Source organism: Tupaia chinensis, unplaced genomic scaffold (genome assembly GCF_000334495.1).
Source record: "Tupaia chinensis unplaced genomic scaffold, TupChi_1.0 Scaffold145607_1, whole genome shotgun sequence".
Taxonomy (NCBI): Eukaryota; Metazoa; Chordata; class Mammalia; order Scandentia; family Tupaiidae; genus Tupaia; species Tupaia belangeri.
The window spans coordinates 342505-405326 of NW_006205464.1; the positions used below are offsets into that span (position 1 = coordinate 342505).

General features: G+C 35.7%; 1 non-coding gene across 1 annotated transcript; it reads left to right on the top strand.

The window, feature by feature from the left end:
* Positions 1 to 31326: 31326 nt before the first annotated feature.
* On the top strand, positions 31327 to 31490 carry LOC114006080 (U1 spliceosomal RNA). Its single transcript, XR_003547845.1, has one exon. It is a non-coding gene; the product is annotated as a U1 spliceosomal RNA (small nuclear RNA).
* The last annotated feature ends 31332 nt before the right edge of the window (positions 31491 to 62822 follow it).

The window sequence follows — 62822 nt, forward strand, 5'->3', positions numbered from 1 at the left end:
ACCAAAAAAAAAAAAAAAAAAAAAAAAAAAAAAAAAAAAAAAAAAAAAAAAAAAAAAGAAAAGAAAAGAAAAGAAAGGAAAAGAAAAGTAAGTTTCCTATGGGCAGGTGTGCTTTCCAGAGAGAAAGAGAGAGACAGAGAGAGAGAGAGAACTCATCCCTGAGGGGGGATGGTCATAATGCAATCCCTTCTCCACTATTCTCCTTTCAGAATTTTGGGTATGCATACATATGCACCTGGTATGTTGTCCAAAGGACCAAGGCCAGGTCTCAAACCATTAAACTGATCATGTGGGATCTGTCCTCTTTAACCATCACTCCACTTGTTAGATCCCTAACATCAATCTTAATCAACATTTTCAACAATGTTTTGCTTCTCTTTTTAATCTTATTTGTTTTTATAATTGTTTAGTATCTTATGATTACAATACTTTTAAGGTGTTGCAAGTTTTTGTAAAAAAAAATAGGCATTCTTTCTGAAGCTCAAATGATCTCTTCCGAGACTAAAGGCGCTAGCACATTTGTTTATCTGACCAGTTCCATCACATTTATAACTTTTTAATGCGTGGCACCAAAAGCTCACCCAGATAAATGTCCTGCTTTTACATAGAATCATTTTGAGAAATCTGAGTTTTCTGTTACTTAAAACTGCTGTATAGGAACCAGCTGATGGCGTAATGGCTACATCTCTGGACTCCCACATAGTAACGATGATTTGAGTCCCCGTCGGGCAGCTTAGAGTAACATTGTGTGCATCCATGCCCAAGAAGAGAAGGGAATTGAGGTGGCCATTCCACCTCGGGGGTAATTTCTCTCTTTCCGTCTCTGTCGCTCTGTCTCTCTAGCCAGCATCCTAGCCCTATAGCAAAGATTTCTTTTAAACAAAAAAATTATCAAATTACAATGTTGAGAATTTTGGGTATGCATGCATACACACCTGGTATGTTGTCAGTTAATTAGTAATTGTAACAGTTATAAATCACTGTGTAATAAACACTTTTCATCTTTCCACAGTATTTAAAGTTTTCCTTTGATTAGTTTTTTAATACTGTAAATAATGAACAATATTCCAAGGCCAACACCACATAAAAAATAGTGTTTACATTTTGTGAAATGTCATTTTCATGATTGCTTCTTAACTTGGTCTCCCTCTCTTTATAGATGTACATTTTATGAGCTTTTTCTTCTTTCTATTTTTTTCTTTCTTGGAAATACAATCAAGTACACTCAAGGTCATGAAAGAAATGGAGAAAGGAAGGAAGGAAAGAAAGAAGGAAAGCGACAGACAGATGCATCCTCCTTCTTACATAAAAGTAACATAGTATACCTATGTCTCTAGGATTTGCTTTTTTTTAAGAATTACTTTATTTAACTTTATTTATTTATTTTTATGTATTTATTTAAATTTGACCAGAGAGGGACAGAGTGAGAGGAAGAAAAAGAGAGCAAGATTGAGAAAGCAAGCTACCAGGTCCAGGACTCAAACAGCCTTCAACCCTGTGGGAGTCCAGTGCCCTTAACTACCATCCACCTGCCAGCCCTCATTTGTGACTTGTTTTTATCACTTAACAATTTATACTCTAAAATACACTAAGTACAATACATTTCATAGACATCTTCCTAACTGTCTTTGACAGATAGATAGTATCCATTTCATATATATATATATATATCTTTCAGGGCTCTATTGCTGAATTTTTGGGTTGATTGGAATTTTATATTAGTCTAATTAATGATACACTGCCAAATATTTGATCTTTGTCATTTTAAATCAGTTTAACTTTGGGTTTTGAGTAAGGAATCCTGAAAGTCAAATTGATGGGTCAAAGGCTAAATGTATATTAGTGATATGGCTGTGGTGATATTGCTAGGATGTTGCCAAATTCTCCTCCGGAAATTTTGCCCTGTTTGTATTCTGAGTAGCAAAAACTGGGGGAAGGAAGGGAAGGAGGGAGGGAGATAAGGAAAGGCAAGGATGAGGAGAAGAAAGGGGATTTTAAGAAGGAGGAGGGGGAGAGCTTGGGAAGAATGTGAGAGAAAAAGGATTTAAAGACAAATTGTGAGAATAAATGGAAAAAAAGAAAAAAAAAACAGTCTAAATCAATGTAGTTACCCTTGCTTACTTAAAGTCTGTGTGATAGCTGCTTTTTCTATTGACACTACTTTCATGTGTTTTGCTCATACTCACATTTCTTATAGATGCTGCTTGCAAATTAAACATTTAAAAGTTCTACACATTTCAACAGTGAAATGTACATAGTCTTTGAATAAGATTGATGTCCCTTGTTAATACATATTTTGTCCATTTTATGCTGGGTAGGAGCTGCAGATTAATATTTTATCCTCTAATTTTGTTATCGCATTTAACAAAGCACCAGAAGGGACATTACTCAACGAACTAATAAGAAGTGAAACTTGTGTTAGTTATTTGATCAATCATGTTTCATGCAAACTGCCTAGGAACATCAAAACAGTTAGTGAGACCTGAAGTTCAATCTGAGCTAGCATTCATATTGAAAAGATTTGAATTCAGGGAAGTTCAGAGACCAAACACTGTCTTCTCATTTTCTTTGAAGTGGCCATCTGCCCATATCAAAAGCTACTACAACACTTTGGCAGGCAGCTTAAAGAACCAAAATAACTACTTTGTGCAGGTCATGTTCACAGGTACCCCCATGTTGCCTGGAAAAACACAAAAAGCAATGTTCCCAGCATGAGGTACCTTACCAAGTTGTCATCCAGAAGAGTCTATAACTTCTAGAATGTCAAAAATTGAAGCTTCCGTAAGAAACCTGAATGGAAACTTTAAAAATATGTGTCAAACTTAAAGAGTCTGTGACCAGCATATGTGAAAACAGCAGAAAAATTTAATGAAATATTACAGAAAATTTACATCAAATAATAATGTAGCTGTATGCATTAGTTATAACCCAATTCATTTTAAGTGTTCCTTTTGATTAAAAAAGGACTTCAAAGAAATCAGTAGCTGTATTTGTACTTTAAATAAATATTTATGTTGGTCAGCTGTCTAATTTTTATTTATTTAAAGCAAATCCAATGCCACAAAGACCTATTTTAGTATACCCTGCAGAAGTATAAGTGGAATAACTTCTTTTTTTTTTTTTTTGGAGAGGTTTTTGCTATAGAGTGTGTGCATTTGCCAGACAGACAGAGAGATAGAAAGCAAGAAATCACCCCCCAGAGGGGTTGGCCACACCGCAATCCATTCCGCTCCATTCTCTTCTCTGGATCTTGGGCATACACACACATGCGCCCAGCATGAGTTTTAAGTCACCGAGTCCAGAACATGAACCACGATTGACTACATGGGAATCCAGCAACATAGCCATTACACCAACTGCTGGTACCAAAGTGGAATAACTTCTACTAATAACCACCACTTCATCTGTATGCCCTTGTCATCTCTTGACAAATCCATCTTCACTCATTTCCCGGGTCCATGCCTCGAACTTCTTAGTCTTTGTATGGGTTGTGTTAGAATACCGGACATTGTGAGCAGTAAAGGATGGCTCTTGGATAATGAGTTTGGTGTAAGGTATAGTGGTCAGGGATTGGCAGGAAAAGAAGCTCCCTTGGTATAGAGGACTTGTGAAGCGCCTCCAGTACCACACAGACCAATGGCTGAACTCCACGGAGAGATAGCTGAAGGCCAACAGTGAGAATGGCAGTTCCACTCCACCTGAGAGCTAGATGGGGCTGCACTTCCAGTCAGAGGACATTTGGTGATGTTCAGTTAGCATGACGTCACCGAGAAGGGCAGACAGTGTTCAGAGAACTAAAGGTGAACAAGTTCAGCCTGGATCCCGACCATGTGTATACTTCACTCATGGACTTTGTGATAGTAAAACTACCGTTGGAAGTATGTGGCCAAAGAATAAAGGATTGAGATGGTGATTGTGTTTTTGCTTTGATTTGACCATTGTGTACCACATACAGGCACTGAAAAAAATACACTGTACTCCATAAATATGCATGACCATCATAGTTAAATTTAAAATATAATTTAAGAATAAATTAAAAATTAAAGCAACTATAACAACAAAAAAGCAATGACCAAGAGTCATGTGATACAATGCCTAAATTCCAAGCAAATCCCTCAGACCTATGACCTGTACTCAAGTTAATGGAAGGGGAATGGTTGGCAAGTACTTTGTTGCAGTGCTTGTTTAGTTATATACACAGTGTGGGGTCTTCTGTTTATAAATTCACATTATATTATAATACTATTTCCATGGTACTTGATTATCTTCATAGCTATTTACATGTAATAGCTATAAATATTCTATAAAACAGATAGACCATCTTTTACTTAATCCTTCTGATGTAGTTAGACTTCAATGCTGTTTCCAGTTTTTTGTTGTTCTAAATAAGACTGTTTTGGATATCTTTTATTTTTTGTTTGTTTGTTTTTCTTTAGGTTTCCATCATAGGTGGCCTACACCAGCTGGAGACAGAAAGTGAGAAATGACACCCCAGGAGAATGGCCATGCCATGATCTCTTCAACTACTTTCCCTTCTCTGGATTTTTGGGCACACATGCACATGTGTTCAGTGTGATTTTAGAGTTGCAGGATCTGGGACTTTAACCACAGTCAGTCAGGTGGGAATCCAGAGCCTTAATCACCTGCTGGCTCCTGATATGGATATACTAATGACTAAATTTTAATTACAATTTCCCATCATCTGCAAGAACAGTTTAGTCCTGAATGGTATTTATATGTTACAGATGAATTTAAGTATAGCAACAGAATTTAGTTGGTCGCTCATTATTCATGCTAAAAAATTTTTCCTAGGATCCAAAAGCTTACTTTTTGCATTTTATAACAACATACAGATGCGTTTAACACACCAAAATTTATAAACTTCACTGGTCTTACTTTTAAAACATAAAAAAAAAGATACTTTAAATTCTTTACTTGTAGCTTTGGGGTACTTTTCAAACAATAATAGAACTCGTAAGAATAGAAAAAAAACTATAGCTCGGGATAATAAATTTTAGTCGAAATGGAAATTTCAACATTCTGTCCATTACAATGTGTTTATTTTTAGCATCTGCAGTTATAAAATTGTATCTTGTATTGTTAACTCCATAATAGTTATATTTTATTCTGATACAATAGGCAAAAACAAAACATTTCCTGCAAAGTAGAGGCAATATGCAAAAAATAAAATTTAAAAAACAGAAACAAAAAGAAAATAATTTACTAAAAGCTTTAGTGAGAGAATTTCGTACTGAAATTAGAAACTCGAAGCCCAGTTCCATTTGCAGACCCCTGGCCCATCACGGAAGTTGAGGCAGGGCCTTTCACTGGCCCTAAACCACAGCTCCAGCTCCTCAGGCCTCAACCCTGCTGTCTCAAGGTCACAACACCTCCCCTCCACCCCCAAAATTTAGGTAGGCTGCTTTTTTCCTTCTTATTTCTTTTGTTAATTTCCTACTTGCCCTCATCTCTAAGATTAGCCTCCAGCTCTCCAGCAAAGCCCTGTTCTATCTGCAGTCCTCTGGCAACATCACCGCTGGCATGCAGAGCGTAACTTTTTCTTTCTTTCGTTGATACTCTTATTCTTCCCTCTTATATTGTGTCTTCTCCTCATTCTCCTCCCACCCAGAGGGACTAAACAGGTCTAGAATTATAGTTTTCAAGTAACCTTATATCGTGATGCCCCCTGAGACCCTCCCTTTTACTGATCCACCTGTGAAAAAGGAGAAACTGCTCTTTAGACACCTGAATAGAAGACTCCTTCTGTGTGACCACATTGCTAAACACAGCAGAAGAGAAAGTTTGACACACATCAATCCACAAAAAAAGGAAGCAAACTTGTTCCCAGTGCCAGAAACATTCTCCAAAAAGGTATTCAAAAGTGAACACATCACCCAATGGCTTGAAGTAGAAGAAGAGCCTCAGGTTTGAAGAAACCAGGAAATATGTCTCCATCAAATGAAAAAAACAAACAAACAAACAAACAAACAAAAAACTCCTTTCCTTCTCTTGAAAAAACAAAAGTTGTTATCAAAATGTCAGACAAAGAATTAAGAACATTCTTAGTGACAAAACTCTGTGAGTTGAAACAGAAAAGAGACTACGAACTCCAGGAGATGAGGAAGTCCTTCCACAATTTGAAAGATGAAATTGATACTATAAGAAATAATCAGATTAAACTATTAGAGATGAAGTCTGTAATACAGGGAATCAAAAGCTCTCTAGAAAGTATTAAAAGTCGATTAGACCATGCTGAAGACCGAATCTCTGATGTAGAAGATAAAACCTCTGACCTAGGAAAAAAACACCAAGATAGAGAACATAACAAAAAATTAAGAATAATATATGAGAAATATTATGTTCTATTAATTGTCCAAACATGAGAATAACTGGCATTCCAGAAAGTGAAGAAACTAATAAGGGCATGGGAAAATCTACTCCATGATATCCTGGAAGATAGCTTTCTAAGTCTAGAGAAGAACAAACAAGAAATGCAAACGATGCCAAATAGAATCAAGCAAAGAAGATCATCCCCAAGGCACATCTTAGCCAGACTGACCAAAAACACAAGATAGTAAAGATGATACTACATATGATTTGTAAAATCAAAGACAAGATACTAAAATTGGCAAGAGAGAAACAAGAGACTTACAAAAGTCATTCCATCAGGCTAACACCAGACTTTTCAATAGAAACAATGCAAGCAAGGAAAGAATATGAAGGCATATTAAAAGTGTTAAGAGAGAAAAAAATTCAACCAAGATTTTTATATTCAGCAAGACTATCCTTCTTATGGGGAAAGAAGATTAAAATCTTCTCAAACAAAACCTGAAAGAATTTGCCAACATCAGACCAGCTCTTCAAGAAACTCTAAAGAGAGTCCTATTTCAGAAAAACTAAAGAATTGGGACCAGCAGTTAGTGTAATGGCTATGTCGCTGGACTCCCATGTAGTCAACTGCGGTTCGAGTCCCGGACCCAGTGGCTAAAATTCATGCCAGGTGTGTGTGCATGCATGCCCAAGATCCCTAGAGGAGAAAGGAGGAGAAGGGATTGCAGTGTGGCCATCCCTCCTGGGGGGTGATTTCTCTCTCTCTGTCTTTCTGGTAAGCGCATGTGTACTATAACTCTCCAAAAAAGAAAAGAAAAACTAAAGAAGGAACAGCCAGAAATAAAGGAATAAACGAAAACCAAGACAATGGCCAACTTAAAGGTAAGGACAAGTCCAAAAATAGAGATGATAACATTGAATGTTAATGGATTAAATTATCCAATAAAGAGACACAGACTGGCTGAATGAATAAAAAAACAGAAAGCCTCTATCTGTTGCCTACAAAAAATGCATCTCATGGATAAAGACATACATAAACTAAAAGTGAAGATCTGGCAAAAGTTACACTATGCAAATGGTAACTAAAAAAGGGTTGGAGTTGCTATACTAATTTCTGACAAAAAAAAAGAGGCTTTAAAATAAAAGAAAAAAAATAAGAAGAAAAGACAAAGAAGGGCATTATATAGTAGTTAAAGTGCTAATCCATCAAGAAGATATAACACTTGTACATATCTATGCACCTAACTCAGGAGCACCCAAATGCACAAAGGAAAGACTGTTAAATCTAAAAGGAGAGATAGACTGCAATACACTAATAGTTGAAGGCCTCAACACACTACTATCTCCTCTGAACAGACCATCTAGAAAATAAATAAGTAGAGATAAAAGACCTAAATGATGCTATACATCAAAAGGATTTAACAGACATCTATAGAACCTTTCACTCCAAGACCATGAGATATAATTTTTTCTCACTCTCTCATGGAACCCTTTTGAAGATTGACCACATAATAGCTTTTAGATTCAAAGGCATAGAAACTATATCCAGCATCTTTTCTGACCATGACAAAATTTAACTTCACATTAATTTCAAGAACGATCCTCAAAAACACACAAATATATAGAAATTAAATAACTTACTCTTGAATGACTTCACAACTACTAAAGGAATTAAGACTGAATTCAAAAGATTTATGAAATCCAATGACAATAAGGAAATGAGTTTCCTTAATCTTTGGGACACTGCAAAAGCAGTCATAAGAGGGAAGTTCATAGAAACTAGTGCAAATAAGAAGACAGAAAGAAGTCAAATGGACCAACTGATATCATGTCTCAGAGAACTGGAAAATCAGCAGCAAAAATAAACCCCAGAAAACTCCAGGAGAAAAGAAATAATAAAGATCCAAGCAGAGGTAAATGAAATAAAAAATAAACTATGCAGAAAATAAATGAAAGTAAAAGTTGGTTCTTTGAAAAGATAAACAAAATCAATATACTGCTAATTAGAGTAATTAAGAAGAAGAGAAAAAGGAACCAGGTAAATCAAATCTGCAACGAAGCAGGCAATATAACAACAGACATAATAGAAATAAAAACATCATTAGAGGATATTATGAACAACTATACACTAAGAAACAAGAAAATCTGGATGACATTGATAAAGTCCTGGACACATATAATCTACCGAGATTCAATCAGGAGGATGGAGAAAGTCAGAATAGGCCCGTAACTATCCAGGAGATTGAATCAGAAATAAATAATCTCCCAACAAAGAAAAGACCTGGCCCTGATGACTTCACCTCTAAATTCTACAAAAATTTTAGAGAAGAATTAAGCTTCATTCCGCTCAAATTATTTTTAAAGACCCAAAAGAGTGCAATTCTCCCAAACTCATTCTATGAAGCCTCCATCACCCTTATCCTTAAAACAGAAAAGGACAGGACAAGAAAGAAATGCTATATACCAATATCTCTGATGAATATAGATGCAATAATGCTCAATAAGATACTAGCAAATCACATCCAAAAACATAAAAAAGATTATACACAACAACCAGGTAGGCTTTATTCCATAGATGCAAGGTTGGTTCAACATACATACAATCATAAATGTAATACACCAAATTAACAGAAAGAAATATAAAAAACATATGATCATATCAATTGATGCAGAAAAAGCATTTGATAAGATATACCATCCATTCATGATCAAGATTCTCAGAAAAACTGGCATAGAAGGGTCATTTCTCAACATGATAAAAGCTATCTGTGAAAAACCCATAGCTAACATCATACTGAATGGGGAGATACTGAAAACCTTTCCACTAAAAACTGATACAAGACAAGGATGTCCACTTTCTCCACTCTTCAATATAGTAGTGGAAGTCCTCACCAATGCAATCAGAAAAGATAATAAAATAAAAGACATTTGAATAGGAAAAGAAGAGGTGAAACTATTTGCAGATGACATGACTGTATACAGAGAAGACCCAATGGTATCCATGAAAAAATTCCTGGAAGTAATCAACAAATACAGTAAAGTTACAGGATACAAAACCAACATACAGAAATCTATAGCATTTCTATATACAAACAGCAGGCAGACTGAGCTAGAACTGGAAAAAGTAATTCCATTTACCATAGCCACAAAAATTATAAGATATCTAGGAATAAATCTAATGAAATAAGTTAAAGACCTCCTTAGGGAAAACTATGAGAAGCTAAAAAAAGAAATTGAAAATGACACAAAAAAGTGGAAGGACATCCCATGCTTCTCAATTGGAAGATCTAATATAATCAAAATACCAATTCTACCCAAATTGATCTGCATATTCAATGCAATTCCCATTAAAGTGCCAGAGATACTCTTCATAGATCTAGAAAAGACAATCATACAATTTTTCTGTAATCATAAAAGACCTGATATTGTCAAAGCAACCCTGTACAAGAAGAGTGGAGTGGGTGGTATCTCACTCCCTGATCTGAAAATATACTACAAAGCTGTGGTAATCAAAACAGCATGGTACTGGCATAGAAACAGACATGTGGACCAATGGAACAGAATCGAGACCCCAGAAATACACTCCCAAAGATATAACCAACTGATTTTTGACAAAGCATACCAGTCGATCCAGTGGGAAAATGAAAAACCTCTTCAGCAAATGGTGTTGGAAAAACTGGATATCCACCTGCAGAAAGATGAATCTAAATCCCTACCTCTCACCATTGAGAAAAATCAACTCAAAACTCAAAAACATTAAGGTAGGAAAGCCTTTTTTTTTTTTTTTTTTGGAGAGGTTTTTGCTATAGGGTGCATGTGCTCACCAGAAAGACAGAGAGACAGAAAGCAAGAAATCACCCCCAGGGGAGATGGCCAGGCCACAATCCCTGCTCCTCCATTCTCCTCTCTGGATATTGGGCATACATGCACACGCGCCTGGTGTGAGTTTAAGCCACTGGATCTGGGACTAGAATTGCCGTTGACTACATGGGAGTTCAGTGATATAGCCATTACACTAACTGCTGGTCCCAAGACTTCTTAAATAAGACCCTCAAAGCACAGTCAATAACCCTAAAAATATACAAGTAGGATTACATCAGATTAAGAAGTTTCTACATTGCCAAGGACACAAGAATCAGTGTTAATCAGCAGTCCTCAAAATGGGAAAATATTTTTGTGAGCTATGCATCAGATAAGGGACTGATAACCAGAATACCCAGGTGACTCAAGCAGCTGTCCTGAAAAAAGATGATTAACCCTGTTAAAAGGTGGAAAAAAGAACGGAAAAACGATTCTTTAAGGAAAATATATGAATAGCCAAAAGGCATATGAAAAAATGCTCCACATCCTTCATCATAAGGGAGATGCAGCTCAAAACTACAATGACATACCACCTAACTCCAGTCAGAATGACTAGGATTAAAAAAGACATAAAATGATAAGTGCTGGCAGGGCTGTGGTGAAAAGGAATCCTCCTGCAGTGCTGGTGGGAATGCAAATTGGTCCAGCCACTGTGTAGAACAATATGGAGATTCCTCAAAGATCTACAAATAGAACTACCAGATTATCCACCAATCCCACTCCTTGGTATCTACCCAAAAGACAGAAGAATCCTTAGTTGGAAAAGTGCTTGCTCATCTATGTTTATTGTGGCATTATTCAAAATTGTTAAGACATGTAATCAACCCAAATGCCCACCAACAGAGGAATGGCTTGAAAAAGTGTGGCACATATACTCCATGCAATACTTATTCAGCCATTAAAAACAAAAACAAAAACAAAAACAAGATCCTGGCTTTTGACAGAAAGTGGATGAATATGAAAGATTCACTGCAGAGTGAAGAAAGCCAGGCTATGAAGGAGAGACATTGTATATTTCTACTTAATATATACCAAATGTCCACACTCTATAGACAAAACTGAATGACTAGAGGATATAGGAACACAGAAGATGGTTATAAATACTGGATACAATGTGGGAAGAGGTTGGATGAAGGTGAAGAGACTGAGTAGGGACATTGTGAGAAATGGAGGAGCGGGGCATTTGTGGGACAGAGAGATGGGTTATTGTCTGTTGAGGATGATGTGTATAGTATTCCCAAATGGATTGGTGAGAAATATATACTTGTAATATTCACTTTGCAAGCTAAGTGACATATGTGATTGAATGTATAAAAGAAATAGAAATAAAATGTATTTTAACAAAAGAAATTAGAAACTCAATCATAGTCTACCAAAATTTGCCAAGATCCTATATAATGCATATTGTGATGATATCACGTATGCATTCCAAAATAGTTTTTGCACAAAAATTAATTTGTGCTTGCATTCCATTTTCCCACAAACTATTTTGAGGTCTTTTTGTAGGTCAATCCTCATTCTAGAACAGAAAGATATATTTTAAGATGCAAAACTATTTTACACTTTTTTTTAGAATTATTTTCATTTAACTTTAATTAATTAATTAATTTTAATTTGACCAGAGAAGAACAGAGTGAGGAGAGAGAGGGAGAGAGAGAGCAAGCCGTCAAATCTACGACTTGAACCACAGTTGGTCATGTGGGAGTCCAGTGCTCTTACCTGTCATGCCACCTGCGGGCTCTACATATATCTTTTTTAAAAGCTAATAAATGATTAAAATGACTTTTCTTTATTAAGTACCCTTTCAAGTTGCCAAGGTATTGCACAGGCAAATTAAAATATGGTACTTTTTTTAAATTAATAGACTATTTTTACACAATGTAGGTAAACAGAAAAGTTGGACAGAAAGTACATAGTACTTAATTATTCTTTCTATGATAGGACTTTAGTATTTTTTTTGAATTATGAGAATTTCAAATTCAATAAATTGCCTAATTTAATCCATCTCCAGTTAACTATCTGCGCCTCCATGTGGTATGAGTGTCATAGAAAGTGTCCTAATGCCTGCATCACTGTTGCCATGAAAGGACCTACATTACACGTCAAATTCAGGTTCTTTTAGTGTTAAAAAAAGACAGATTTTATAAACTTCTAAAACCAATTTGATATAACAAAACTGATAACTACTTTCATTAGTGATAAGTGGGATTATACATGCAAGTGTGTGTGTGTATGTGTGGGTGTGTGTGTGCAATTCCTTTCTTGAGAGAGAAAAGATGTCTAGCATTTTATTTCTAAGTAACAACTGAACCTTTCATGTGATCCTTTTCTTGGTCAGTAAAATTTCTCATTAAATACGAATCATTTAGCTTGACTAATTAATTTTCTCATGTTTCTTGTCATAATATTACCATATTAATTATAACACCAAAGTTTGAATAGTCATAACATAGAAGAAACAAGTGCCAACATTACATTTTGAATAGGTAGTAGCTATTCCTTTTAAGAATATTGGGACCTATAGATGGTGAAATTGTTACACTGAGGGACTCCTGCATGGCTGACTGTGGTTTGAATCCCAGATCTGGAGGCTTGAAGCTCACACCAGGTGTGAGTGTGTGAATGCCCAAAATACCCAGAGGAGAATAGAGGAGAAGGGGTTGCGGTGTGGCCATTCTCTTTGGGGGATGATTTTTTTACTTTTTTATCTCTTTGTCTCTTTCTCTCTAGCAAGGGCATGTGCCCTATAACAAAAATCTCTACAAAAATTGTTTATACTTAAGAACACATTTGTCTGGTTCTATTATTATGAAAACACCTATTTTGACTTTATATGACTCCTGCAAAATCTTGCACATCAGGGGTATGCAATACTTGGGCCCAGGACTGGTACTGGTCCATAGCCTGTTGGGGTTCAGACCACAGACTAGTGCTGCTTCACAGGACTGCACAGCAGGAAGTGTGCAAAGGAAGGTTTGCCTGTGTTTATAGCCAGTCCCCATCACTTTCACTGCCACCTGATAGCTTCTGCCTTCTGTCAGTGCAGCAGTGGTATTGAATATTTATGGGAGGCAAACCCTATTGTGTGATTATTTCATTGTATATTATAATATGTTGATGGTGGAAATGGGGTACACGGTGGATGTGGTGTGCTTGAGTCAGCGCTGGACTAAATCCCACCCACCCGATCTGTGGAGGGACTGTATTCCACGAGGCTGGTCCATGGTGCCTGCAAGGTTAGGGGCTCCAGGAATTCTCCAAAGTATACCTGAACAAGAATCCCAGGAAGTCAGTCTGTGGAATATGGTTAAGGTGGCTAGAACCCACATGGCCAGCTACTTGATTCAGGTCCCAGACGCATGACTTGTAAAACACGCCAGGTATATGTGTATATATGCCCAAAATACTGAGAGGAGAAGGTTTTGCAGCATGGCCTTCCCTCCTGTGGGGTGATTTATCCCTTTTCTTTTCTCTCTCTTTCTAGCTGTCTCTCTCTGGTCTGCTCATACACCCTTATTAAACAATACAAAATAAAACAAAACAAAACAAAAAAACAAGAAGCATATTTTCCTGGTTAAAAACAAAGCAAAAACAAAAAAATAAAAAGAAGCAAAAACAAAAACAGTAAAGCAAGTGAATAAGGACCACATAATTACTGAACTATTAGAACCAGGTTTACTTTGTACTCAAGAAGCCATCAAGAGAGTGGATTAAAATCAGGAAGACATTACATGTCTTGAGTAGAGTACCTTGGTCCTTAGAAACATCCCAATGACAATTTTTTATTTAAATTTTAAAAAGTGATTGTCACAATATAGACAGTTTCACATGTATATAGAAAGCTAAATTATGTCTGAAAGTGCAGGTAAAGACTATGAATGTTCTTCTCTTTGTGTTTATATGTAGTTACTTCTTCTAACAGAAAATTATTCATTAAAAATTGCTCCATTTTAAGCAGGTATGTCTCAGCCTTGCCTATTAACATGCCAACAGTGTTCATCTTTTATTTTCTCCATTTGTCTTCTTTGTTTTGAACTTAAGTTTCACAATACAACATTTTATGACATAGTACTTGTAATAAACTGTCATCTGCTTTTTTATAGACTCCACTTATGTTTTGGTAGTCAAAGTATATGTGGAAAAATAACATCTTTTTGTCTCATTTATATTTGTTCCTAGAGAGGGCTAGAATAATGTTAGAAATGTCCTGTATTGAGGCCAACAGGTGGCATGGTGGTTAAGGTACTGGACTCCCACCTAGTTTATTGCAGTTTGAGTCCTGGACCCAGTGGCTTGAGAATCAAGCCAGGCTTGTGAGCCTACGTGCACAAAATTCTAAAAGACGAGGTTATAGCATGGCCATCCTCTAGTAGGGTGATTTCTCACTTTCCCTCTCAATTTCTGTCTCTGGCAAGTATACACACTATAACAAAAACCTAAAAAGAAGGCAATAGGAAAACAAACAATATTTTAATTGAAACACAAGTGAAAAATTATTTGCCAATGATAATGAATATAGTAATGTCTTTGTGGTAGCTGATACACACTGTATTTGTGCTGAGAAAAAACATGTTGTATACTGTAAAGGTGTATAGTGAGTAAATGTAAGTAGTAAAAAAAAAAACATAGTCCTATAATAATTTTCTTTAAAGTCACTGATTATTAGTAAAATTTGAACTTAATCGTATTTTGGGAAGCTTACTTTTGGGTAGGTTGTATTCACTCTTTTTTTTTTTTTTTCTTTTGAGAGATTTTCACTGTAGGGCGCGTGCACTCGCCAGACAAACAGAGAGAGACATAGAGACAGAAAGCAAGAAATCACCCCCCAGGGGGGATGGTCACACCTCCATTCTCCTCTCGGGATCTTGGGCACGCATGCACAGGCGCCCGGCGTGAGTTTTAAGCCACCGGGTCCGGGACACGAACCGCAGTCGACTACATGGGAGTCCAGCGACATAGCCATTACGCTAACTGCTGGTTCCCTATTCACTCTTTTTAAAGGCAATGATGCAATATAACCATTTACATATTACTCATTTGGAAATTTTAGTAAATGATTAAGAATTGTTTTATTTTTCTACTAAAAACAAACAAAAAAATGATGCTAGGACAACTTATTTTGCCAAAAATAGAATCAACAGATATTGAACTGAATGTACATTTTCAAGCTTAAAGTTGAATACCTAAAGAAGTAAAACTTTTGTTTTCAAATGAGAAATTAGTACACATTTTAGTGTAAGTCAGTTGACATTTACAGAGATTAAATGACTGTGCAGTGTGGTCAATTTCCTCTCAAATTTTTCTAAACTCTTCACCCTTTCATAGTTAAAAAACATAAAAGTGATAATCTTATCGGTAGAATACCATGGGAAGATGCATATCATGAAGACTTTGGGGTTCTCCTGAGGTGACAACCCTAGGCCAATTCCATCAACATAGATTGGGATAAATAGTCACAAGTTTTTATTGTGAATACATTGCAGAAAAAGGAGTAAAATTCAGAACAGAAGTATTTAAAATATATTAGAGCATGATAGACAACATATTGAGATTCAAGAAAAAAGAATGAAACATTGAATAAAAAATGTCAGACTTCAAATGGAAAAGAAAACCTTGATTGGAAATAATATTTGTTTGTATTTTAGTTCAACAATCTGAAGAATATTTCCATTGCTAGGAAGGTAATAAAGACCGTTTAGGGTATATTAATGGTAAACAAAGATGACAGTTGTGAGGCATTAAAGTTCTAATTGATTTTCACCCACTGAAGAATCAGATGTGTAAAATAAACAAACCTTCTTATTTCAGGAAGTTTAATTAGAATATTGCTACAGAGTATAGTGTTTACAAACATTTTGTAAATATTTTATGAAAATATTTTATGCAGCATTTGCAACCAATTGGTCTTCTAGCTCTTCTGTGACATATATGCACATCTTTATTTAACTGTTCTAAGGCTGATATTTTAATAGAAATTCAGCTTTAAAAGTTAAAACAAAGAGTCAGGCTATTGGCTCAGAAATAGTACAGCATTTTGTGAGGCTGACTGACATAGGAGGGTTCTGGGTTTGAGTCTAGAGACTTCTCTGGAAATATCAGGCATATGCAGGCTCATAATCAGGGGTTGACAATATTGGACTACATGAAGACCCTGTTGGGAATGCTCATCTCGCTTTCTCTTTTTCTCTCTCTGTCTCTCTTCTGGAAGAAAGAAACTTTCTAAAGAAAAAATTTTAATCGGACATTTATATATCAATTAAATATAAAAATGGACACAAACACACATGGAATTGTAAGTTTTGAACATTTATTTATATTTGCTAATAAAACATTTATTTATTTCATCTAAATAAGTCTATACACATTTCTATCTTGTTTTATTGTGTTAACCTGTCTTTTGATCATCAACAATTGTTATAATTGTTCTTATAAAATTTAAATCCTACATCAAGATTCTAGTTTTTGGTCAAATTAAGTCAAAATCTTGCCTTCTGTCAAATTATGCACATCTAGAAATATTTATTTTGCAAAAATAATTGCACAAACTTCTTTTGCACAGAATGCAGAACTTTAGGGTTTAAGTTAGATTACACAAAAGAACACATGCTTTTCTTTTCAAAGGAGAGTGATTTAAAAGCTTAAGATGACTTAGCAAAGATTTTCTGAAGATCAAATGCTGCTTAAATGCTCCTTCTTTTGAGTGTACCTTCCAAATTAATTAGAAGTATTCAAAGTGGTTCTGAGTTAATAATTAAAAAAGCAACTTCAAATTATTTTAACTGGCTCTTTAATGTTTTATTTTAACAAATTGCAGGTCATGATATACCTTAAAAAATCTCTGATGATTATCCAAAAGAAGCGCATCCAGAAAATAGAGAATGCATTTTTACACTCATTTGTGATCATCAGATGCTGATCATATCAAAGTGAAAAACAATGCTTTGATAGTATTAAGACACAAAATGTATGCAAAAATAGCATTTTGTCAAAGATAAACAGGTATGTTTTTATGCAACCTGTGATAGCAGGGCCTTTGAACACTATTGTTTTTTTTTTTTTTGAGGGGAATGTTTCCTTTTTTGGAGGAAATGGCTCCTTTCAAGCTAAGTAGTCTAGTTTCTTAAATTTTCTTTTTTTTTTTGGAGAGGTTTTTGCTATTGGGCGCATGTGGTCACCAGAAAGAGAGAGACAGAGAGACAGAAAGCGAGGAATCACCCCCTGGGGGGTTGGTCACGCCGCAATGCCTTCTCCTTCATTCTCCTCTCAGGATCTTGGGCATGCACGCACATACATGCGCCCTGCATGAGTTTAAGCCACTGGGTCCAGGACTTGAACCACGGTCGGCTACATGGGAGTCCAGCGACATAGCCATCACGCTAACTGCTGGTCCCTAGTTTCCTTAATTTCACTTTCTCACCTGAACCCCTTAACTAACCACTCCACTATCTGCCCAAATGTACTCTAAAAATTCTTTATCTGCTTGATTTTTTTCATAACATCAATTTTTATTTATTCTTATTTACTGTATTTTTTGATTATCTCCCATGCCTCTACCAGAAGTTGTTCCCTAAGTGCAAGGGTATTTGTTTGTTTCATTAGTTGATCTATTCTCAAAAACTGGAAAGCTTCACAACATAGTTTGAATCAATGATCTAGGGGAAATTTCAGGAATTCTTCTGCTATTCATAATTACATAAAATGCAATTGCTGTAACAACAGAAAAAAATAATCATACAAGAAGAACAGGTTGAAATGAAAAGGTAATGAAATTCAAAAATGAGCTTGAATGAAGTTAAAAATTGATCAGAAAGTAAAAATACAGTTTGAAAACACTGCCATTTTAGGGGCCATAAACAAAAAGGTATGTTAAAGTAGTTATAAAAATATGTTTTTTAGATTAAAGTTCTGAATCAAAAGACAATGTTTAACATTTAAAGTAAAAGAAAAAAGACCTACCAATGCAAATTAAAACCTAATTACCTAAATAATTGACAACAATGTAAATAGTTCTTACAAGATAGAATATAAAGTATTCTGATCGTGACACCAATTCAGCTGAAACCTTACACTATGGACACTTCTCCAGAAATCTTACAGCTCAATAAAAACTTAAATGTACACAAGAATTAAAAGTGGGTTGTGTTTTAATCTTTAATTCTTATTTATTTTTTCCATGAGTGAGAGACAGAGATGCAACACCTTCGACAAAGTTTTGTTACAGCATCCACCTCAGGCAGCAGACCTCCACACACATGCCAGTGTACTCAGTCTGGAGAGCCACGAACTAGCAACCTTGTCACATGGGTCTGCCTCACAGAGTATTGTGTTCTAACAACACAAGTTTTGATTCTTATGTATTGACTTTTATAGATTTCTCATTAAAAATAAACAGAAAAAAAATACCTTTTAATTATTACATACTTTATGAAAACAAAACTAACTTTCAAAGACTTTTCAGACTAAAAGAAAAGTATACAGACTATGTTGTAAAATGCAAATCTTCATATTGCTATCTTAACATTTTTGCAAACAGGTTATGAGCATCCTATCTAGTCGACCAGGTACATCGGAGTGGAGTGAAGCTAGTTCCTGCCACAAGTTTCCTTCCTTGTCCTTACATGACTGTGAATAGTACATCAAGGGCCCCAGTGAAATTCCTGTGCCTCTTGCTTGTGTGCTCTGCCTGATCCCCAGTGAAAGAGCTTGCTTCTGGGGCCTCACACTTTCTCTTGGCTCCCCACCTGCTGGATAGAGCCTACTCCCTTGATGGGTCCCTGTGGTACGCAGTGACTCTGGGTCTCTAGAACATGTGAGTCTAGTAAGTTTTATTTCTCTGTTTCCTTTTATGTTTTCACCAAACTGACCCATCTCATAAAAGAAAACAATCAGAGACAAAGAAACTTGAGGAAAATCGGTACAGAAAAATAAGTAAGTGATAACACACAAAAAAATTATTTAGAGTCCAGCAGATGATTTAATGGTTACATCGTTGGACTCCAGTGTAGTCAGCTATGGTTCAGATCCCAAATGCTGTGACATAAAACTCATGGAGGAGAAGGGATTTTAGCATGGCCATCCTTCCTGGGAGGTGATGTCTCGTATTCTATCTCTTTGTCTCTCTCTGTCTCTCTGGTGAGTGTATATATCCTATAACAAAAATCTCTCTTAAATAAATAAATAGTGAAAACAGCAGTAAAATAGTGTCATTTAATATGTTCTAAAAAGTAATTGTTCAGAGTATTGCATAAAGTTTTGTCAGATCTCTTCAGAAAAATGTTTACAGGAAAAGCTTTATGTCTAATGATATAAAACTTATAAGATGATAAAGAAATGCGATGAATGGTTCCATGCAAATATATTTAATTATTAGATAAAAATGATTATTTTTATTAAAATACATGAGTGAATCTATTAATTATTCACCTATAGCCATTGAGGTCTTGTGAAAGCCATTTCTACTAAAGGTAGAGATAATTCCACCTCAAATACAGCACATACCATTCAGATGTATCATTGGTCTTCTGTCTATTACACATCCGTTAAAGTTCACAAAATTGTCCCAAGGGAGCTGACTCTCTATTGCTGCATTTTTTTTTTTGAGAGGTTTTTTATGCTATAGGGTGCATGCGCTCGCCAGACAGACAGAGAGAGACATAGAGACAGAAAGCGAGAAATCACCCCCCAGAGGGGATGGTCACGCCGCAATCCCTTCTCCTCCATTCTCCACTTGGGATCTTGGGCACACACGCACATGCGCCTGGCATGAGTTTTAAGCCACCGGGTCCAGGATGTGAACCGCTGTCAACTACGTGGGAGTCCAGCAACATAGCCATTATGCTAACTGCTGGTTCCCTCTTTTGCTGCATTTTGTAAGCAGATTTTAACCCCACTATCTGACAGTACAACAGAGTTCATCTCCTCAACACATTATGCGTTGTCTGTTTACTCACTACATTGCTCAGTGGATCGTTTTCTGCATTCTGTAAATTTGTTCCTATCAATCTTTCTAGGGATACTTTTTTCTGTACTTTTTGTATCCCTAAATGATCCCATGTATAGACTGGTTAGGTCTTCAGTTATTTTATCTCTTAGAGACTCTTTTTATTGATTGCAACTCTAGAAGTCTATGTTTATGCCCATAACTTCTTCTTCTCTCTAAGTACCAGCTGAAGTGATGGTGTATATCCCACTCCTCTCAAAAGCACAGTTGTTTCAGATATTTTGTTCTGATGTCTGAAAGCTTCTCTGAGGTTGAAAAAAATTTTTTTTGAGAGGTTTTCACTATAGGGTGCTTGTGCTCGCCAGACAGACAGAGAGAGACAGAGAGATAGAAAGCAAGAAATCACCTCCCAGGGGGGATGGCCACGCCGCAATCCCTTCTGCTCCATTCTCCTCTCGGATCTTGGGCATGCATGCACACGCACCCGGCATGAGTTTAAGCCGCCAACTCCAGGACTCGAACCACAGTCACTACATGGGAATCCAGCAACATAGCCATTATGCTAATTGCTGGTCCCAAGGTTGAACTTTTTAAAGAATATTTTTAAAGAATTATTTATTGAGACCTTCATGTAGCATAGTGGTTAAGTGCATTGTACTCCCACATGACCAACTGTGGTTTTAGTTCTGGACCTGAAGACTTGCCTTCTCACTTCCTCTCTCTCTCTCCCTCTCTCTCTCTCTCTCTCTTTCTCTTTCTGTCCCTCTCTGTGCAAAGTGAAAATACATAAAGGTAATTAAAATAAGTCTTTAAAAATACTTATTATTTTGTTATTGAATTTGATATAGGTACTTGCTGGAGTGAAATAGAGAGAGGAAGAAAATGAGAAAACAAGCCTCTAGGTCTGAGACTCAAACAGTGGTTGGCCATGTGGGAGTCCGGCACTCCAATCACCATACCACCAGCTGGCCTCTGAGCTTGAATATTGAAGTCAATTTCAGTTCTAATTTTGATATATTTTGACTATATTTATAAAAGGACACACACAAATGTTGATATTATAAAATGACCTCAAATACAAAGACTTCAACTCACCCTGTGTATCCATGTCCTACTATCTTATTTTTCCCTTAGGGCTTTAAGCGAGGAGGAAATCTCTTCCTTCCTCTTGATTAGAAGGTAAAGTCATATCTTTGTACTGCAGTTCGTTAAATGTCTGCTCTTCCATTGGCTCATACTCAGTGTGGAAAGGCTATGTTGATTATCTTACAATTCTAATTTTCAGTTGTGACGTGTCTAACTTCTTGCAGTCAAAATTGTTAAATAGTCAATAACAAATTATCACCCATCTATTCTCAGAAGGGCAAACAGTGCTACTCCGAAGGAAGATGGTATTTAGTGGATCTATTCAATTCTTCTAAAAAGAGACAATTAAGATGTAGACCATAAACATGCATTGTGCATTCTCTACACCATTGTGTAAGGAAACAAAAACACAGGTAAACAAAAATAAAATTTCCTTGACTTCGCAATTCACTAAACAGTCCTATAAAATGTCTTTGTAAAATAAGATAATATGTCTGTTGTTGTTTTTAAAACAGTTCTAGAAGGGTAAGTGTCATGAACTGTCACAGAATGTGGCATTCATCCTATCTATTAACAGTCTAGCAAAGATTGTTTTCAGAATGCAAAAGTTTAAAATGAAAATTCACTTTCTGGAGTAGGAGCTTTTAATGGACTGACTGTCAGTGATAAGGAAATGATGAAGAGCACAGTGTTTCTGCAATCTCATTAGTTCGATGTATTGTGTAAAGTTGGAGTTCCCAATCTCCAGAATGCTAAGATATAGTGGAAGCTGTGGGAAAAGGAGACAAGCAATTCAAAGCTCTACATAGAACTTTTATTCTTTTGAATACAGCTTTTAAAAAACAATTTCCACAGCATCGGTTTTGCCTATTCTTCTTTATTAGGCAATAAAGATAAATCCCGTATCATTTTAGTGTAGTGTCATCCTGCAAAATGAACTCTAAAGTGATCAGAGAGCTTCCCTTAATTCAAATAAAATTGGCAACTGCACTGCGTTTTCATTAGAAAGAGACAAGATTATGTATTCCATTACCCATGTCACAAGAGGACTCTACTGAAGTGTTTGCTTAAAAATTTTAATGCTGTGCTAATGTGACATTTAAGAAATATTTACTTAGAAGAAATAAAAATAAATTTGTTGACCTTTATTCATAATGCACATGAAATATTGTTTTCCATTGATCATGTATAGTAACTGTCAATACGTGAAACCAAATCTCAAAATGCGAAACATCTTGATGTGAATGCAAACTATGCCAATCATACAGAATTGGTTGATAGGTATCCAGATATGTGGCGTACTATAGCTTAGCTGACAAATATTTTCCTCTATTAAAACAACATTATCTTGTTACTTTATCCTTTCTTTTCAGTATAATTGAAATTCTTTGCATGAAAGCATTTGGATATATTATATGTTCTTTAATTGCCAGACTACACCTGTGCTTACTAGAGAGAGACAGGGAGACAGAGAGAGAGAGAGAAGAAGACAGCATCCCTTGATGTGGCATGCTATGTCACAATCCCTTCTCCTCCATATCACTGTCCCATTGAGATTTGGGGCACACACAGACGTATGTGGACTTGGTGTATTCCTGAAGACATTAGGGCCAGGAGTCAAACCGGAATCAGTCATGTAGAATCCAGATCTGTTAAAAACTAAGGTACAGGCCTGCTCCAGGTTTTTTTTTTTTTTTCTATGTCTTCATTTCCCATTGGAGTGACTGGAAAGTACTCAGATGTGCATATATAATGAGAGCCATGAATATCTTCATAATCCTCCCTGGGGTTTGTTTTGGGTTGGTTTGTTTGTTTTGCTATTTTGCATGTGCATTTCCCAGAGAGAAACAGACAGTGAGAGTGAAAGAGAGAGAAAGGGAAAGTGAGAAAGCATTCCCCAGGCGAGATGACCATGCCATCATCCCTTCTCCTCCACTCTGCTCTTAGGATTTGGGGCAAACACACATGTTTCTGGCATGTTTCATAAACCACAGGTCCCAGACTCAAACTGTGCCCTGAGGGATCTAGCCACCATAACCACCATGCCACCATCTGGCTCCCTCCCTGGGTTTTTGTCTCAGCTCACTTTTTCTTTTTCTTTTTCCTTTTTCTTTTCTCTTCCTTCCTTCTTCCCTCCCTCCCTCCCTCTCTCTCTTTCGTTCTTTTTCTTTTTCTTGCTTGCTTGCTTTCCTTTTCTCTCATTTTTTTTTCCCCTGCAGGCAAATCACTCAATCTCTCTGAGTTTGGGTCTAATAACTAAATAATGGTCAATACCACTTATAATTTTTTGATAATTTTCAAAAGAACTGAGGAGGGAGAAATCTTAGAACATGCTTAAATATGTGCAACAATAAATCAAAAATAATATTTTTAACCAAAAAATGTGATTGCTATTAATATATGAAGTTTTGCTTGGAAAAAAGTGTGTCTTCTGATACCTGCAACAGTATTTCCACATAAACTGGAATCATAGAGTGATGTCCAAGAATATAATAATAAATAAAATCTATAAAATAATTTCAATTTACCCAGTTGTTAGGTCAATGGCTTTAATAATTTCCATACAAAATTATAAGTTCAGGAGTTGGGTAGCATAATAACTAGTTTAATAGATGAAGAACATGGTTCTCAGGCACAAAGTGAAATAATAAACAGCATAGCCTGGATTTGGGATCATAGAATCTGGCTACAAAGCTGATGCCATTTAACGGTGCCTGTACCTATTATTGTGGGGGGGAAAAAAGTAAATTTCGTATTTAGAAGATATATGAAGAGAAATCATAAATTTTAGGCAAACAATGCTTTGAGATGTAATCTCTTTTTATTTATTACAGAAAATACCTGAACAGCAATGAATGTTTAAAATAATTTCTGAACTGTTCTTCCTCCTTTTCATGTATTCTTTCTTTTATTGAGGATTGCATGAAAATCTCACATTAACTATATGATTAAAGTTGCTAGGTCCTCTGTGGATGGTTTTAGCAGACAACACAATTTCATGTTCTCCTAGGAAAAACTGGTGTGAAAAATGAGTATTACTTAAATATTGTTAAAGATTTTAAAGGCTCTGACTAACATAGCTGATGATGGGGCAAGTCTGCATTCAAATAGTGTTTTGTTTTTCATTGCCATACTCTATTCACTCAATAGGAGAAACTTTTCAACTTACTTTGTTTGGCTCACAAGGACTGTTTTTTGTTGTTGTTGTTGTTATTAACACCAGCATTCAGAATTAAGAGAGTTCCTATTAAAATATGAGTTTCTGTCTTTTCTTACAAACATTTGGAATATTTGCCAAACCTGGCTCAAAATTTCAATGTGGCAGAGATCCATGGTTGCTGGGTTGCAGCTGCCACCTTTAGGCTGGCTGTGCTCTTTGCAATGTTTCCAAGGCACCTGGGGCTGGCTTCTCTCATTTACATTGCCTTTCCTATCTGAAAAAGCACTGGAGTAGGCTGCAATCTCCTTAATGCCATCATTTAATACTTTTTTTTTTCTCCTCAATACTCATTAGATTCTAGTGAAATGCCCTCAGTCCAAAGCAGTAAAAAGTTCTTCTTGCCAATAGAAAGTAGGATGGATTAATTTGATTAATTTCCTCTAGATTCTTTGAAGTAAAGCATCAAAGAATCACTGTTTACCTCTTGAAATATTCAGATTTGATGCTAGAATAAAGAAAATCTAATTTAAGTTTCATTCAAAGGACAATTGCAGAGCCTTGGAACTTTGCACTTACACAAAGACTTGTCACAGTTCATTTTATTCTTTTCTTGAAATATATGTATTTAACATTAATATTATTTACCCTCTGGCTTATATCAGTAAAAATAGTTTCCCTTTAATGTGATTTTTAAATGTAGATCTCTAATTAAAATACATTTGCACTATAAAAGATGCTTTCATCCAAAGAAAAGAAAATTTGAAACTATTTTAATGCACTCAAATTCATACTTTTAGAAAAACTTCCTGAATTATTGCATTATAGCTGGTTGTTATAAAATATTCACTCCATAGAGTTCTGAATCTTGAATGTTAGCTCTATAATTTTATGTATGTTACCTGAGCTAACTGAAAACAATAAAAATAAAAGTTTATATTAAATCTATGGAGCTTTGGGGCCTGTAGGTAGTGTAGCGGTTGAGACACTGGACTTCCCTATGGTTAATCACAGTTCGAGTCCAAGATCTGGTGACTTGGAACTCATGCCAGGTATATTTGCATAAGTGCTCAAGATCCCAGAAGAAGAATAAAAGAGAAAGGCTTGCAATATGCCCAATGAGGGGCATGTGGTTTCCTATTTTCTCCTCACTGTCTCTATCTGGAAAGAATACACACCCTGTGGCAAAAACCTAAAAAAAAAAAAAAAAAAGATGAAATTTTAATGTGGGGACTAGCAGTTAGCATAATGGTTATGTTACTGGACTCCCATGTAGTCGATCACGGTTTGAGTCCCGGACCTGATGGCTTAAGGTCACATCAGGTGCTTGTGCGTATGTGCCCAAGACTCCAGAGGAGAAAGGAAGAGAAGGGATATTGTGGCATGGCCATCCCCCCCAGGGGGTGATTTCTCGCTTTCTGTCTCTCTGTCTCTCTCTGTCTTTCTGGCGAGTGCACGTGCCCTATAGCAAAAACCTCTCCAAAAAAAAGACCTCTCAGACGTGATTTAGAATGCCACCTAGGCTTTTCCAAAATTCCAGCAGTTTGATTCTTTTTTTTTTGGGGGGGGAGAGATTTTCACTGTAGGGTGCGTGCGCTCGCCAGACAGACAGAGAGAGACATAGAGACAGAAAACGAGAAATCACCCCCCAGGGGGGATGGTCACGCCGCAATCCCTTCTCCTCCATTCTCCTCTCAGGATCTTGGGCATGCATGCTATGCGCCCAGCGTGAGTTTTAAGCCACCGGGTCCGGGACGCGAACCACGGTCGACTACGTGGGAGTCCAGCGACATAGCCATTACGCTAACTGCTGGTTCCCCAGCAGTTTGATTCTTTACATAACCAAAAATGACTTCATGTTGAATTTGTGATTAGAAATAAAAATTTTAAAAAGTAGAGAAATAGCTCAAACAAGTGAATTAGTTGCTCATCGTGAAAGCAGGGTGGTGTCCAGGACTTGTCAGAGTCCCTACCACCATGACAGCTGTAAGTTTTAGGACTATCATTTTTGCAGCTGTGCCCCTGATTTGTGCCTTTCCCCATGCTCTCACATACCTTTCCTTTACAGCTCACTACACTTCTCTTCCCGAGGTCAGATGTCTTAGTACTGGTTGTTCTAATAGAATACCACGGAGTAGGTGGTTTAGACAACAGCCAGATTAGCCTTTTCAAATCTGATAATCAATGGTCCAGCCAGAAGGCATGATCATTTTCTTTTTAGAGAGACTATTGCTATAGGACGCATGCACTTACTGGAGAGAAGAAAGACAGAAAGCAAGAAATCACCCCTCATGGGCTGGCCATGCCACAATCCCTTATCCTTCAGCCTCCTCTCAGGATTTTGGGCATACATGCACATGTGTCCAGTGTGAGTTTGAATCTCAGACTGGCAGCTTAAAACTCAGACTAAGTGGGAGTCCAGTGATGTAACCATTATGCCCCTCTATGGGTCCCCTTCATGACGTTTTTTTTTTTTGAGAGATTTGTGCTTATAGGATGCATGCACCAGAGAGACAGAGATATAGAAAGCAAGAAGTCAGGGGACTGATTTCCTCCGTTCTACTCTCGGGATTCTTGGGAATGTATGCATATGTGCCCAGTGTGAGTATTAAGTCACTGGGTCCTGCACTCGAACCATGGTTGACTACATGGGAGTCCAGTAACATAACCATTATACCACCTGCTGGTCCCCTTTACGATTTTTTTTTTTTTTTTGGAGAGATTTTCACTGTAGGGCGCGTGCGCTCGCCAGACAGACAGAGAGAGACAGAGAGACAGAAAGCGAGAAATCACCCCCCAGGGGGGATGGTCACGCCGCAATCCCTTCTCCTCCATTCTCCTCTCAGGATCTTGGGCATGCATGCATACGCGCCCGGCGTGAGTTTTAAGCCACCGGATCCGGGACACGAACCACGGTCGACTACGTGGGAGTCCAGCGACATAGCCATTACGCTAACTGCTGGTTCCCTATGATTTTTTTTAAGTTGATATTTTAACAATAAATTTTTCTTTATTTATTCACTTATTTATTTTAATTTGACCAGAGAGGGACAGAGTGAGAGAAAGAGAAGGAAAGTGAGAAAGCAAGCCACCAGTCCTGGTACTCAAATCACAGTTGACCATGTAGGAGTCCAGCGCCCATAACTACCACACCATCTGCAAGTGCAATAATAGATTTTTTAATCTCTCCTTTTGCTTAAATTATGAGTTTCTTTCCATTGTCTTCCTGATACTATACAAACTTTCAACCTGCTAAGGATGGTGTAATAAATCCTGAATGATTTTTCAAGTTCCCAGTAGTTAATTTTGTAAACATGCCTTCTTCCCCAGCTGGCAAGATATCAAGCTTTGATGAGAAAGGGTACTGGAGGGGCATTGCAGGAGAAAAAAGTTTTTTGAGTTAATTCACGCTTTCTTTTCTTCTTGAAACAGAGAGGCTTACCTGCCATTCAGGACAATGAGGATGGCGTAAACTTTGAAGAATGTATGAAAGCCACGTTAGCACAAGTTCTACAAGACCTCTAAATTCAATAGCACTCCTGTGTGTGTGCTACAGACAGCTCCCCAGAAAGGTCATGACATTCCATCCAGCACAAGTGCAGCTTCCCTGAGTTTCCTTTACATCCATGGATACAATTTCCTGCTTGTCAGCCTTATCCTATAGAACATCAATGAACTTCACCATCGGGTGAGCTCCACCCACATACTCTTCAGTAAGTCTGAGCCTGTTACTTTGGGGACTGTGAGGTGGAAGGACAATAAGAGATAGGAAAAGACTATTTTAAACATTTCTCTTTTTTGCACTGTGTATCAGTCCTAGTAGTAGTGGGAACTTCGTGTGTTGGTACTAATATATTCTTTCAAGTTCTATTAATGAGGCCCACCAGTCAGCAGGTGGCAAGATGGTTGAAGTTCTGGACTCCCACATGTCTGATCACAGTTCAATTCCTGGACCTAGAGGCTTAAAAATCTCTCTGGATGTGTGTTCATGTTTTTGTGTACACATTTTGTTCTCCCAGGAGGAGAATGGGGGAGAAGGACTTTTGCAGCACGGCCATCTCTTCTGGGGGATGGGGGTTCTCATTTTTCCTCTCACTATCTCTTTCTGTGTCTTTCCAGTGAGAGCATGCATCTTGAGGCAAAAACAAAAATTAAAACAAAAACAAAACTATTCAATTTGTCTTTGTAACCAACCCATCCATCAGTAACTAGGCAATAATTCTTTTGATAAACTACCTCTGTACTAATTACTGCATGATTTATCTACTGATTAGACCCTAACTGAAAGACAACCATGATTTAGAGAAGACATAATTCAGCTGACAAAACATAAGAGTTCTTACTTATGTTTAGGTCAAGTGTATGATGCTGCAACTTAAAAATTCTGCATATCCATAAAACAATTTCTAATTGAGAAGGCAAACGAGATAGGAAAAATGACTATGGATCAATGACAAATCTTCAGAAGAAAGAAAAGAATATTTTGCTTAATTGATGATATAGCTCATAACAGAGTAAAAACATAAAGGCAGTTTTCAAAACTATATAGCACATTTGATGAATTGGTTCTACATGAAAAACAAAATCATAAATATCAAAATGGAACTAAAGCAAAAATAAATCAGGATGAGATTAAAAGGAAATGATTAAGGTGTCATTCAATTTCCAGGCATCATGGAACACCCATGTGCTTGATGCTCTGATTCTCTGGGAACAAGAGCACATGTGCATTTACTGTCACAGAGCACTCCGAAGGCCTTCTGCATACAATCCTTCCCAGGAGCCAGGCTGTAGTTCACTCTTTAGCACAGCTGATCTCTTAGCCTACTGGTAGACCAAGCTTGCTGCCCTTTATGAGACTGGACTCTACATCTACACCTAAACTACCGTAATATACAAATTAAGTTATAATCTGGGTCTTTTCTCCTCCTCCTCCTCCTCCTCCTCCTCCTCTTCTTCTTCTTCTTCTTCTCCAAGTGATTTTTGCTATAGGGAGTGTGCACTCACTGGAGAGTAAGAGAGAGAAAGTGAGAAGTAAACCCCTGCCAGGGGAAGTAGCCATGCCATAATCCCTTCTCCTCCTCCGTTGTCCTCCTGAGATTTTGGGCACATGTGTACACACACCTGGTGTGAGTTTCAAGCTGCCTGGTCCAGGATTCAAATGGCAGTGAGCCATGAGGGAGTTCAGTACCTTAACCACTATGCCACCCACTGGATCCCTGGAAGTCATTTTAGGAAATTTTTCAAAAGGTCAAAGTTATGGTTGAAAATGTCTGTGAGTTTATGAATCTGAAAAGTAATCAGAAAGAAAAAGGAGGGTCAGTCTGTTCACAAGGAGACAATTATACTTGATAATTCAGATTTTCAAAATTTATAGATGTGTCCTTCTGAGTCAGTGGAATAGATTACCCCAATAGTGGTTTTGTTGCGTTTGTAAAATCTCTCAGTATGCTAAATATAATGAATTAAATTAATTGATTTAATTCACCCCAAAAGCAGTTTCATGGTTTTCTATATAAATTGCTTAAAGCAGAACTTAAAGATAAAAATCTCTCATGGAGTTTTAGTAAACAAGGAATTTATCTGAGTCAAAACACTTTCATAGCTGTATACTAGTACATTGCAACATACATTGTGTATGCTTTCTTATACAGTATCACGAAATGAATTTGAATTTGACTATGGCTCTATATTTCTCCTTGTGTTATTTTAGCTTTCCAGTTTCACTTTCTTTTTTCCTTGATTGACTGTGGAATTCTGAATGTTATGTAAATTTTACCGAAAAGTTATTTTAAAGTAATTTAGAGAGAAACCACTAATGCATCTCCCACTCCAAATTGTACAGTCGTTTTTTTTCTCTTTTCATTGGATTCTAAGAGGCAGAATAATAATGTTTAAACTCTTCCTTTCAAATTCACTCCTGGTGCAAATTTAAGCCCATTTACATTTTCCAAAATAAAGCAAGGTTTCAGTTAACTTCACACTTTCAAAACAGATAGTTTTTTCTCCATGTGTTTTTGCTCTGTCTGGATTTAGAATTAGTACCCAGGCACATAAACTAAATGTGTGTGTGTGTGTGTGTGTGTGTGTATATATGTGTATGTATATATATACAGTGTATGTGTATATACATACAAATATACAGTTCAGTATATATATATACATACACACACACACACATATATATACATATATATGTATATATTTTTTTAAATGCTCATACAGAAACCTGCCACTCAAGTAGATGGCAGTTTTATAAGTCACTTTCTTCTTTTGACAGCCTATTTATCCTACTATATAAAAACCTCGAAGGAAGGCTTGTGGTAAATGATAATGTATTTCACAGGTCGTGTAATTTGCAATTTGTCATTCTTCATTTTGCAAGAAATGGTACATGGTGTCAACAACACATGAGCAATATATTAACATTGCTGCCTTTCAGTACAAATCGATTTTTCTTTTTTAATTTTGATGAGAGTCAAGGCAAAGTATAAAAGGTTTTGGTCAATTATGGACTATATAAAAGAATGTTTATATTAAACTATTACTCTGTGATGTCTGTAATTAATGTGCATTTTTTATTTGGTGGAGGTGTATTATAAACTTCTGAGAAAAATACTTTTCATCATCCATTTATGTATTCATTCATTTAAATTGTCACCAATTTGATTGACATACTTAGATCAAATGTCTAATGATATTTAAATAATTATCTGGGTAACAAAAATAGTTATAGAATAGTTTACATTTGTCAAGTACATGGAAATGAAAGAGAAGCTAATAACTACCATGTATTGTTAAATGTCAGCTTTTGTTGTTTGTGCATCTTGGGGCCTGGCAAGTCTGTTTGCCACACTTGCCTCTGATACCATGTATCCATGAGGTACTGGCAGAGAAGAATTGCTGTACCAATTACATATTCCCTTACTTAATATCGTTTGCAAAAGTGGATATACTTACCTGGCAAGGGAGATACCATGATCACGAAGGTGGTTTTCCCAGGGTGAGGCTCATCCATTGCACTCTGGGTGTGCTGACCCCTGTGATTTCCCCAAATGCGGGAAACTTGACTGCATAATCTGTGGTAGTGGGGGACTGTGTACATGCTTTCCCCTTAAAAAAAAAAAAAACAAAAACAAACAAACAAAAAAAAACGTGGACAGACAGCTAGTTCATTGGGTGCTGTTGTAGAACATACACTTAAAGTTAATCAATAGAGCATTCACCCTTTCAATGTGGCTTCTCATTGTAGAGTGCTTGACTGAAGCACGGAGAGTTCTTGGTTGTTGGGTCATCCCAGGAGAGGCAACAGAAATTCCTGTGGTAGTTCTAGCTATGGCAACTCTGATGGCTGTCCTGGAAGACTTAATACTGGTGACATCTTGAGTAGGTGATAGCTGGTATATAACCTTAGCTGTAATCTCTGCTTTGCAGCACCTACTGAGTGTTCATTCTTGTACCAAAAGTTCTGTTTCCCATTGACTATATAAGACTGATTTACAAACACTTCTAGTGCACACACCATAAAAAACAAACAAACTCAAAAAATAAGAACCATAGTGTCACAGTAATAAAATGCAATATTCAATGAGGTGATCCCACATGGAATGGTTCCCAGTTCTAGTCTCGAGACCTACCTAAATACACTGGGCATATGCCTGCCTGTGATCTAGGGCTAGCTGCCACTAACTAGGGATGGATGACAATATCAAGACCCAATTGGAAGTATTGTCTTTCTCTCTGTCTTTCTCATTTGCAGAAGAAATAAATAAACCTTAAAAACAAAAAACAAACATAGCTCAGATCAGAAAGATCTTCCTAAATGAATTTTCTAGCTTATAATACAAATTATTACACAACAGTTTATGTCAGAAAAAAATGAAATTATGATTAAAAGAATGACATTTCCTTTCATGTGGTGATAACATGACTGTCCTAATGTACTTTTATGCCATGTTTTCATGTGTTCTTTTTCATTTCACCTTTGCTTTCCCTGTTCATTAAAATGGAAACCATATAGAACAGGGCCTGGTAGTGGTAAACATGGAGTCAGTGTGGGCAATTTTATTGCACATTGAAGACACAGCATGGAAGACTCTATGACTACACTTATACACTAAATGCTCTTCTACTTACACAGCTCTGTCACTTTGGCTAAGACAATTAACATCTGCACCTAAGTTTCTTTATGGATAAAATGAGGTGAACAATAGTATCATTCAGCACCAAAATGGATAATTTACGTAATATTTTTTAGAAGAGCTTGATTAGGCCATGAGATGCCCAGATATGAGAGTTTGTAGGAGAGGTTAATTTTGAATTGCTAGACTGAGTGAAGTATATTGCCTTCTCAATATGAGGGACTATTATTCAATCCTTTGAGTGGCTGAATAGGACAAAAACTTGAAGAGAGAATTCACTGTTTATGTTTGACTTCCTGAGTTGGGTTATGGGTATTCTGACTTCAAATAGACTTTCCACCATTAGCACTCCTTATTCTCTGACTCTAGAATAAGAACTAAAAATTATATTGTTCAATTTCATGGATCTCCAATCTGCATGGGACAGATAGTGGAAATTCTCAGTGTCTTTACTCATGTGAGTCAATACATGATAACAAATCTCTTTATATATGAATATATAAAGTACAAATAAATATTAATATATGTATCTCCTATTTGCCTGTCATTTCATGTCTCTGAAAAACCTGCCTGGAACAAGAACTCTGGCATGTAATAAACACACATTAAATATTATCTATTCCTAGTTACATTGAATTTTTATCCATCATTTTCCAATTAGTACATTTAAATGTAATTATTACATAGTATACATTCAGTCTCTCTTGTTAATAATGAAAACATTTATAGTTTTTCTTTTTCCTTTGAGTAAGGATTTAAGAATATTTCATATACTTTGTTATGTTTGTTTCACAAGTCCTTAATTTCCAAATAGCCTTTGTAATTTTGATTTCCTCTCAGAGCAATTAGAGCTATTTAGATGATTTTATATTACAATTCCTAATGGGTACTGTGGTATTAAGCTTAATAATTACTCATATTACTGCACTAAGGTCAGAAACTAGGCTATTTCTAATTTCAGCAATTGATTACAGTTTATTTATTGCCTTGAGAATATCAATTTTGAATGATTTCGGGACATCTGGGAACTCTTCACATGTCTATTTTGTCTAATTTATTAACTTTCACATAAGCCTATTAACTCAGACTTGTTTATTATGTTCTTTAGAATCTATATTATCTTTGATTTTTCTATGTACTTATTCCATATCATTTTGAGAGATAAGTTAAAGATTTCCACTTACATTGTACAACTCTGCATTAATCATGTTATCATGACTTTAAAATTGTTTCTGTTTATACTATTGTACATTCTTTGCATTTAGTGGATGAATCTATCCTTCTTGTACTCAATTTAATTTCCCCAATTTAGCATTCACATTCCCTCTCTTATTTTTATTTTTCACTTTTTTTTTTAAGTCAGGAAGGATCTCTTCTCTACTATCCTGGTGGGAATATTCATAGAAGAACCTTGCCATATTAGGAAGGAATGACATTAAGGTCTGGGCTTACTCAGTTCCTGAAAACAGTCATATCTTCACCAAGTCTTCCCAAAGTATGTAACTAATTATTTTTTTCTTTTCATTTTTTTGGAGAGGTTTTTTTTTTTCTTTTCTTTTCTTTTTTTTTTTTTTGCTATAGGGTGCGTGTGCTCACTAGAAAGACAGAGAGAGACAGAAAGACAGAAAGTGAGAAATCAACCCCCAGGGGGGATGGCCACGCCGCAATCCCTTCTCTTCCATTCTCCTCTTGGGATCTTGGGCACGTATGCACACATGCCCAGCGTGAGTTTAAGCCGCTGGGTCCGAGACTCAAACCGTGGTCGACTATGTGGGAGTCCAGTGATATAGCCATTACGCCAACTGCTGGCCCCGTGTATGCAACTAATTTAACACATGGCCAGCAGTGGTGCCCTGTCTCTTGACCTAGACAAGACAGTTTTTCACACTGATGACACCTGCATAGCTTGATAAGGTTTATGACCATGTGTACTCAGAACTAGCCACAGAATTTGTAGGGCAGAGTACAACATAAAAATACAGGTTCCTTTTTTCAATATTTTTAAGAATTTCAAGATGGCAACATTGGATCACTAACCAAACATGGGATCTCTCAGTGTATGACTGCAGTGAATGCATGACCACAGAAAAATTGAAAATATTGGGAACCAGCAGTTTGCGTAATGGTTATGTCACTGGACTCCCACGTAGTCGATCGTGGTTTGCGTCCTGAACCGGGTGGCTTAAAACTCATGCCGGGCGCGTGTGCCTGCGTGCCCAGGATCCTGAGAGAAGAATGGAGGAGAAGGGATTGTGGCGTGACCATTCCCCCTGGGGGGTGATTTCTCGCTTTCTGTCTCTATGTCTCTCTCTGTCTGTCTGGCGAGTGCACGCGCCCTATAGCAAAAATCTCTCCAAAAAAAAAAAAAAAAGATAGAAAAGAAAAGAAAAATTGAAAATATGTGGTCATGAGGCTGACAGGTGGCATGGTGGTTAAGGACATTATACTTATACATGACTGACCACAGTTCAAGTCCTAGACCTGGCGGATTGTTTTGTCACTTTCTCTCTCTTCTCTCACTCTGTCCCTCTCTGATCAAATCAAAATAAATAAATGGAGAAATAAAGTTGAATAAAAATAATTAAAAAAAGAAAATATATAGTCACAACAATCCATGACAGTCTTACAGGTATTTTATAGTGCACAAGATTCCATATTGTAACACAACCTCATATTACAGAATTTAACATGTTAATAAAATATGGGCATTAAATGAAATCTGCTTTAATGTGCATAAGATTTTCTATTTTCTTTCTATTATGTTAATCTTTTTTTACTCTATATTACCTTATAAGGCATTTTTTAATTAGGATGTGTTATTGCAGTTTGTTATGTTGTGATATTTCTCATTATTGATTAAAACTTCATTGTATAGATGGTGTTGTTGATATTGACTATGATGATTGTACATTCTCCCTGAATTATGTTCATTGATATTATATCTATGTGAAAATAGACTGTGAGTCTCAGTTTTACATTTCATAAATTAATCATGTTTTCATTTACACATTTGTGACTTTTGTTCATATAATTTTATTGTGAATAACCTATAAATAAGTGAGTCTTTTGCAAATTCAGTGCTAGGAAGAATTTATGGCTGCTTCTTCTCAATTTAAATATATTACTGAGTTTTAACATCTAAATGCATCATAATTCAAAGTTAATTGCAGAGACTTACTGTTAAATTATTTCAACTTATTCTGTTCTTTGTATTTATAAGCTCTTTAACCTTGCGTGTATTCAAGATATCAAAGTAGCCTTAAAAGCTTATTACAAATGATAGCCTTTTCACTTAGATTAATCTGCTTCTATGATACAAAGGGTGTTTTATTAAAAATTCATTTTCTTCTATCAGCACTTATATTAGTAATTTAAGTTTGGTCATAGAGTAATCAATTAAAGTAAAGCATGCTGTGTGAACACTAAACCTAACACATTAATTTAATCTATTTTGGCTACTCCTGCTGTCTCACAAATCATTTCTATGGTTACAAGGCATTTGTCAAAGTTTCTAATAGAAAAACATCCCATGACGGCAAGGCCTTTACTAAATAAAGCTACAATTTATGGATGATAAAAGTATTTGGATTTAATTTCTATAAATTAAGTGACATTTTTCTAATATCACAGAATACATATAATAAAAATAAGTTAAATACACTAGAAACTTGTTTCAAATTATGGCAGAAAAATGACTATAGTTGTTTAATCATAGAATGTGCACAATATATTATATAAGAAATGCATAAAATTTAATTAACTTTCTCATAAGCCAGGAACAGTGAACTGGCAAGCCACATATTAGAGCTGGCAAGTAAGTGGCATTGTATCCAAACATCATCTTTTCCTTTAAGGCTGGAGTTTTTCCCCTATTTCTAAGGAACATCGGCTAATATTTCAGTAGAAAAGACAAGAGGCGTTACAAACAATAGTGTCTGAAACCTTTAGAATCTTTGTTGCAGGGACCAGCAGCTAGCATAATGACTATGTCGCTGGACTCCCATGTAGTCGACCACGGTTCGCATCCTGGACCCGGTGGCTTAAAACTCACGCTGGGCACGTGTGAGTGCGTGTCCAAGATCCCGAGAGGAGAATGGAGGAGAAGGGATTGAGGTGTGGCCATCCCCCTCTGGGGGGGTGATTTCTCGCTTTCTGTCTCTCTGTTTCTCTCTTGTTTGTCTGGCAAGCGCACGCGCCCTATCGCAAAAATCTCTCCCCCCCCAAAAAAAAAAAATCTTTGCTGCAGAACCTTAAAATGATAACCTAAATGCGAACTTTGGTAAGTTCAGTTGTGTTGTAAAGAACTGAATTATGTTCAAAAAGACATCTGGTCTTTGCCTTTCACTTCTGGGAAATAATCTTCACTGGAATGTTATGCCAGATTCTCACTCTCTCTCACTGTTTCTCTCTGACTCCCAGGTGAGCACACACTCTATGACCAAAACCTAAATTACACACACACACACACACACACACACACACACACAATGTTCTTTTTCTGGCCTTTGACAAATAAAGAAACTTAAATGATGTAATAGAAAAAGATCCATGAATCATATGCATGAAAATATGCATATGTTAAAGTAAATGCAACAATCATTTCCTGAGATTTTAAGTCTGTCCTCTAAAGTACTTAAACCCACATAGTCACCTCTCTATAATTAAGATGTTTTGTTGTTGTTTTGTTTTTGCTGTAGAGTGTGTGCATTCAATGAGGAAAGAAAGAGAGAGAAAAAGTGAGATATCACCCCAAAGGAGGATGATCATTCCACAATCTCTTCTTCTCCATTTTACTCATGGAATTTTGGGCACACATGAACACACGTCTGGTATGGTTCTCATACTGAAGGTCTAGGACCCAGATTGTGCAGTTGGAGATGTGGAATCCACTGTTTTAGCCACCTTGCCACTGGCTGGTCCAACAAAGGCTCTGCTGTTGGCCTGAATGTTGAGTTTTAAAGCATTCATTATGTTATTTGAGATTTTACACATTTTCAGTGTGATTAGGTGAAGGTGAACAGCAGTATAGATCAGCTGGCAGTCTAGATGGCACATTGGATACAAATAGTGCAGATTCTAGAAATACTTAAATATTAAGAGAAAACATCCTTGTTCTAAAAATTTTAATAAAATTTGAGGAAAATTAAGTTCACAAGAGTCAAGAATGTTTCCTACATACACGTTTCCTAAATATATAAATCACTAAACCAATTAAAGTTTAACCTTTCAAAAATATAAATAATCTAATAATTAAAAGCCTACATTAAAAATTAAGCAAGTATTCTAAGGGTAAATAAAGCAAATAGTTTATTAATTTGAAAATATTTTTTGAATCTAATCAATATAATATTACTTCACCAGTGATGAGAGTAAACTTTAAATAACTAAAATTTTGAAAAATTTTACTAACCTAACATGAGTGTTGGGAAAATGAATGCATTCATGATTACACTGAAAATTCTAGAGCTATTTTAAGCATATTTATGATAATAAGTGATTCAGTCTCAATTTTCTCTTACTTTGGAGGGGATGTAAATTTAGTTTTCTAGGTCTTCTAAGGACATTATTAAAAACACACTATTTTTATGCTAGTGTTTGCAAATTTTAGCCTTTGCACATTTTTTTAATAAAAAATAATTTACTCTAGTTATTGGGACACTATACTCAAACAGTACATTTTTAAAAAATTGAAATATATCAAAATGACTGAAATGGTAATATACGCATGGAATTGTCCTGTAAAATATCACTTCCTAGAGGTAAAGTTCAGTTTCCAAGCTGCTTTAGACCGCCATCATGGAAAGATAGCAGAAGAAAATAGTTGTTTCTGTAAACATTTGTATTATTAAAAATTAGGAAGCTTTTCAAAAACAGGTAGTGTAGGCTCTTTTCTTATTTAATTTTATTTTGAATTTTTTTATACTTTCATTCACATATGTCACTTAGCTTGTAAAGCGAATGTTCCAACATTAATACATTTCTCACTAGCCCAGTTGGGGATACTATACACGTTATCATCAACAGGTGAGCCCATTTCTTTGTCCCATAAATGTCTTGCCTCTCTCTTTTTTAAGTTTCAATCGCTGAGCTCAACAATTGATTAACTTTAAATAGGATTTTTTTTCTCAGCTTACTTTTCAGGCTCATTGTGTGTGAACCTCACACAGGATTATCAAATAATGCTGGTTTTATCACATGGAGACTAAAGCTAAGGATTAGTCAAAGTTTATTTACTGCTTTATTCATATTAAAAACTCAATATATCATTACATCAATATTAAAAACTATTCATTTTGCTTTTCACATAAACATAGTCACCATAACAACTATATACACACTATAAAAAAAGACTTCTCTAAGGGAAAAGACTTGCATTTTTCCACTAAAAATTAGAATTACTGTGTTCTTGGACATTTGGATTATTCCATCTGTTAACAATTGTGAATAATGCAGCCATAAACATGGATGTGAAGTGTGCTTCTGCCTAAGTGTATTCCTATTTTTTGGGTTGGTACCTGGGAGTGGAATTGCTGGATTATATGAGAGGTCTATGTGTAGGTCCTTGGGGAACTTTCCTATTCTCCACAGTGGCTGTGCTAATTTATATTCTAACCAAGAGTGCAGGAATGTTCCCTTTTCACCACAGCCTCACCAGCATTTATCATTCTTTATTTTTTTAATCTTACCATTCTGACTGGGTTTAGGTAGTATCTCATTGTGGTTTTTATTTGCATCAACTTTATGATATAAAATGTTGATCCTTTTTTCATATGTTTTTGGCTGTTAGTATATCTTCTTTGGAAAGTTGTCTGTATGTCCCCACTTAATATAAACCGAATGTCTGCACTCTATGGCAGAAAATGAAAGATCGGAAGGTATAAAAGCATGGAGAGCAACTGTGGGTACTAAAGACAGTGTGGGAGGAAGGTGGGTAATGCAGGAGGGAGGGAGTCAAGGGGGACAAATGCAAAATTGTCATTGGACACAAAAATGGAAAATTATCTGATGAGCATAATGTGAATACCTTTGACTGGATTAATATGCAGCATAGTATTCATACTAGGAAAATAATTTTGTATACTGTAAAGATGTACAATAATTAAATGTAAAAAATTAATAAAGAAAAAATTCAAAAAAGGAAAAAAAATAGGATTAGTTGATTTGCTTACCTATAAAAAAATCATTCATTTTGAATCAAGTCATGGAAGTTATTAAATAAATTATTTCTTACAAGATTCTGAATATATGTATATGGTGTAGATATGAGAGGGTTTCAAAGTCTATATAGAAAAATGAAATTAAAGGATAAAAATTAAAAATATAAACATTATTTTGCAATATAAGTATTAGCAAGTTCAAGACACTTTTGTAAGCAATGATTACCAGGCATGTAGTCCATCTTTAAAGAACTTAGGGTTCTGGACATTTAACTATGTCAAAGCAGTCTTTTTTGCATTATTAACTGAAGAAGATGGATGCCCTTTAAAGATTTTTTAAGATTAAGAGCAGAGAGAACTCAGAAGGAGTAAAATCAGGGCTATAAGGTTGATGTGTAATGATTTTCCGTCAAAATTTCTTTCCAAATTGGCATCTTTTGATGAGGGGAATGAGCATGAGGAATGTCAGAGTAGAGGACTCTCTAATGAAGCCATTCTGGGTGTTTTTCTATTAAAACTTTGAATATTACCTTTAATTCCTCTCAAAATAAACAGTTATTAATGCTAATATCTTTAGGCTTCGAGAAAGTGAACAAGAAAAATGCCTCAAGCCTGTCAAAAAACTATTGTATCCTCATCTGAACTGGTGGGAAGTGTATTCATGTTGGGTAAATGCAGTTTACAAGTGAAGTGATGCATAGTCATTAAATGTATAAAGTAAATTAAAATTAAAAGCTATTGTTATGACCTTTGTTCTTAATTACTTTTGCTTTGACTGAAACATGTTCACCTCTTGGTAGTAATGGTTTTAATTGTGCTTTGTGTTCAGGATCATAATAGTAAAGCCATGTTTCATCTATGGTTATAATTATTAAAAAAAAAAAAAAGACTTCAAAATCTTGATCTCATTTGTTTAAAATCCCATTTGAAGTTTTACTCTTTTCTGCCCAATGATTTGGATACCATTGAGAAGAAAGTTTGCTCCACTGGACTTTTTCAGCCAAAATGTGTAAGATGAAATAATTGAGATGTCTACAGGGGATGACTACTGTTTTTGCTGTTAATCATTAGTCTTTTTTTTTTTTTTTTTTGGACAGATTTTTGCTACAGGGCATGTGCACTCACCAAAAAGACAAAGACTGAGAGACAGAATGTGAGAAATCACCTCCTGGGGGATGGCCACACCACAATCCCTTCTCCACCATTTTCCTCTAGGAATCTTGAGCACACATGCACACGCACCCTGAGTGAGTTTAAGCCGCCAGGTCTAGGACGTGAACCGCGGTTGACTACATGGGAGTCCAGTGACATAGCCATTATGCCAACTGCTTGTCCTAATCATTAGTCGTTTTTAATTAGGGGATGAACATGCTAATCTTTTCCTTGACAATTGATGTGGACAATCTACCATTGCAGGTTTAAAATACCACCACATTCTTGCAACATCATCTCATTTCTTCTTAAAAACAAACTGTGCATTTTTAAATTACAGAATTCTTTCAAGCAATGTCCCCTAAATGTTTTGTAAAGTGTCAGTCATTTCACTAGTCTTCCATCTATGTTCCACCATAAATTTGATGTCCTTGCTTCAATGTTACCAGAATTAATGCTTTGATAGGGGTTATTTCAAATGTATAGATTATAATTCTTAGTGCTTTAAAACAAGATCCTTTTTAGGCAGATTATCAGAGGTTAGTACAAAATTATTTTGGCACAAGACATCTTGACATTCATGCAACTTTTTCATAATATGTGTTTTCTATGAAATTTCTGAAGACCACTCCCATATATACACATACACACCACACTTAATTTGGTTGATCAAATTGTTTTAATTGAAATATCTTGCAATACAATTTTTCTTCCTTTAAGCTGGATTTTTATTCTTATTTTTTTAAATATTTTATTATATAATTTCTTATTTACATTGAATTGTTGTACACTTTTGTCATGATATGTTTTTTTCAAAGCATGCATGCAGTGTATGATAATCAAACCAACAATATTACCATGTTTATCGTCTTCATCAAAGAATACTACTATATGTTTTGTACCTTCAACTCTCATTCTACTAGCTGGTGCCTTGCTTTCTCACTTTCCTTCTCTCTCTTTCTCTCTCTTTCTCTCTCTCTCTCTTTCTCTCTCCTCTCTTTCACTATATCCCTTTCTTGTAAAATTTAAATAAATAAATAAAGTTAAATAAAATAATTCTTAAAAAAATGTATTCATCAACTATTTCACTCCCCTCCTCCTTCATACCCTTCCCAGGTTCTAGTAACTACTATTCTAATCTTTGCTTCAATGAAACTAGCATCTTTGACTTCCACATATGTGTGAGAACATGCAGTGTATTCCCTCCTATGCCTGACTTGTTTCACTCAACATAATGCCCCTCAGATTTATCAATGTTTCTGCAAATAATAGTTTCTTAAAAATTTCTTTCTTTCTGTCGTGAGACAGAGACAGACACAGGTACTCCTGATACAGTCTCACCATGCAATAATTCCAACCCCAAGTCTTCCTGATTATCAGGTTCATGGATGCACACATGCATACCTGGTATATTCAGGTCACCCAGGATCTGAACCCAGGCCAACTCATAGGGCTCCAGTGGCATGTAGTAACACCCTACCACCTGTACCATGTAACTGGGCCAGAAATTCATCACATTCTATGACTAAATAGTACTGCATTGTATACACATACCATAGTTTGTTTATTCATCTGTTGATGTACATTTAGTCTGTTTCCATATGTTGGCTATTGTGAATAGTGCTATAATAAACATAAAAATACAGAGAACTCTTTGGTATATTTATTCATTTATTTCGTCTATACAGCCAGTAATGAGAATGCTGGTTCATATAATAGTTCTATTTTTACGCTTTTGGGGAACTTCCATACCGTTTTCCATAGTGGTTGTAAAAATTTACAATCTTATCAATAGTCTGTAAGAGTTTACTTTTCTCCACATCCTCACCAACAGTTAATGCTGTTTCTCTTTTTGATAACACCCATTCTGACCAGGATGAGATGATTTTTCACATGATTTACATTTCTCTAATGATTGGTAATGTTGGATATCTTTTGCCATATACTTCTTGGCCATTCTTTCATCTTCCTTTGGAAAAATACATATTCAGATCATTAGTTAATTTTTATTTTATTTTTTGGAGAGGTTTTTGCTATAGGGCACGTGCGCTCGCCAGAAAAACAGAGAAACAGAAAGCGAGAAATCACACCCAGGGGGGATGGCCACGCTGCAATCCTTTCTCCTCCATTCTACTCTCGGCATCTTGGGCATGCACACACACATGCCAGGTGTGAGTTTAAGCCACTGGGTCCAGGTCTCAAACCACAGTCAACTACATGGGAGTCTAGTGACATAGCCGTTATGACAACTGCTGGTCCCAGATCATTAGTTCATTTTTTATTAGATTATCAAAGTTTTATTGGCTGTTAAGTTGTTTGAATTCCTTATATACTGTTTTGTTGCATGAATAATTTGTAAGTATGTTTTCCCCACTCCGTGTAGGATGTAATGTTCTATTTGTTAGATTGTATTAATCCATTGTAAATGAAAAGTTTGTGAAATTCTTATATCCTCTTAGTATTGGTAATGTAAAATATGCAAAATAAATCTGATATTATAATACATCGAAATGTGAGATTTCTCTAAAATAGCATGCATTGTAGTTTTGTTAGAATCTTATCCAATCTAGTTAGGAAGGTGTAGAAAACCTATTGTTGTATGTAATCATTTTCATAACAACAAAAATATTGACACACTATCTTTTAAAGAAATAAAAAATGTAATTTTAATATTAAACAAAAATGAGAAACATGATAATGATGTGGCTATAGCTCATTAAAAATAAACTGATTATTAAATATTTATATATCAAGTTTGTGATTTCATGTTTTTCATTTAATGTATTTATTCATTTATTATTTCATTTTTTTATACATTCAATCACCTTATTTAGCTTACAAAGTGAATTTTTTTTTTTTTGAGAGGTTTTTGCTATAGGGCGCGTGCGCTCGCCAGATAGACAGAGAGAGACAGAGAGACAGAAAGCGAGAAATCACCCCCCATGGGGGATGGCCACACCGCAATCCCCCTTCTCCTCCATTCTCCTCTCAGGATCTTGGGCACACACACACACGCACCCAGCATGAGTTTAAACCACCAGGTCTGGGACGCAAACCGCAGTCGACTACATGGGAGTCCAGAGACATAGCCATTATGCTAAATGCTGGTCCCCAAAGTGAATATTTCAAAATGTGAACATTTCTCCCTAGTCCAGTTTATTAAACTATAAAATACTTCAACAGATAATACCACATTTCTTTGTCCCATTAGTGCTTTGCCTCCGTAATTCTCTTCTAAATGTCCTTCAGGCCATTCTCTTCCACACACACTATATCGAGTATTTAAAACCATTTATTGTGTTTGTAGATCCTTTAGTCAATCAGTTTCAGTCATAGAGTGTGGACACTCGGTATATTTTAAGTGAGGGGACATAAAATGTCTCTCCTTCATAGCCTGGCTTGCTTCACTCAGCAGTAATTCTTCCATATTTTTCCACTTTCTTTCAAAAGCCAGGGTTTTGTTTTTATTTTTTTAATGGCTGAATAGTATTCCATAGAATATATGTGCCACAGCTTTTCAATCCATTCATCTGTTCGGGAGCATTTGGCTTGGTTCCATGTCTTAGCAATTGTGAATAGTGCCGCAATAAACATCAATGTGCAAGCATTTTTCCAATGAAGAATTCTTCTGTCCTTTGGGTAGATACCAAGGAGTGGGATGGCTAGATCTATATGGTAGTTCTATTTGTCAATCTTTGAGGAATCTCCAAATTGTTCTCCACAGAGGCTGAACTAATTTACATTCCCACCAGCAATGAAATAGAGTTCCCCTTTCACCACACCCCCACCAACACTTACCTTTTTTTATTATTTATTTATTTATTTTTAATCTTAGACATTCTGACTGGGGTTAGGTGGTAACTCATTGTTGTTTTGATCTGCATTTCCTGTATGATGAGGGATGTTGAGCGCATTTTCATATGCCTTTAGGCTATTCGCATGTCATCTTTAGAGACTTTTTTTTTTCTAACTCATTCTCCCATCTTTTAATAGGGTTGATCATCTTTTTTCCAAACAGCTACTTGAGTTCCTTGTGTATTCTCGTTATCAGTCCCTTATCTGATGTATAATTTACAAAAATATTTTCCCATTCTGAAGGCTATCAATTCATACTAGTTACTGTGATTTTGCCATGCAGAAACTTCTTAGTCTGATGTAATCCCACTTGTCTATTTTCAGGGTTATCAATTATGCTTTGGGGTCTTATTTAAGAAGTCTTTATCTACCCCAATGTCTCCCAGAGTTTCCCCAGTATTTTCTAAGAGCAGTTTTACAGTTTGTGTTCTTAGATTTAGATCTTTGATTTACCTTGACTTAAGTTTAGTCTAAGGTGGGAGGTAGGGGTTCAGATTCATCTTTCTGCAGGTAGAAATCCAGTTTTTCCAGCACCATTTGCTGAAGAGGTTTTGCTTTTCCCACTGAATTGATTGGTACCCAAAATCAAAAATCAGTGGCCTGATGTCAAAAATCAGTGGACTGTATGCTTGGGAATTTATTTCTGGGGACTCTATTCTGTTCCATTGGTCTGCATGTCTGTTTCTGTGCCAGAACCATGCTGAAGAACGAATCATCAATGAAGAAGATAAAACCTCTGACCTAGAAATAAACACCAAAAAGATAGAGAAAATTGAAAAAAAAAAAAAACCCACGAGGATAATACATGAGAAATCCTAGATTCCATAAGACTCCCAAACATCAGAATAATTGGCATACCAAAAGGTGAAGAACCTAATAATGGCATGGAAAATCTATTTCATGAAATCCTGGAAGAAAATTTCCCAAGTCTAGAGAGGCACTCAAGCATCCAGACCCAAGAAATAAAAGGACCCCAAATAGACTCAACCCCAGAAGATCTTCCCCAAGGCACATCTTAGGAAGACTGTCTAAGACCACAGATAAAGACAGGATACTAAAACTGGCAAGAGAGAAATGAGAAGTGACTTACAAAGGTCAACCCATCAGGCTAACACCGGACCTCTCAACAGTAACAATGCAAGCAAGGAAAGAATGGGACGATGTGTTGAAAAGTGTTAAGAGAGAAAGAATTTTATAATTTTTTAACTTGCTTACCATTTGATATTGGACTGCTTTCTTTAATGAGAGAAATGCAGCTCTCTTGGCTCTCCCTCTTCATGTATATATATCAGCGTAAGCATAAGTCAGTATCATTGCGATTAACCCAATTTACACACAAAAACAATACTGTTGGTAATCGTATCTCTACTGGAAAAACAGCTGGGTGTATGGATTGAGTGACCTGTGCTTGCTTCCAGTATGTCTTCCGCTGATTTATTAGGCTACTAGAAATTGGGGAAGAAAAAAAATCTTGATAATTTTTCCACTTTCGTGGGAAAAAATATGTTCTTATTTATTTTCAGTTAATGCTCTTGCCCTCTTTTTAAAAAATTATATGTTAATTCTAATTTTGAACAAAAAGAAAGTACTCTCTGGAAGAATTTTAACTATTTTAAAATGCTCTCTAGCATATAAATGCTAAACTGTGTGACTTTTCCATTTATGGACTGTGAGAAATAAACAGCTGGGATAAACAGCAGGCATTTCAAGATATTTTATTTATTTCTCAGCAGAAGTTTAAGCATATGTCATAATGATGGCATTTACATCATAATATATGTTGCTTCTTACAGCTCTGCAAAACCATCAGAATCTGCACAAATGACTGTGGAATGGTAGAATAAGAAGAGTCTATCAAACAGACTTCCATCTGCTCCAATTCCAAAAGTTCCACTTGTATTATAAACTAAGTAACTGAAAATCAAAGTTCTGAAAAACATAATTGCCTTCCTTACATCTTAGTTTCAGTGTAACTTTCAGAATGATCTAATATGCTATGACATAGGCATTGACGTTTTCTGTTATATTTTTCCTTTCCTCAAATCCTATTTCCTTTGGCTCTCTGATAGTTAATCAATGACATTTATCACGATAGAATATACACTGTTTGAGATTATATGGTCGATATTCTGTTAACTCTGTAATGAGTCCAATTCTATTGAGAATTCAGTTTAGTGAGAAAAAGAGAGATTTTTTAAATTATTGTAGCTCTTGTTAGCATATTCAGAGCAGGTCTTGGAGAACTGACTATATTGTAGTATTTTATTATAACATAGGCCAGATCAAATTTAGGATTGGATATAACTGCTATCATAGTATGTCAAAAAAGAAGAAAGAATGAATGGAAAACTCTCTCCTTTTCAGTTTAGAGAATGATAGGAGGGGGGATGATGTTTCTCGCTGATGTTCTGCCTTTGCCATGTTTTCTTTGTAGTCCTATGACACAGACACACAGGATGGTTCAGAGAAATCTAGCAGCAAAAGAGAATGCGACCAAACAAGTCTGTGATTCTGAGCAGCACTCTGCCTCTCCACAGACTGTTCACAGTGTGAGCAAAACTCAGTTTCACATGCTCTAGGGCTGAGCAGCAGAAAAATATAAAGACAAGTTAAGTCACGTTGAGAGTTTTCATTTATTTTTTGCTAATTTGCTAGAAGCTGTGTGTGCTTGTGAGAGACAAAGAGAGAGAGAGAGAGAGAGAGAGAGAGAGAGAGCGCAACCCTAATGGGGCACTGTTTTCTGCAATCCTTTATCTTCTATTTCTCCCTCCATCTGGGATTTTGGTCATGCACATGTTCCTCCTGGTGTGCCCCTCACGCTACTGGGTCCAAGAGTCTAACTTTGCAGTTGGACAGGTGGGATCCAGTTGCCTTAACCATCACATGGTTGGCTGAACTGGGAGTGTTCTAAATATGGTCACTGCAATGCATAAACGGTTCTGAGCAATTATCAGTACTGTGAAACCAAAGGAGAGTCACACAGATTTGGGTCACACACATAATTCTATAAAGAGCCAAGGTAGGGTAATGCCACTGAAGGCAGTACAGAGTCCTGAAATTATCAGAAGTGAAGAGTACAATTCCCTGTGTCACTGCATTCATAGTAGATGATGAGAGAAGGTCAGATCAACTCCATATCAGAAATTAATATTAGTTCCCAGCCACCCCCTATACATGATGCTCTGAATAAAAGATGACCAGGGAGACCAGGCTAACACTTTCACCTACCATGTTCTCAGGATATTGGATACTGCCTTCCAAAAAAAAAAAAATCAATGGAAAGAGAAATAAACATGGCAAATAGCCTTTACATAGAAGATTTCAGATCTGAAGATGTTAGATCCATGAATTTCAATGTGGAAAAAAAATTAAGTGTTTTCAATCATTTCTAAATGACATTTAGCCTTTTCCTTAATTTGTAATGTAGGCAACATACATAGTAGTATAGATACACATGTGACAACCTCACCAATAGAAATCACAAACATTTCAGCATGGCATTGTCATCGTTGCTGATATAGCAAATGATCTTTGCAATCATCACTACTTCAAAATTAGTCATAGTTTCTGCTCACTCCTGCTTGTCATTCCATTGGTAAAGAATCACATTACCACTATATCATTTTATATTTTTTTCAGGATTAAATGGTCTTATAACTTGGGGCTGTCATTTATATTTTTTATTTTTATTTGTATGAAAAACAATATTTTGAGAATACATTCCTACTGGGCTCCATACTGCCAAAGGGGCGTATGGCACAATTAAGGACAGGTAAGGACATTTCTGGGTTTGCATTGACTAATTAACATGTCAGGGGTGAAAACGTGTTGAAAAGGTGAACTCATACCAACAGAAAATCCTAGATGGATCTGTGGCCTAGTGGTTAAGCCAGCTGAATCCCACATGGCTGACACCATGGATTGAGTCCTAGACCTGATGGCTTGAGAAACACACTAGTATGTATGCCCCATGCCCCAACTATCAAAAGTAGGGACAGACCAATAGGAGATTGTGACATTACCAGATCCCATGAGTGTTGTTCTTCTCCCACTTGTCTCTGTCTCTATCTGGTCAGTACACACCCTCCAGGGAGAACAAAAAGTAAAAACAAGCAAGGTGTAGAAGGCTTGTTTCCAGGGATTTGAGTTGGAGAAAATGGGGAGATGTTGGTCAGAGGTGTGCTGTCTCTAGTTTGTTTTCTTATTATATGATGATTAAACTAGAGATAAAAGCATGATGATGATAGTAAATACTAATATATCATATACTTAAACTAGAAGATCAATTTAAAGCATTCTTACTTCAAACATAAAGTAACTGTGAAATGATAGGTATGTTTTGGCTTGATTATGAAAATTACCACAATATATAGGTATATTTCAACATCATACTGTACACCTTGAATATGTAATTTTTGTCTATCATATTTCAATAAAGCTAGGGAAAATGTTGTGTTTTTAGTTCATATAAATGTTTACTTACTTCTTTGGTTGTTAGGACTGAAGCTTTGAATAAAATAGAGATAAAATCAGTTATATATATATATATATATATATATATAAAACTAGTTTTTTTCTTTAATTTTTCATATGATGTGTGTGCTTGCCTAGGGAGACAGACAGGGATGCGGGAGAGAATGAGAAAGCACCCACTAAGGGGAATGTCATAGTGCAATTCCTTCTCCCCCATTCTCCTCTCAGGATTTTGGGCACACGTACATGCCCAAAATGTTTTTAAAGCTGCTAGTTCCAGGACTTGAACCATGCAGTCAGCCATGTAGAATTCAGTCACCTTAACCACTAGTTATTTTTTAATATACCTGAATTGTACTATGAATAAACTTGTAGCTACAGAGAACAAATTTATTTTCTTACAGATGACTATAAATCTTTGCTAATTTGGGCAATATATATATTTATTGAAATGATGGAATAGATTTCCTTCTTATTAATGAGTTATGCAATACTTTACACCTATGCTGAATTTCTAGTGTCAATCTAAGTAGAACTGTAAGGTTATTCAATACAGTTAATAAGGTTGGTACAGTAAGAAATATAGACATTCAGTGTTGACTGGTAAATTAACTACACAGTAGAAGGTGAATCATTCACAATCTGAAAGTTATTGTGAGTGGAAAATATCCCATTAAAGTGCCACACTCGTAAGGCTGATCTCAAGTCACATTTGTAACACTTTAAATAGAGAATTCTCTGATGGTGAATAGGGAATAATTTTATTAAGTATTATAATCATTTCTCCAAAATAATTTATGCCTAAAACTGGCAAATGCATGCAATTTGTAAGCTAATTTTGCTGGTTAAAAATATGCAATAGAAGGAATTTGTCTTCTGTAAGCAACATCTGTATATATTAATATATGATAATTATATTCAAAATATTCCATACATTCGCCTTTGGCATTAATAATTATATTATATGTAACGGATACCAAGTACAACTAAATATGTGTATTGGACTAGACTCTAATATTTGGAACCCTGCTATTCTTTAGGTTTCTTGATTAATGCTTTTTTTTTTTCATTGAATAGTAACAGTAATATTTACTTCAAGTATAAAATTTGTAAATAAAATGGCATTAAAATATATATTTCTTGTTTTAATTGCTTACATTTCTTGAGGACTTTGAATCAATTCTACCAATATTTGTTTATAGTTACTTAATCTCCCTTTTCATTTATTTATAGTATGTTGTGTCTTCTAAAGATAAGATAATATTCCAAGAAAAGTGATTCTTTTTCTTGGTTACAGGCACCATATTTACTAATGACGGTTTGTGTGTGAGAGAGTGTGTGTGTGTGTGTGTGTGTGTGTGTGTGTGTATTGCCTTACCTTTAAGGAAGACTGTCTTCATCAGTTAGAATCAATTGAGGGAATACTAATTAGGTATTTTATCCTGAAAATAACAAACTTGTGACATGCAAGCATTGTGTGTACCAACAAAATAAGAAGTTTAGGAAAGATGTAACCAGTCAAATTTTGTACACTTAGCATATTTGAGACAGGAGGCAAAGTTGTTAAAACTTCAGGAAATTTGTTTGAATGAATATAGAGCCCTAATTTCCCTAATATTAGATGTGTCATCTTGAGAAGTTACTTTACCCCTATCTGTCTATTTATGACCTCTGTACTATGGAGATTATAAGTGTATAAGATATTGAGGTTGTAAGGAATGCAGCCTGGTATATTTCAAATGCAACTATATGTTAAGAAACAAGAAAACCTGGATGAGATGGATAAATTCCTACACACATATAAGTCAGATTATACTCTACCGAAATTGAGCCAGGAGGATATAGAAAGTCTAAATAGGCCCATAACAAGCCAGGAGTTTGAATCAATAATATATAAATTCCCAAGAAAGAAAAGCACTGGCCATGATAGCTTCATCACTGAATTCCACAATGTTTTTAAAAAAGTTAAAGTTAAATCTAGTGTTTCTCATTCTACTCAAGTTATTTCTAAAGATCCAAAAGGGTGACTCTCTTCTTAATTCATTCTATAAAGCCTCCATCACCTTATCTTTAAAACAGATAAGGACAGGATAAGGAAGGAAAACTATAGACCAATATCTCTGATGAATATAGACACAAAGATTCTCAACAAGATACTAGCAAATGATATCCAACAACTTATAAAAAAGATTATACATCATAACCAGGTAAGCTTTACTCAGGAATACAAAGTTGGTCCAACATATGCAAAACCATAAATGTAATATGCCATTTTAACAGAAGGAAATATAAAACCATATGATCATATCAATTGATGCAGAAAAAGCATTTGACAAGATACAACATCCCTTCATAATCAAGACTTTCAGCAAAATTGGCATAGAAGGGTAATTTCTCAGCACAGTAAAAGCTGTCTATGAAAAAATCCATAGCAAACATCATCCTAAATGGAAAAAAGCTGAAAACTATTCCACTAAAAACTGTCACAAGACAAGGATGCCCTCTTTCTCCATTCCTTTTCAATATAATGTTGGAAGTCTTTGCCAATGCAATCAGAAAAGAGAATAAAATAAAAGGCATTCGAAAAGGAAAACAAGTGGTAAAATTCTCTCCATTTGCAGATGACATGATTGTGTGCATAGAAGATCAAATGATATCCATGAAAAAAATACTGGAAGTAATACACGAATAGAGTAAAGTTACAGGATACAAAACCAACATATAGAAATCTATAGCATTTCTATATATGAAAAACAGCCTGAGATAGAACTGAAAAAGTAATTCCATTTACTATAGCCACCAAATGTGTAAGATACCTATGAATAAATCTAACAAAAGAAGTTAAAGACGTCCACAAGGAAAACTACAAGAAGCTAAAAAAAGAAATAGAAAATAACACGTAAAGGTAGAAAGTCATCCCATGTTCCTGGATTGGAAGAATTAATATAAATTCAAAATGGCAATTCTCCCCAAATTAATCTACAAATTTAACATGGACCCAATCAAAGCACCAGAGACATTCTTCATAGATCTAGAAAAGACAGTCATAAAATTAGGCTGGAATCATAAAAGACCTCGTATTGCCAAAGCAGTCCTGCACAAGAAGAGTGGAGTGGGCAGCATCTCACTCCCTAACCTCAAAATACACTACAAAGCTATGGTAAACAAAACAGCATGGGATTGGCACAGATATAGAAAGGTGGACCAATGGAATAGAATAAAGACACCAGAAATTAACTCTCAAACATGTAGCCATCTGATTTTTGACAAAGAGTATCGATTAATCCACTGGGAAAAGGAAAACCTCTTTAACAAATGGTGCTGGAAAAACTGGATATCCACCTGCAGAAAGAAGAATCTGAACTCCTACCTCTCACCATTGACAAAAATCAACTCAAAGTGGATCAAAGATATAAACCTAAGACCTCAAATTATAAAACTGCTTCTGTAAAACACTGGAGAAACTCTGAGAGACATTAATGTACAGAAAGAATTATTAAATAAGACCCCCAAAGCATAGTCAATAATCCCAAAAATAGACAAGTCGTATTACATCAGATTAAAGAGTTTCTTCCTGGCAAAATCATAGTAAGTAGTGTGAAATGACAGTTCTCAGAATAGGAAAACATTTTTGTAAAATATGCATCAGATAAGGGATTGATAACCAGAATACACAAGGAACACAAGCAGCTTTCCCAAAAAAGACCACCAATCCTATTAAAAGATAGTAGAATGAATAGAAAAAAACACTCTCTAAGGATGACATATGAATAATCAAAAGGCATATGAAAAAAGTATCCACATCCCTTATCATAAGGGAGATGCAGATCAAAACCACAAGGAAGGTCCAGCAGTTAGCGTAATGGCTATGTCGCTGGACTCCCGCGTAGTTGGCTGCAGTTCAAGTCCTGGACCCGGTGGCTTAAACTCACGCCGGGCGCATGTGGGTGCATGTCCAAGATCCCAAGAGGAGAATGCAGGAGAAGGGATTGAGGCGTGGCCATCCCCCCTCGGGGGGGGGGGTGATTTCTGGCTTTCTGTCTCTCTCTCTGTATGGCAAGCGCAAGTGCCCTGTAGCAAAAACCCCTAAAAAAAAAAAAAAAAAAAAAAAAAAAAAAAACAACTACAATGAGATACCACCTAACTCCAGTGAGAATGACTAAGATTAATAAAACAAAAAAAGGTAAGTGCTGGCAGGGTGTGGTGAAAGGGGAACTCTCTTACACTTCTGGTGGGAATGTAAATTGGTCCAGAAACTATAGAAAACAATTTAAAGATTCTTCAAAGATCTACAACTAGAACTACCATATGATCCAGCAATCCCACTCCTTAGTATCTACCCAAAGGACTGAAGAATTCTTAATGAGAAAAGTGCTTGCACATCAATATTTATTGTAGCACTGTTTACAATGACTAAGACATGGAACCAACACAAATGCCCACTAGTAGAGTAATGGCTTGAAAAAGTGTGGCACATATATTCTATGGAATATTACTCAGCCATAAAAAGTATATCTTGTTTTTTGACAGTAAGTGGATGAATATGGAAGATTTACTGCTGAGTGAAGCAAGCCAGGCTATGTGCAAGAACATTGCATGTCTCCACTTAATATATACTGAGTCTCCACACTCTATGACCAAAACAAAATGACTAAAAGATATAGAAACATGGTAAATGGTTGTGAATACCAGATACAGTGTGGGAATAGGGTGAATGAAAGAGTAGAATCTGAGAAAGGGCATTAAAGAGAAAAATAGTCAAAGCATTTATTGAACAAAAAAATGGGTCATTGTCTTTTGAAGGCAACTTTATAGTTGTCAACTGGATTAGTGAGAAATGTACACATGCTGAAATACTCACTTCACAAGCTAAATAACATGATTGATTGTATAAAATAAATTGAAATAAAATAAAATAAATATATAAACATGTAAGAAAACAATAACATCAACAACAAAACACCTCCCTAATGGGAAGTAATGGTGGATGATAGTGAATTCCACTCAGGGAGAACAGATATCTGCAATTTATATCCTATGGATCAAGGTCCAGACCGACACCTGTTTTTCTGTATAAGCTACAAGCTAAAGATGGTCTCTACATTTTAAAATGGTTAAAAAATATTTCTTGACACAAAATCAAGAAAAATTCAGAATTCAGTATTCTTGAAGGTATTATTGGTACATAGTCACATGCATTTATGCACTATCATTGGCTGACACTCTAGTCTTAATATTTGTATTTCCTCTGCCTTGTCATTCATAAGTTTAAACCTCATTCCCAACCCTTTGTAAGAGATAAAATCGCTTTTTAGAAGGTGATCAGGAGATAGGTGGGTAGCCTTCATAAATGAAATTAGTGCCCCTATAAAAGATGCCCAAGGGAGCATGTTTTCTTCTTCTATTTTATGGAGACACAGCCAGAAGGTGCCATTTATAAATCAGAAAATTGTTTCTCACCACATATCCAATCTGTGAGCACCTTGATCTTGGACTCCAGCATCCAAAACTATGAGAAATAAATTTCTGTTTTTTAAAAACTATCTAGCTTAAGCTATTTTTAGATATTAGCCCAAACTGATTGTGATAGTTGCCCTCATACTAGCCCATCAGAGTGGACTATAAGGTCAGAAAATACATGGTCTATGACAATAATGTGTATTTTCTGTAAATTTTCTTGAAGTATAGAAAGCAAACAGTGAAGTTATTTATTATTTATTTATTTATTTATTTATTTATTTATTTATTTATTTCTAGTTTGGTAGTCACATAAATGTGCATCTTCTGTTATTAGAAAAAGGCATATTTGAGTTAAGAAAAAGCCAAAGGCCTCGAAGCCAGTAGTCATGAATTTAAGGCTGGAGACCACCGGCTTCTACTCTGCTAAATAAATTCATATAGCAAGACCTTCGCAATCCTTTCTTTACCTAGCTTACATTCCTATATTAAATTTTTATTTATTTCTTTGCATTAACTTTTCAACTCTGTGATATATTACTAAAAAGGAAAATTGATACTATTTAAACTGTTTCACACATGACTTTTCTTTTTATAAAACAATTTTTTTTTCTCTTTTTAAAGTGTTTTATTGTCTTGGATTTATAAACTGGTTTCTCTTGCATACTTTGGGAGTTTCAGATAGGTTATTTGTGTAATCATCTGATCAAAGCTAATGAAGTTTTATTGCTACAATAAAATAATGCTTAACGGAAACTCCAAATTTTAATAAAAAACCCATCTAAATCCAGATATAAAATGCACTGTGTAGCTGAGTTGTAATTTTCCCCTAAAATAAATGCTAAAGATGCATGAAGAAAACCTAAATATATAAAGTACTTAAATAGCCATTTTAGAAATGGAATTACTTATGCTTAAGGACACTAACTTTTTCTATGAAAAGTAAAATAAATAAAAATATCTAGAAGTTTTGTAAACCATATTTGGCATTTAATATAAAAAAAGCAAAACTATGAATTCAATGAACAGTATAAATAATTCATGTTATTAAATAATATTTTATATAAAATATCTTATTGTTGGGACCCACAGTTAGCTTAATGGTTATGTTGCTGGACTCCCACATGGTCGACTGCAGTTCAAGTCCTGGACCCAGTGGCTGAAACTTATGCAGGGCGTGTGTGTGTGCTTGCCCAAGATCCCAAGAAGAGAATGGAGAAGGGATTGCGGCGTGACCATACCCCTGGGGGTTGATTTCTTGCTTTCTGTCTCTCTGTCTCTCTCTGTATTTCTGGAGAGTGCACGTGCCCTACAGCAAAAACCTCACCAAAATAATAAAAAATCTTATAGTGAATTAGATAAATAATACAATGGGACAAAATAATTCTCCATTAATTCGTAAGTTTTGGGAAGGTGCTTTTCATTAGGTTATAATTCTTGGAACATAATAGATGGGCGATTTCACCCCAAGATTTTGTCTTTTTAAGAGTGTGTGTGTGGTGGGACCAGCAGTTGGCATAATGACTATGTTGCTGGACTCCCATGTAGTTGACCGCGGTTTGAGTCCCATACCCAGAAACTTAAAACTCATGCTGGGTACATGTGTGTAAGTGCCCAAAATTATGAAAGGAGAATGGATGAGATGGGTTGGTCATGCCCCCGAGGGGTGATTTCTCACTTTCTATCTCTCTGTATCTTTAGCAAGTGCTCATACCCCATAGCAAAAGTCTCTCTCTAATATAAAAAGAAAGAAAATTAACTATTATATACAATATGTAATATTAATATAATGTTTTGTATAGTAATTAATTCTCAAAGAATTTTTGTGTGCATTTAAATAATTTATGAAATGTAGTTAAATGTATTACTTTATAAGCAATGAATATTTGATAAATATTTAGTATTATCAGTTATACTTTCTAGAGAAAAATGATCAAATTAAGAGACTAAATTTTCCTTTTCTTTTTTTTTTTTTTTTTGAAAATTTTGCCAGAGTGCGGGTTCTTGTTACAGAAAGATAGAAACAGTGAGAGGAAAGTGAGAAATCACCCTCCAGGAGAAACAGCAATGCCACAATCCCTTCTCCTCCATTCTCCTTCTGGAATTTTGGGCATGAACACACACTCACCCAGTGCAATTTTCAAGCTACCAGTTCAGGACTTAAACCATGGTCAGGCATGTGGGAGTCCAGCCCCTTAACCACTGTTTCATCTGCTGGCCCCAATAGATTAAATTTCCAAATGTATATTTTTAATAGAAGTTATGAACCTAATTTAGCAATTATAATGCCTGATATTCTATGATATTTTATAATATGTACTTAAGCATACAAAAATAATCCTTCATAAGAAGAAATGATATGCTAAAGACTACTGCTTATCTGTTGTTTTTCTTTAATATTGATAGTTTCACTGTGGTATAATTGTACACATAAAAAATTGTGCATCTCTAATATATGCAATTTGATGAATTTATTTACCTATATGAAGTGAATTCAAAAAGTTCATGGAAAATGATATTTATATACGAGTTTATTTTGGTACAAAAAATTAAAACTCATGTATAGATTTCTTATAATATGTATTTTTAAATTTTTTTATGAACCACAGATTAGTTTATTTTTAACATCCATCATGCCATGAATTCATAGGGAATCAGTTCCAGTAGCTCAGGTTCCTTTCTATTGGTTCTCACAAAGTGTGCTTCTCTGAGTAGAGCAGGCTGGTGCTTTAGTTGAACCCAGGTACCTTTTACTTTGGCTTCCTTTCTTCTTGTCATTTTCCTTCACACATTTTAGGAAGCAATCTCTGCTCTCAGAATGTTTAATATGCTCAATATGCACATTAATTCTCTTGTCAAGAATCTTGCCCTTAACTTATTTATTCACAACAATGCAAACAGCATGCTGGGTAACATTGCAGACTCTTCCAGTTTTGCCATGGTAACATTTGTGGGGCATTCCTTTTTGAACAGTACCCATTCCTTTGATGTTTACAATATCACCTTTCTTGTAGATTCTCATATATGTTGCTTCTCCTCCGTTGTGTTCGTCAGTTTTGGTTAATTACTGGAAGATGGCAGTTCCAACCAAAAACAAAGCTATAATATGCATTTTCCAAGAATTCTTTGAAGACTTCCTATCAGCGTACACCTGAAATCCACCATCACAATTAAGGCAATAGAACAATCCCTCACTTCTCAAATTGCCCTTGTGTCCCTTTGTGTCACGTTTGTTTGCTTTGTTACATTTGTTTTTGTGGTAAGAATATTTATTATGAAACCTACCGTCTTAACAAAATGCTAAGCTTAGAATTATGTAATGTTAACTGTAGATACTAGTATATCAAACTGAGCACAAATTTTGATCCATTCTAAAGATCAGCTCTTCACTAAGATTGCCAAATTGGGTGTTCTGTATATTGATAATTTTTAGACAACAGAGGACTTATGAAAGGTTATCCACACCTTGAATTTTTTCTGTAATAGTCTACAAAGCTACTAAAAAAGAGGACTACTCTTCTGGTAACTGATAATATAACAGTGAAGAAAGTATAAATGTCTCTACTTTCATGAAACTTATGTTCTAGTGGAGGGAATTAGGTAAATAAAATAAATAAATAAGCAAAACAATTTAACGAAATTATATATATATGTGTGTGTGTGCGTGTGTGTGTGTGTGTGTGTGTGTGTGTGTGTATATATATATATAATGCACACCACAAAATGGAGGAAGAAAAAAGCAACTAGAGAGGGGAAAATGATTTATCAATTGTCTCTGAGAAAACTGATTGATATGCAGGTTAAGTAGTTGCATACTTGAGTAACTGATAATATAACAGTGAAGAAAGTATAAATGTCTCTACTTTCATGAAACTTATGTTCTAGTGGAGGGAATTAGGTAAATAAAATAAATAAATAAGCAAAACAATTTAACGAAATTATATATATATGTGTGTGTGTGCGTGTGTGTGTGTGTGTGTGTGTGTGTGTGTGTGTGTATATATATATATATAATGCACACCACAAAATGGAGGAAGAAAAAAGCAACTAGAGAGGGGAAAATGATTTATCAATTGTCTCTGAGAAAACTGATTGATATGCAGGTTAAGTAGTTGCATACTTGAGTTTAGAGGACAGGAGAGATATCTGGGAGATGAACAAAAGACCCCAAAAAGGTGACCAGAGAAGTCTGCCTGAGAGGCAAGAGAAAAACCACTAGGGAGACTTTCAGAAGAAGTGATCATGGGTCACCATTTCTGAGAAATAAAGAAAGAATAGAACCATCCATTTGGCTTTGGATTTTTCAATGTGAAACTTTGGAAGACTGTATTAAGTAGCAAGTTGAAACTGAGATGTGGCATCAAGTCAGACTATGAATATTTTAAAAGATAATTAAAAATGAGATTATGTGAAAAAAATCTAAACAATAATCAAAGTTTTACTATGAAAGGAATAGAAAAATAAGCAATAGCTGCAAAGAAATATGGTTTAAGAAGGCAGGAAGCAAAACATTTAAGTGGCACAAAAATGAAAAATTACCTGTTGATGATAATATATATGGTAATAACTTTGACCAGATATTTTCAGACTCAGTCTGGAAAACTGGAGTGAGCTCTTTCTTTCCTTCTGCTTTCAATCTCCCACAAGTGCTACAGATTGGTAGAATTTAACCAGCAGGAAGTTAGCAGTGAAATTTAGGAAATGAAGTTGGCAAATTTCCAGTTCTAATATCTTGGAGCAAAAAATGTGTAAAGGTCTTATTTGATACTTTCTTCTATTTTTCTTGTGTTTGAACAGGCATTAACTCCTGAGAATAACAATGCTCACATGTCAAAGATTTTCAAAACATATACTTAATTGCTTCATCTAAGACAATAAAAAAAGTAAAAAATACAGTACACAATGTGATTCTTGACTTCTCATGAGGAACCTGAACACTCATTCCAGGGCCTCTTTCACCTTCAAATGAATACTTCAGGGATTTCAAAACAGATACTAGGCTTCTAACATTATAATTGTGTTGATTTAGTAGAGACAGTAATGCATCTAAGAGACGATAACGCAATATGGGCACTTCTATCAGCATGACGAAGGAACATATTTATGCTTGTAACAATTTTCACTCTACACTGCCGCATTGCTTGTCCTTAAAAAGCCTTCATGTTGATTCAGTAGCAATTACAGCTTTAAAACAAAGTTGCAGAAAAATTCCAACAAAATGGAAAATTTTACAGGAATAAATTAATCCGTCCATATGCTTGAGTATGCTGTGTAGAGTTTAGGTGACCTATAATATATTCTTCATATTTCATAAGAAGAAATGATATGCTAAAGACTACTGCTTATCTGTTGTATTTTTTTTTGAGAGGTTTTTGCTATAGGGCGTGTGAAAGTTAAAATGACCTATTATTTATTACATAAACACATGCTCATACATTTGGCTGAAAGAAAGCATAACGATATAGGTCCTTATGCCTGGATATGTAAAAATATACATTTTCAGGATAAGATGAAAAAATAAGCAATTGCCAGGGGAAAATAACCAAAATTATAAAACTGTCGGACATGGATTCAAAAAATTTAAACAGAATGAGGTTAAAAGCAAAATATTACTTTACTGCTATTTGTTCCAGTCAAGTATTACTAAAATGATAAACCAGTTTATTCCCTCAGATGGCTAGAAACTATTAGGTCGTTGAGAAAGTCATGATGTATTTTTCTATGTTTATCTATGCAAAAATGCATCATGACTTTCCTAACCACCCAATAAATTGGAATAAAATCCTTCTAAAAGAGCTGAAAATTATGATAAATGTATTTCCAATATTATCATCCTCCTTTTATTCTCTTATCTTCCAGATTCTTATTTCTTCAAAATTATCCAAACTCAAATTAATCAATGTTTAACCAGGTTGTAATCATTGCCTGGTCAGGACTTTTATCATTCTTTGATACAAAATAGTCTGGAGATAAATCGTCCTAATAATTAAACCCTGACTCGTACTATTCATAATGCAATAATGAGTTCAATGGTTGTTGTATGTATCGTATCTTGTGCTTGATATCCCGGTGCTTAGAATGGGATAGTTTTTTTTTTTTGATCTCCATTTGTCAGTTATCCAAGTTGATTTTCTACCTACTGGACCATGAACCATGGCATTTTTTGGTTATCTGCTTCTTTATTCTGCTTATGTAAATATATCCTCTCTTGTTTTGGGAGCTTGTATTTATCATTAATGATTCCATAAAAATATGATGCCTCGCCCACCACGTGAAGATTTCCTCTCTTTCTGGGTGGGCGACAGTCGCCAGGACCCAAGGACTTTCCTTCTCATTATGTTACATTATTATGCCTAGATATCCAGAATTAAAGAGATAATGTATCAATCAACAACAACCGAAGTATCTCAGTCATCAGTTACTGCACAAAGAGATATATATTTAGCCATTTGCTCTAAATTCTAGATAATATTAAAAATCAATTAAGTATTTCTTCCCATCAAGAAAAGCATAAGGCACATGTAGCTCTCAAACTATAAGATCCTCAAATAAACACAGTCACTTGAATGTGATGCAGCCTCTCAGCAGGTCAAGGACAAATGGACACTCATATAGGTAACCATAAAGCACAACTGTTTTAGCAAGATCACTCTAAGACTGTTTCTTCAGTTGAGATCTTTAGCTAAGAAACCTGATTCCATCAAGGACCCAGAGTTGAACAGGCTCAGAGTGTGGCTTCTGATGTTATTTAGGGGCAGTAACTTATAAAATAAAAAAAAAGAACATATAAATTTTCAATCAAAATATGTGTCCACCACAGTCAATATACTGGTGGATGCCACAGTGTGCACTTGGTGCTTACATAATCAGACAATTAAGGGTTTTTTCAAACCAGCGTAATGGCATCTGGTTGTCCTGGTGTTTGTTATCTAAGATGAGCAACAATCCTGCTAGGGTTGGTCAACACAGTGTGGTCCACTTTAGGTAGTTCTGGAGAAGATCCTGCCAAAAATTGTCTGCCCCTCCTCAACACCCAACCTTCGTAACAAATATGTCATTAGAGCCTCTTTCAGGACTTTCTCCTAATAATCTACCATGTATGATCCCAAAATTCCTTTTTGGTGATTTTAATGTTTCCCTTTTGTTTTGTTTTCCTCTTTGAGAGAACGTGTGCATGCTGAAAAGAGACAGAGAGAGAGAGAAACTGAGAAAGCACCTCACTTTCCAGTCAGGGATAGTTACACTGCAATCCCTTCTCCTTCATTGCTTCCTCCTCTTAGGATGTTGGCCATATATCCACATGAACCCAAAGTGTTTTGTTTTGTTTTGTTGTATTGTTTTGTTTTAGAGAGATTCCTGCCTGGTGTGAATTTAAACTGCTGGGTCCAGTACTCGAACAGCAGTCAACTACATGAGAGTCCTGCAACATAATCATGACACCATCTGCTGTTCCCATTACCCAGAGTGTTTCTAAAGCTGGTGGGTCTGGGGCTTGAACCACACAGTCAGCCATGTGGGACCCAGCCACTTTATCCGCCACACCACTGACTGGCATGACAAAGGCTCTTCTGTCTTGTCTCACATTTTTCTCCAGGATTACTCAGACTTAGACTTGTGGCCTTCTCAGGGAACGGTCTCCATTTGTTTTCCCAAAGCAATGTTTGGATTTGCCACTCCTTTTATGTTACTGTGACAACTTGTGCACAGAGCCATTATGGAACCACTAGCTTGTCTGGTAGCTAATGTTTAGTATCTCCTAGTAATCATGATAACTCTTGGGACCAAAAACTATGTTTTATTATATTTATAGTGCATTTACCTTGATTTTGCCCTCTCAGCTGTGTTGCATTGTTTTCACTTTTAAATAGCATTCTTTATTTTCCTGTGGTTGTCCATAGTTCAAGTCTTGAACTTGGTGACTTGCTTTCTGATTTTCTCTCTCTCTACCTCTGTCTCTCTCTAGTAAGTGCACATATCTTATAGGAAATTAAAAATAACAATAATAATAGCAAATAAAAAGTAAATAAATAATTATTAAAAAAAGAATTTTCTTGGACCAGCAGTTAGCATAATGGCTGCATCACTGGACTCCCATGTAGTTGATCGCGGTTCGAATCCCGGACCTGGTGGCTTAAACTCACACCGGGTGCACATGCTTGCGTGCCCAAGATCCCGAGAGGAGAATGGAGGAGAAGGGATTGCAGCGTGGCCAT